The sequence below is a fragment of the Carcharhinus amblyrhynchos genome, unplaced genomic scaffold (genome assembly GCF_965287045.1).
Source record: "Carcharhinus amblyrhynchos unplaced genomic scaffold, sCarAmb.v2.hapA scaffold_567, whole genome shotgun sequence".
Lineage (NCBI taxonomy): Eukaryota > Metazoa > Chordata > Chondrichthyes > Carcharhiniformes > Carcharhinidae > Carcharhinus > Carcharhinus amblyrhynchos.
In genome coordinates this window covers 53,872-113,812 of record NW_027650307.1, presented here as the reverse complement: position 1 = coordinate 113,812, position 59,941 = coordinate 53,872, and the positions used below count along the sequence as shown (strand labels likewise).

Here is a 59,941-nt window from a genome sequence, read left to right as displayed (position 1 = left end):
CAGAGGCAGAGACCGGGCATCCCGGAGGCTCCCTGAAACTGACCTGTAAAACCAGCGGGTTCGATCTTAGCGGCTACTACTGGATGGGTTGGATCCGGCAGGTTCCCGGACAGGGACTGGAGTGGCTGGTTAGCTACTATAGCTCCGGCAGCTACGCGCCATCAATTCAGGGCCGATTTACTGTGTCCAAAGACACTTCAAACAACATCTTCTCTTTGGACATGAGGAGCCTAAAGATTGAAGACACGGCCATCTATTACTATGCAAAAGGACACAGCGAGAGGATCCAGGGCTGCACCCGGACAAGAACAGCCCGGGTGGGGATTCCGCAACTTCCATCATAACCTGAAGGTCAGTATCTGTTTTAAATGCAATATGATCGAGGGTGGTCAGAACCAAACTATAATCGTGTTTAAAATAAAAGTAACACAGAAAGCATTTAACAGTAAAACTTCCCAAACTCACCGATATAACTGGTGAGCTTTTCACTGACTTTATATTCATTGTAGTTTCAGCAAGTACGACACACGATATATTGCTCTTTTTAATATTTCTGATAGATTGTGTTATATAAACAGTTGCCTACATTTTACATTAGGGAAAAACTAATGGTCCATTTAAAGTGAATATTGAACAGCAGTACTGAACAGAGTGAGTGAAGTTTTTGTAAGGGTGTGTGTCACTGTGATATACAACAGGGGGGTCACAGTGCTGAGAAAAGCGCCATCCTCATACAAAAACCTCAGAAAAGGACGTTGCTTAAATTTGTGACCAATGCCATTGCCGAATGCCAAAGTAAATGAGGGTTCAACAAAATACTACTTAGAAACAGCATTGTTTTTGTTTAAGATGTAAAATGCTTCAATTTTATTGTTATTGATTTACACGCTGAATGTGCACAGAGAGTGTAAAAGTTTCTAACCCCCTTTATCAATATCATGACCAGTAAAAATTGAAATATCTCACTGACTCACCCTTAACGAGCTGGAAACAGACTTTTGAAATAGCAGTGAAATTAACTGTCTGTATTTTACTGCTAACAGTCCGCCTCAGTATTTGTCATGCTGTGTCTCACTGTGATAGCTGGATGGCACAGCAGTTGCTGTCAATACAAAAACCCCTCAGCACCGATTGACTGGAACTGGATCAGTGTCACTTTTAAATCCCAACTGTAATCACAGCACAGTATTATTTATGTCCAGCACTGACCATATGACAAGAATAAACATGGAAAATCTTGATAATTACTCAATTATCGATGTGTGTTTTCAACAACATGTTCACGTGTAACTCTGTGAAATATAAAACATTAGGGTCATTTATGAATGTCAAATGGTATCCAGAAATACAATTATAATTTAATGAACATTAATTGATTTTGCTTTTCCTTGGGTTTGTGAATATTTAAAATAATGGTGATTTTGTTTCTATTTTGTGCAGGGACGGTTATTGTCTGACACAGCCTCCGGAATGTGACACTGTGACTACTTCGCTTACTGGGGACAAGGGACCATGGTGACGGTGACGACAGGTAAGAACCATCCACTTATTGAGTAACTGGTTTACATGTGTCTTTGTTTTATATTTTTATCTGTACTAATAATCCATTTGGTAACATAAATGTGAGTTTGGTGGATTCTCGGTTGAGAATTGTTACAATGTTTCCTGTGATTCTGCTGCAAAGGGGTTTTAGAATTCCGCTCTTTCTGGACAATAGGTGCTGCTGAGGGATTCAATCCCAAATTGTTGGGAATTTGTGTTTATCTGTTGAGGTTACTGTGTGGTTGGGTTACTTTAAAATCCGAATGTCTGTTACACAATTCAGCGTTTCTGCAGCGTTTAATCTCGGTGACATCTAGTGGCTGTGGGTCGAACCATCTACTGCACAAGTGTTTGAAATTTAAACCAAAAATTATAAAAAATCTAAAATTTCTATATTTATCCTGTGAAAATGTTCCACTCATTCACAATGCTGGTGCTGCTGTGCAATATTTTCTGCTTATTCTACACATTAATTAGTTTGGTGATGGGCGAATTGGCTGGAATTTATATTAAACATTTCTGTAAATGTTATATTTGATTCTGTTGAAAGAGTTTGTAGAATTGTGCTGCTTCTGCATGAAGCGGGGTTCAGTCTCTCAGTGATGCTTTTTTTTCTGGTGAGGAGATTATGTATCTGGGTGATTCTAAATACGTAAAATTTGTGAATTAATTTAGTGTTTCTGCATTGTTTGAACTCAGTGACACTGAGCTGTTACACGTTTTGTGATTGAATATGAACATTCTGCCGGTTCGCAACTGCTTGACGCATAACTGCAGGCAGAAATAAAGCAGGCTTTATTGTGTTTGTATGTTTAAAATCTTTAGTGATAACGGCTTAGGCCACTCGTTCAGAACATAGTTTGTCCCTGTATTCACAATTTGGAATACCTGCAATGTTTAATCTCGGTGGCATTTGATGGCTGGAACTTTTACCATCCAAATTATTAAATATGTTTGAAATATGACCCAATATGAATAAGATGGGATGAAGTTTCAATATTAATTTTTTGCACAAATTCCACCTCCTCGCAATGCTATTGCTAGTATTCTAGATATCTGTTTAGTTTAATAATTGGTTAAGAGCTGGTTTGCTGGATTCGATATTGAGATTTATTTTGCAATGTTACATTTGATTCAGTTGAATGGATAATTGAGCTATTTTTCTGTGAAGCGGACTCATTCCCTCATTGATGTGTTTTGTTGTGTTTCTGCTGAGGAGATCCTGTGGTGCAGTCGCTGTGAATGTTTAAAATTTGCGCTGTGATTTGGCTTTGTGGCATTATTTCTGTGTAGTTTAAATAGTGTTTTAACGGTGCCGTTGAGAGTTTAGATGTTTTCTGGTTGAACGCAAACAATCTTTGAGTTTGAAAATCCTTGTAGGGAGAAAACAAGCAGGTTTGGGGCAAAAGAACTAAAAGGTATCACAGCATTTTTATAAATTTAACTAACGCTTACAAATTCAACTAAGTCATGACTTACAACGCTCATTCGGACACTTAGTCTTTGCTGCAATCACAAACTTCTCATGAACAAGTTTAATAGTAAAATTAATATAAATCAAAGAATTATTAATCAGTAATATAACTCCATATTCACCACAGATTATTTTATATTAATAATTTAGCAATAATTCCCTTTAATAGTTCTGTTGTGTTTTTCACACAATTAACATGACCAGAACATTTTCCAGACTGGAAATATTTCGTGACAATTCCAGAAGCTATTTCAATGATAACCTGCTGTTTTCACAGCAGCTCAGTTGAATAAGATACTTTGCATTAATCGGTATATCCCAGATTATGTTCTCATTTACTGGAATACGAGTTTTGCAGAATAATTTCCTTTTTGGAAATTTTTGTATCCGATTATTAATTTTTTTCTATGCATAGGGGGCACAGCCTCAAGATAAAGGGGGGCGGTTTAGAACGGAGTTGAGGAGGAACTTCTTCACTCAAAGGGTGGTGAATCTCTGGAATTCTCTGCCCGTTGAAGTGGTGGAGGCTGCCTCGCTAAATATTTTTAAGACGCGGGTTGATGGGTTTTTGATAAGAGAGGGGATTAAGGGTTATGGGGAGAGGGCGGGAAGGTGGAACTGAGCCACGACAGATCAGCCATGATCTTATTGAATGGCGGGGCAGGCTCGAAGGGCTAGATGGCCTACTCCTGCTCCTATTTCTTATTCGTTCTAAGTTTTTTTTAAAAATTAGATACCGAGATAATTAATTACTTAACTCAAAATTTGTGAAATTGTTTGGTGTTCCTCAATTGTTTTTACATTGTTTCAGCTCAGTGACACTGAGCAGTTCTGCCAAAATGAAAATAAAATTGCGTTTGAATATTCTTGTAGGGATAAAGCAGAAAAGTTTCGGAAAATAAAATAAATATATGTTAGGGCATTTTATTCATGTTAACTAATGGTTACATATTAAAATAAGACATGAATTACAATTCACTGTATCTCTGTTAGGGACATTACACTGCCCTGAATCTGTTATATTCGAAGTTCTCATTTTCAGAAAAAATAATTGCCTAGTTTTTGGGATTTGAGACAGTCAGGGAGAGATAGTAAAAAGGCAAAGGGAGTTTTAAAATGAACATCAGGTTAATTTAAAATGTTTATTGATTTTTTTTCACTGTTGTAATTTGACCTTTGATCAATTAGAATCAAATAGTTTATAAAAATTTGACAGAGTGAAAACAGCTTTCTGACAGATGGAATTCGCTGACACTCAAACAAAATTGTTCAACTGATTGTGTTTGAATTGTAGTAAAGTGTCAACAGAGACTAGCTACAGATTGACAATTAAATGCTTGAAATTCAAAAAGATTACTTTATATAAAAATAATACGATATTATAAATATTATAAAAATAATATTAGCTCAGCACTTAATAACATCATGTCTCCCATTAATGTTAAACACAGAATAGAATTCTCGGAAGAATAAATGACAGAATGGAAGAATTCATACTAACTGAAGCTTATGTTTAATTCTTATTAAATATTATAATGAAGAAAAGGTTGAGACTTATATTCTGCATCGTGTTTTTAGCGTCACAGAGGATTTGAATCAATTGTCGTCTCTGTGTTTGCACTGTTCAATTCAGATCTTCTTTAATTAAACAATGTGTTCAGTAATGAAGTTATATGGGTGGTCGAAATTATTAAATCTGGGAAGCAGTATTATTGATTTCCAATGGCCAGGCCGTTACAGTCTGTACAAACTCAGAAATCCGCATTTTTAACACCATTGTTGGTTATAATAAGACATTTGTAGTAAAAGTGAAAAAGTAAAATATTACAATGTGATTAGATTTAAGTAAATGAATGACAGATGTTTGAATGTTTCCGTTGAGTAATTTGTAACGATAGTTTAACATTGAGATTTAATTGTAACCTAATTATTTAGCAATGTTGGGGGCAGAAGCACGTTTTGAATGATTGAAAAGTCATTTTATTACAGAGAACAAATCAGCTGGCAGGAGAACTAACTGACAATTAACAATAACTTAAAATGTAATATTGACGCTGATTAATTCGAAACAAAAGACCTTGAATATTGCTCGATAAAGTGTTTTGCCTTGATTATTTTTTATCATTACAGTTAATTAAGAAATTAGATCCAATGTAAATGTTTCCCGGTTCGTTTAATTCTTACAGTGAAACTGCATCTCTGTTAGGGACATTGAACTATTACTGTGTCACTGTATCTCTGTTAGGGACATTGAACTGTTACTGTGTCACTGTATCTCTGTTAGGGACATTGAACTGTCCCGAATCTGTTATTTTTGCTCATTTTCAGCGAAATTACATTTTTACACAGTTTTCGCGAAGTGATACAGGCAGAGAGAAATAATTAAAAGTCGAGAGGAGTTCTGAAATGAATATCCGTTTAATTTAAAATAGGTTATTGATGTTTCTGTTGTCTGTTGACTATTGATCAATGAGAATCCAACAGTTTGAAATTGACAGATTGAACAGACCTTTCTGCTGGGAACTCGGCTGTTGAACTGTTTATGTCTGTTCTGTTTCTGGGCTGGTGGTCACTGTGTTGGGACCAGGAATCTCCCTGACTGGTTATAAATCTTCTGGTTCCTTCTCCTGTACTGCAGGGAGTGAAATTCGATTTATTTCTTCAATGCACTTGTATCTGTGAGACATGTGACTGTTTGACTCGGCGTCTCAGAAATTAAATCCCTGAAGCATATTGTGTCCATCAGAGAAGCAGAAACACCAGGCTGTAGAGGGAGAATTGGGTGATTTTTAAGCAGTGATGTGCCGGCCTTGGGAATGTTCGATGAACAAGTACAAAGTGAGATTTACTATATTGTGCTCCGTACTACAGCAGCCCCTGAACTGTTTAGTTTGACAGTTGAAGGGTCAAATTCACTTGCATATTATTTTTAATCTTCTAAAGGCATTTTAGAGACATTTGCTCGGCCAGAATTTTTAATCTAATTGTTCCTTCACAAAGTGTTGATATGAAGCATCCTTGAACAACTGCAGTCCATATGCTGCAGGCATCCGCCCTGCTGTTAGGCAGGGAGTTCCAGAATTTTGACCCAGCGATTATGAATGAATTGAGATATTGTTTCAGGTCAGGATGGTGTGTGTTTTGGAGGGAAGCTTACAGGTTATAGTGTTTCAGATGTGGATGCTGCCCTTGTCCTGTTAGGATGTAAAGACAGCGGGTTTGGACAGTGTAATCCATGGAGCCTTGGTGAGTTGCTGCAGTGCATTTTGTATATAATACACACAGTGCTGTCACTGCTTGTTAGTGATGGAGAGAGTGAATAGGGTGAATGAGGGGCCGGGTAATCTTGTGGGTGGCTTTGCCCTGGATTGTGTCAGATTGCGTGAGGTTTTACAAGTTTCTCTCATTGAGGAAAGAGGAATTTATTCAATTGTGACTGACTTGTGAAAGATTTAAATGTTTTTCCACACTTGCCCCACAGTCCGTGTTGTGCTCTCTTGTCACTCCCACTTACTGTGTGAGTGGGTGAGTATGTGTGGAGTGAGGATCCTTTTCCAGACTGAATCAGCCAGATAGAGACTTACACACATCACACACTCTCACACACATAAATACACACATACAGACGCTCATATTCTCTCACACATACAGACACACACTTACTTTCTCTCTCATACGATCTCTCACACATTCTCTTTCTCTCTCGGCCTACATACTCTGTCTCAAGTATAAATACAGACATACTCTAGCTCTCTCAATCAGTCTCTTTTCTCTCATATACAAAAACACACACACGCACACACGTCCACACACATTCTCTCCTACACGCAGACACACACTCACACACACACACACACACAAATATTTCTATACCTTTTGCACACACTATCTCACACCTGTACATTCTTGCTCTCTCACGCTAGCTCTCTCACAAACACTCTCTCACAAACATAGACCGATGCACACACTCTAACTTATGCACAGACACAGTCTCTCACATAGGCACAGTCTCGCGCAAACATTCTCTGACACACACACACACACACACACACTTGCTTCTGTCACCCACACACATTGAACACATCTTTCTCACTCACACACAATCCCATGCACATTTCCACACACTCATGAACAGTTTATTTTGCTTTCCAGTAGGCACACTGTCCCCTCTTGCAAACGCAGCCCACTGTCTCACACATGTGCAAACACAGTCTATCACACACAGGCACCTTCACACACACATTCACCCTCTCTCTCTCGCACACACATCCAAACACCCACTCACACACTTTCCATCTCACATATGTCAGAGAGACTGTCATTTACATCATAGAATAGAATCACAAGATCCTACAGTACAGAAGGAGGCCATTCAGCCCATCGAGTCTGCATCAACAGGAATCCCACCAAAGCCCTATCCCCATAACCACATGTGTTTACTCTAACTAGTCCTCCTGACACTACGGGGCAATTTAGCACGGCCAGTCCCCTGAACCCAAACTTCTTTGGACTGTGGGAGGAAACAAGAGCACCCGAAGGAAACCCAAGCAGACACGGGGTGAACTTACTAACTCCATACACAATGACCCATATCGGGAATTGAACTGTGAGGCAGCAGCGCTAATCACTGTGCCACCTCGGCCACCCCCTCCCCCTCCCCCACTAACATTTGAATGAGGGTGGGATCGAGGAGCCCGAGTAAAACTCATGTGAATAAGTTTCAGCGGGAAATTCTTCTCTGTTTGGAGTCATATTTAGCACAAAGCAAGATGGTGATGATTGTTGGAGGTCAAACATCCAAGTTGAGAAATCACTGCAGGAGTTCGGCAGGGGACTGTTCTGGGACCAACAATCTTCTTTTGCTTCATCAATGACACATTCCATCCAACATGAGGTCAGAAGTAGGGATTTCCATGTGTTACACCGGACACAAAGACACAATCAATAAGAAGGGATCTGGCTGAGACTAAGTCCGCCTGGCTCCCCAATACTGGTGTAAACTTGGTGTTTGATTCCTGTGTGACCCTAGTTTTGCTGGAAGCTTCCCTTCCAGCTCCCTCAGTCTGTCTATTTGTTCACTGATCCGTGTTTCTGAAAGAAAGGCCCCGACATTAAAGCAGCTGCCCGGTGATCTACACTGATTCCTGACTTTACACAGCCCTGTTACTGAAAGCTGATCAATGGAGAGAATCGGGAAAAGATCGATGGAGAGGGAGAGGAGGAGGTGGCTCACTGACTCTCTCACCCTCACCCACACTGACTCACTCACCCTCAATCTCTCATCCTCACTCAAATAACTTCACTCACTCACCCTCACTTGCCCACCTTCCCTCACTGACACACTCTCACTCACTCACCCTCACTCACTCACCCTCAATCTCTCATCCTCACTCAAACAACTTCACTCGCTCACCCTCACTCACCCACCTTCCCTCACTGACACACTCTCACTCACTCACCCTCACTCACTCAACCACAATCACTCATTCCCACTCACTCACCATCAGTCACACCCTCACTCACTCAACCACAGTCGCTCACCCCAACATACTCACTCCCACACACTCACTCCCACACACTCACCCCCACACACTCACCCCCACACACTCACCCTCAGTCACTCACCCTCACTCACTCACCCTCACTCACTCACCCTCACTCACTCAACCACAATCATCCATCCCCATTCACTCACCCACAAGCACTCACACACCCTCATTCAACCTCACTCGTTCAGTCAAACACACTCCCTGATTCATTCATCCTCACACCCTCACACACTCACTCACTCACAATCACTCACTCACTCACATCCATCCTCACTCACCCACAAACACTCATTCAACCTCACTCATTCAACCTCAATCACACACCCTGCCTCTCTCATTCTCACACCCTGACTGACTCACTCACATTCACTCACTCTCACACCCTCAGTCACGCACCCACATTCACTCACTCACCCTCACGCACTCACCCTCACGCGCCCTCTTTAACTCACTGTCACTCAGCCACCCACACTCATACACCATCACTCACTCAACCTCACTCACTGACTTAGACCCTCAGTCAGTCACCAACATTCATACTCACCTTCATTCACTCATCCCACTAATCCACCCTCACTCACCCAGTCTCACTCACTCTCACTCACTCACCCCATTCTCTCACACTCACTCACTCACCCCACTTACCCACCGTCACTCATCCAGTCTCACTCACTCTCACTCACACTCACTCACTCACCTACCGACCCTCAATCACCCAGACTCACCCCCACAGACTCAAGCTCAATGACCCTCTCTCTGTCTCTCTCACTTACGCCACCTCACCCATTCAAACTCACTCAGACTCACGCACTTACATTCACTCACACACCCTCACATACTCATCATCACTCAACATCACGCACCCTAACCCACAGATCCTCAATCACTCATCCTCTCTCAAACACCTTCACTCACTCACCCTCACTCTTCCACCCATCCACATTCATTCTCCCTCACACACCACCCTCAGTAACACACCCTGACTCATTCACTCTCACCCCTCACTTACACAGTTACATTCACTCCCTCACCCTCATTCACTCAATCTCACTCACTTCCACTCACCCATCTCAATTAACCTTCACACATCCTCACTCACTCTCCCACACTTTTTCAATCTTGCTTACCTACACTCATCCAGCCACCTTCACTCACATTCAGCCTCCTTCACTCACCTACCCTCTCTCACACACCCTCATTTACTCACACTCTCTCACCCTCACCCACACTTACTCACCCTCAATCACTCATCCTCACTCAAAGAACTTCACTCACTCACCCTCAATTCCCCACCTTCCGTCACACATGCACCATCACTCATCCACTCTGACTCATTTAATCACTCACCCTCACACACTCACATTCCCTCACTCACACTCACTGAATCTGTGTGGTGAGCGTCTGCAACGAGAGAGAAGAAAGATCTCAAGCGGCAGTTTGGTGTTCAAAGGTGGGAGCTGCCCTGGGAGTGCAGAGAGCTGGAGGAAATCGCTGGGGGCTCGGGGCCAGGGACAATGGCAAAGAGTCAGGGGAGAACAGGAGGGGTGGGAATGGGCAGAGAGCCGGGGTGGGGGTGGGCAGAGAGCCAGGGGAAACAGCAGAGAGCTGGGGGAAGGGCAGAGAGGCGGGGAAAGGGCACACAGCCGGGGAACAGGGCGGAAAGCCAGGGGAAAGGGCGGGGAGAGAGGGGAAAGGACAGGGAGCAGGGGGAAAGGGCAGAGAGACCAGTGAAAGGGCAGAGAGCCGAAAGAAAGGGCAGAGAGATGGGGGAAAGGGCAGAAAGACCAGGGAAAGGGGAGAGAACCAGGAAAAAGGGCGGAGAGGCACGATAAAGGGTAGGAGGGCAGGAGAGTCAGGGGGAAAGGTCAGAGAGCCGGGGGAAAGGAGACAGAGGGGAGGGAGCAGGGACAGAGGGCAGAGAGCTGAGGGAAAGCGCAGGGAGCTGAGGGAAAGAACAGAGAGCCGGGAGAGAGGGCACAGAGCTGGAGGGAAGTGTAGAGAACCAGGTGGTAATACAGAGAGCCGGATAAAAGGGGAAAAGAGCCACCGTGAAAGCCAGAGAGCCAGAGGAAAGGGCAAAGAGCTGGGGAAAATGGGCAGAGAGCGGGTGATGGATGGGCGGAGTGAGGAGGTACAGAGTAGAGCGAGCACCACAGTCAGCTCATCTGTAATCTCAGTGAATGATGGAGGAGACTTCAGGGCCTGAATGAGAAAGTCCTGCTATTAATGTATGATCCTTCAATGAGTCAATGTTGGATTTATTCGAATTTATAATCACATTTAGAGTTTCCTGATCATTCAGTAAATATTCATTCCGGAGGGATTTTTGAAGCAAACTCACTAATCTCCGTTTTGTGGAGTGAGAGGCAGTGAGTTGGAGAGAGGAAGGGGCACCAATCAGTTTGAACCCAGGCAATTTCCAAAACTAGTGTGGAGATGCCGGAGTGAGGTTGGTGTGGGCACAGGAAGGATTCTCACAACACCAGGTTAAAGTCCAACAGGTTTATTTGCAATCACAAGCTGTTGGAGCTCCCTCATCAGGTGAGTGGATAGTCTGAATGAAGGGAGAACTTCTTCATCACAAAGTGTTGTTGTTTGAGAAATAAACAGCGGTTTGTCACACATTGCTGTTGTTTGAGAAATAAATAGTTGCTGCAATAATGGAGAATTTTTTTGCTGTTCTCTGTTAATCCAATGAATGACATGTCATTGTGAGACTAACAGAATGTGTTTTCTTTCTTCCTAATTTGATAGAAGTGGAGACAGGGATATGAGTTTCTACAGAGATGACAATTCCCAAATGATAGAAGTAACATCATCTCAAAGGCGGATGAAAGATTTAATCGGGAAATATTAGGGATAAGTTCATAATTCTAATCAATGTTTGAGATAGAAACATCGAAAATAGAAGCTGGAGTTGGCCATTCGGCCCTTTGGGCCTACTCCGCCATTCACTTTGGTCAAAGCTCATCACTATCCTGATCACACCTACTACCCATATCCCTTCATCCATTTAACACCAAGAGCTATATCTAATATAGAAACCTATTTGTAACAATATGTTTGTTGACTTAATAAACGCAAGAGTCTAACTTGTTCAATTGGCTATTCTTTCCCAGCGACACCATCTGCGCCCAATCTCTACGGCCTGGTCTCCCCCTGTCAGCAACAGAACTCCGACGGCTCCATCACCTTCGGATGTTTGGCGATGGATTACTCTCCAGATGTTTCCAAACTGACCTGGAAGAAAAATCGGCAAACGGTCCCCAGTGGGTTTAAGACTTACCCATCAGTGAGAAACACGAAGGGAACCTACACCCTGAGCAGCCAGTTAACCATCAGCGACTCAGCGGGAGAATGTCCCAGAATTGACTGTGAGGTTCGACACATCAGCACAGTCAAGAGCATTAAAATAAAATGTAAGTGTTGTGGAGCTTGTGTAAAACAGAAAAACTGTGGTTAACATGTCGGGCCTTGGTTATAACTCATTTAAATAGATGTGCATAATTCGGCCCTTTGGATTGGTCCAGTTAGTGTCTATTGACTGCAAAATGAGTTAGAACATAGAACATAGAACATTCCAGCGCAGTACAGGCCCTTCGGCCCTCGATGTTGCGCCGACCAGTGGAACCAATCTAATGACCCTCTAACGTAAACTATTCCAATGTTATCCATATGCCTATCCACTGACCATTTGAACGCCCTGAAAGTTGGCGCGTCCACAACTCTTGCAGGCAGGGCATTCCACACCCTTACTACCCTCTGTTGACAAAAGTTTAATTGATCCACATCTTCTGCAGGAAATGACCGATCTGTTTGTTGTTCCTCAAGGCCCTGAGCATGAGATCCCTCCAACTCTTATCCTCACCGTGAGTTCCAGTGAAGAAATCTCACACAGGAAATTCGCAATCATCGTCTGTTCAATCATCGATTTCCAGCCAGGGTCAATGGAAGTGAGTTGGCTGAAGAATGGGGGAACCCACACATTCAGGAATTGTCACCTCTCCCCCCTGTGAAGTGAACGGGAACTTCTCGGCCAGCAGTCGGCTGACAGTCTCCGCTGGGGAATGGTTCAGCAAAGCGGTCTATACCTGCCAGGTCACTCACCAAGGACACACTCAGAGTCTGAACATCAGCGCATCTCAGGGTAAGAGACTCAAACAGAGGACAACATATATCATTCCGATGTTAATCAGAATTAGGGATCTATTCAAGTTGGTACAAAGCAGAGAACAACTTGTAAGTTATTGTCATGTAGTTTGCTGCATTAGGACAATATCTCATTCAGAATTTCATCAGAAAAACAATTTTTTGTTATCCTTTCCTGAGATGTGCATTTATTTCCCAAACCTGAGGGCACTGAAGTGTCACTCACGTTGCTGTCAATCTGGAGTCACATGCATGCCAGGCCAGATAAAGATAGCGGGTTGATTTTGCTAAGTAGCATTTTTGAACTAGGAGGGGTTTTACAGCAATAGCTTCATGAGAATCATTTCAACTTTGAATTATACGTTTTTATAAAATACAAATTTCACATTTGCAATGATGGGATTCGAATCTGTATCCCCAGAGTCTTGCCCGAGGTTATAAGCCCATTGACAACACTATGTGCCACTGCCTCCCCTTAAAAGAGTGCCCCCTATCTGTTTGAAGTAATATAGTGAGTGAGGTGGCCTTGATGTCAGCTTGTTCCTGAGACAGCTGGTAAAATTTGGAGAGACCGTAGGTGTGAGCCTGTTTCACAGGTCACAGCACAGGGGTAAAATGTTGGAAAGTGCATCCACCCTATTTATAAACCAACTGTCAGTACTTTTTCCCTGAGTTCAGGATGGTGTGTTTCTTTGGGAATTCTCCAATCCTGATTCATGGAAATGTTACCGCTGCTCCAATATTTAATACAGGGAATAATTCCATAGAGCAAGCTGGTTTCCCATTCGCCATGGAAGGTGAAAGGCGATAGTTAGAAATTGATATATTGAAGGCGACTTTGTCTCCTTCAGGCTGAAGACTGCTGTCCTGCTTCTGAAGGGGAACTAGGGTTCATTTCCATTTCTCATTCACAGATCGTCCCCAGTGCCTTGATACCACAGTGAAGATACAGCCACCACCAATAGAACAGGTCTTACTGGAGGCGACTGCGACCTTAACCTGCATCATTTCTAATCCTCCTGATGGCGTTAACGTGTCTTGGATCCGAGACAGGAAGTATTTGAAATCAGAGATTGCCAAAAAGCCCGGAGCGGATCGTGACAGCGTGATCAGCAAATTAAGCATCTCCACACAAGCCTGGCTGAGTGCGGCTGTGTTTGAGTGCGTGGTGAGCCATCAGGATCTGCCGACTCCTCTAAGAACATCTATCCACAAGGAAACAGGTGAGCTGAGAGATTGAAACAATAAATGTAGGGCCAACGTCAGGGTTCTGAGCAATGTGGAGGAACAGGGAGATCTTGGGGTTCATATCCACAGATCTCTGAAGGTTGCCACTCAAGTGGATAGAGCTGTGAAGAAGGCTTAAAGTGTGATAGTGTATATTAACAGGGGGTTTGAGTTTAAGAGCCGTGGGGTTATGCTGCAACTGTACAGGGCCTTGGTGAGACCACATTTGGAATATTGTGTTCAGTTCTGGTCACCTCACTCTAAGAAGGATGTGGAAGCATTGGAGAGAGTGACACACTGCCTGCTGTGATAGTGGAGTGCAGAGGAGATTTACCAGGATGCTGCCTGGTTTGGAGGGTAGGTCTTATGAGGAAAGGTTGAGGGAGCTGGGGCTTTTCTCTTTGGAGCAGAGGAGGATGAGAGGCAACTTAATAGAGGTTTATAAGATGATGAGGGGGATTGATAGAGTGGATGTGCAGAGACTATTTCCTTGGGTGGATGTTGCTGTTACTAAGGGTTATAACTATAAGGTTCATGGTGGGAGATATAGGAGGGATGTCCGAGGTAGATTCTTCACTCAGAGAGTGTTTGGGGTGTGGAATACACTGCCTGCTGTGATAGTGGAGTCGGACACTTTAGGAACTTTCAAGCGGTTATTGGATAGGCACATGGAGCACTCCAGAATGATAGGGAGTGGGATAGCTTGATCTTGGGTTCGGACATAGCTCGGCACAACATTTTGGGCCGAAGGGCCTGAACTGTCCTGTGCTGTTCTATGTTTCTATGTAAATGCATCACTGCGTCTATCTCCAGTGAAAGTGTACTACTCAATATTTAGTATTCAGTGCATGAATGTTCTCCCCTGAACTAAACAACTCTGGGCCGAGTGATATTTTTCTGGGGAGTTTGATGTGTTGATGAGTGAAAAGTGAACTGAAGGCGATGTTATTGGGTTTAGATCGAAGAAGAAGGGAGGAGCCAGATGTGGAGCATAAAAAGAAAAAAACAAAAAGAAACAGTAGATCAGTTGGGCCGAATGGCCTGATTCTGTGCTGTAAACTTTCTGAATCTTTCCACTCCGCCCCCCCGAGTTATTTGAGAAAACAATTGTGTTCACCTCTCCTCCAAGCTGCAAATCAAAAATGGGAAGAGTTAAAATCAGAAGCGAAGCACATTTCCCTGAGATCTAACCAGTGGTTTCATTGTCTCCAGAATTCTCCAGTTTATTGAAATTTATTGTACATTTTCTGCAGATCCAAATCCGCGGGAACCGGTCGTCTCTGTCCTCCTGCCCTCGGCAGAAGACGTCTCCGCTCAGAGTTTCGTCTCCCTCAGCTGCTTAGTGAGAGGTTTCTCCCCCCGAGAGATCTTCGTCAAGTGGACCATCAACGACAAGCCGGTGAATCCCGGCAACTACAGGAACACCGAGGTGGTGGCGGAGAACGGCGATAGCTCCTTCTTCATGTACAGCCTGTTATCCATTGCAGCAGAGGAATGGTCCAGCGGCGCTTCTTACTCCTGTGTGGTGGGACATGAAGCCATCCCCTTGAAGATCATCAACAGAACAGTTGACAAATCCAGCGGTAAACCCAGTTTTGTGAACATTTCCCTTGCACTGATGGACACGGTTAATTCATGTCAATGAGAGTCACTCACTTCCATTAAAAACTACAATAAAAAGAATAAAAACATTTTCCTCTAACGATCAATGAAATACCCAATTGTTTAATTGGTTGTTTTTCAGTTTTACTTCCATATCTTTGATTTTGAGTCAGATATTTTCATGTCTCGGACCCAACATTGTTGACCCAGTGCTCCCAGCGGAGATAGACACTGGGTCAGGGATAGAATAGAGCACATTCATTACAGGATTCTGCAAAATATCTTCACTGACTCTCCTCCCGCTGAGGGGGAAACAATCCCACATTTTTAACATGTCTGACACACAAACACAACATTTAGATCTCTGTGTCCCTGCTTCTCTCATTGACCTCCTCTTTAAGCTGCTGCACCGCACCCACTGGGAACTGAAGTGAGGGTCACACACAAAAAACATGGAGAAATATTCCCCCCATCGGATTGAGGGAGAGTGAAATTGTTAACATCCTGGATTCCCACTAACCCAGCAGAGAGAGGGGAGGAGCAGGAGCTAATCCATGTCCCAAAACTTCCTCAATGAAAAGAGGAGGAATGTCATTATTTAATCCACTCACCTCCACCTCCTCAGTGGTTAGAACCATCAGGGACATTGTATCACCGGGTAGAGAGAGGGAAACTCTGAGCTCACTCTCCTCCCTCTCCCGTGTTTGGAAGGGAACAGTTCTCTACTATAAGGACCCAGTTGCCAACAGTACAAGTTAGTTTCCGGTTTACTTGCTACAGATTTCGAAGTCTCATTATCTTAATCATTGAAATATATATATACTAATGCAACATAATTTTAAAATGTCTCAACACTCTTGTTCCTGTTAACCATGTGCTGGCATTGATTTCCCAGAATACAAATTTAAACAAGTCATAGATTCCTCCCCGGGTTTTAACTGTTCTGTCCCTGAGGTCTCTGAGATACATCAATGAATTATTTCATTCTCTCTCCTGATATCACCGTGCCCCTCACATAAAATACATTTCTACAGCAAAACATTGAAAATATGTTCCATTATTCGGGTTGTCTGGATCATATTCAGTTCACTATTGTCGGTGAAACTTGGAGCAACAGTTAAAAAAATACACACACTGATAATACTGCACACAACTGTCACAATTATACATACATACATAGGCGTACACACCCACACTCACACACACACACACACACAAACTACACACACTCACACATTCACACACTACACACACTACACACACACACTCACACACTCACACACACACACTCACACACACATACTTACACACACTACACACTCACACATACAGACACACTACACACTCACACACACACACACAGACACGTGGACACAATTGCACAAATACACATACTCATACATATGCACACGAATACAGAATGTTAATATACACACACAAACGCATACACGTACTCCCACACACAGAAATATAGGCAGGCACATTCAAATACAGACACAGAATCTCAAAAATACACAATACACACAAATACATACACAACAAAAACACAGATACATTCATAAATAAAAATGTACATTCACGGATCAGAAGAACACACAATATACGCACAAACGAACTCAAACAAGTACGCTCCCACAAATACACTAATGGACCACACGTATACAAACAAAAATACATGCATTCACAAACACTCTCTCTCCTTTTCTCTTTCGCTCTCTCTGTCCCACACGCACCATGCACACACACACAAACACACACACACACGCACACACGCACATGCATGCACAAGGGGGCATACACCCACACCCGCACACACAGACACGTACTTGTACAAGAAGGCATAAAACAAAACATGCACACAAATTATCAAATATGTACAAACGCACGCAGAACCACATACAAACACACAAGTACACACTTACCTAAACATACGTGACTGGGTACACAGGCCCAAACACAAACACATACATGTGTACACACAATGCGGACAGATAACATGCATGCAGGTCCAAAACATACACAAACAGATACATACAGTCAAACAAATGCATATTCTCACATGTTCACGCTGAAATGATTGCAGATATAGAGACCCACAATGTTATACACATTATCACTTATACAGGAAAATACATGTAACAATTTTAACACACTGCATATAGATAAACAGAGAGCAAAATATTTTCACACAAACATATGGATGCAAACATTCACATGCTCACACAGAACAGAACACCACGGGACACAGTACTACACATGGAAACACAGGTATATGCTGACACATGGTTATAAATAACTATCAACGCGGATTTACATGCACTAACATGTTAACAGATACACACACAAACAGACAAACACAGAAAGGGAAGGAAACATTACTCGAGTGACAGAAATTCACACATTGAAATAGGCAGAAACAAGGGCACACGTTAAGAGTGGCATTAATAAATATACAGAGACTACACACAATAATAGTCATATATCCACAATGTCTGAAGAATACATTATACAAATTATCCACAATGTCTGAAGAATAAATTGTACACACAGACACACAACTACACAAATCAACAAACACAGGCAAATGAATCCTTCATACACACAGATTAACTCAGGACCAAAGATTAATGCAGCTCAGGAAGTGTTCACACACACACACACACACACACACACACACACACACACACACACACACACACACACACACACACTCACACACACAATCTTAAATATAAACGGCAGGTAAATGGTGAAAGTAAAATTGAAGTGTGAATTTGAATGGACATACACACCGATAACTATCCCAATTCTCAAAACACCGCCAAACACGTTGAGAAACTGAATTAAGCTCATGATTTACTAAACATCTCCACCGTAAAGAAGCAAAGATTAGAAATTGCATCCCAGACCTTAAACAGCAGCATTCACAGTTTACAGATCAGTCACCATCTGTGGAAACAATCATTGACAGGGGAATGTTCCTCTATATCAGTCAGAACATTCTTCAATAAGAGTTAGTGGCAAATAGTTCAAAATGAACTGATTCTCAAGAAAACACCTTCAGTGCTTTCTGACATGGACTCTCCAAGGAATACCAATAAGGATCAGGTGTGAAAATAGTTATGGAGATCTGTTACTGAGTGTCCTGAATTTAACAGGAGATATACATTGAAAATTAGAGATGAGAATGAATGAACAGTTTATGAAGGAGAACAGGGAAAAGAAAACAATGAGATTCCCTGGATAAATAAAGTAATCTAATTCCATTTCCTGGTCTCTGTCCCTCAGACCCCACCGACCGCATCTGGATTGAAGACAGTGAGGATGATAACAGCAACATCTGGACAACCGCTTCCACATTCATCGTCCTGTTCTTCCTGAGCATTTTCTACAGCACTGCCGTCACTCTGATGAAGGTGAGATGATTCAATTCACTCACATTTCAAACTGGCAGAATGGATTTGAAACATCTCTCAATGTTTCACTGGTTAAAAACATTAATGTCCCGCATCAGAAACATCTGCTTCAATATTGTCTCTTTATTTTACAGATCAAATGATGGGTTGAATTTTGGACGCTGCAGATTTCCCTCAGCTGATTATAAAGATCTGCGTATGGCTTCAATACAATATCTGCTCTCGGTGAATCTATCAGTAAATATCTCTCAGTTTATCATTCTGGATCTGTAACTGAGGCAACATTAGACATTATTTCAGTTTTCAGTGTGAAAAGTACGAGTTTTTTTTGTTATAATGTTATTGTGGTTAATAGTTTCTCCCCTAGTTTAAATTTCATGTATAAATAATTTCTCATTCCTTATTCACGTTTGTTAATTCCTCTTTCTATTAAGGATCTGTTTTCTCTTTCTGGTGTATGTAACAGATGTACAAATATTGACGGATTCTCTGTACATGTCTCCTGTTCTCAATGTGAAACTCGATCGCTATGTTCACTTTCGTAACTTAAAAAAAAACAATTTTGCTGTAAAATATTCTCTGAATTTTTAAATAAATTTTGAATAAAAATTTAACCATCCCTGTCTTGGCTTAATTCCGTTCTCCTAAACCCATCAACTCCACTCCATTTCCTTATGATACGGTTCCCCCCCACCACTTTCCCAGACAGGCATGTCCCCCCCAGTCATGGGTGGGATGTGGTTGAAATCAGGACCCTTTAGAGACAGAGTCACTGTGCCACCCAGTGACCCACCCGTGTAAAGACACCTTCATCTCTGCCTTTTTCTGATCAAATCCAGAGACAGAATGAGAGAAGAATGAGGAGAACCTCGGTGAATTCACTCATAAACTGGTCTGTCATGGAGTTGAGAAGGATGAGGGGGGATATTATAGAGACGTATAAGATAATGAAGGGGATGGATAGGGTAGAGGTAGAGAGATTCTTCCCGCTTTGAAAGGATAGCAGGACTAGAGGGCACAGCCTCCAGATAAGGGTGGGGGGGTGCAGTTTAGATCAGAGTTGAGGAGGAACTTCTTCACTGAAAGGGTGGTGAATCTCTGGAATTCTCTGCCCATTGAAGTGGCGGAGGCTACCTCGCTAAATGTATTTAAATCACGGGTAGATAGGTTTCTGATAGACAGGGGAATGAAGGGTTATGGGGAGAAAGCGGGAAAGTGGAACTGATCCACTTCAGGTCAGCCATGATTTTATTGAATGGGGGGGAAGGCTCGAAGGGCTAGATGGCCTACTCCTGCTCCTATTTCTCACGTTCCTTCCTTATGATCTTATGGAGGACCAGCAGCATTTAAACTGCCCTTAACCTTGTCTGATTCCCCTTAGTCCGCCAGAAATGAGAAATGAATTTGCTCCGAATCTTCACTCCAGGGCATGAAGAAAGATTGTGTTTCATGTGTTCAAGCAGGCACTAACTGACCGAACGTAAGGCAGAATGTAAAATCAGTGGACTGGATGCAGGAGAAAAACACGAGAATAGTTCCAGAGATCAGAAACTTCAGTGGCGAATATATTTTGGAGAGTTTGGGACTAATTTTCTTGACAGAAAGTTGCTGATGTGACTTTAATGAGGCATTCAAAATCCTGAGGGGTCTTGACAGAGTAGATAGAGAGAAACTTTCAATGGCAGAACGATTTTGACACAGAGGGCACGGGTTGAAGTAAATTGGTGAAGGAAACATGGAGACATCAGGAAAAAACATTTTCAGACAGTGAGTGACCCAGACCTGGAATGTGCTGTTTGAGAGTGTGCTGCACGCAGAGCCAATTAATGGGTTCAAAATGGAATTGGATAATTGTCTGAAAATGAACTAAATGCTAGACTGTGGGGTACAGAGTGTTATTGGATGAATTGGTCCTTTAGAGGGCCAACGCACACATGACGCTTCAAAGCGGCCTCCTTCTCTGATGTAAGTACTCTATCAATGTTGAAAGGGTGACAGTGGCATCGTGGTAATATCTCTGCGAGAGTAATTCCGTGGTAGGCAAATTTCTCAAGATCTATATTGATCCTGATAAATGTGAGGAGATGCATTTTGGAAGGAATAATGTAGAGAGGAATTACATGATAAATGGTAGACCAGTTAAGAGTATAGAAATGCAGAGGGACCGGGGACTGCAAGTGCTCAAGTCTCTGAAAGTGGCAACACAGGTGGAGAAGGTTGCCAAGAAAGCTTACAGAATGTTAGCCTTTATAGGAAGGGGTATATAGTATAAGAGCTGGCGTCTAATGCTGCAGTTGTACAGAACGTTGATTAGACCGCATTTGGAGAACTGCGTCCAGTTCTGGTCACCTTACTACCGGAAGGACGTGGAGACCCTGCTGCTGTAACAATGCACCCTCTTGTTTAAACACTCTGCAACGCTGAGACTGGGGAGAGGAGTGAACAACAGGGAGCAGCATTGCAGCTTCTCTCCCCCCATTGAAACTGGGATTGTTGCTCCATCTGCTGCACCATCCCCACCACATCCACTGGGGGGCAATCTGGACAATGGGCTGCAGGCAGACCTCACTGCGCCTGCGCCACAATCACACCCGCCGCCGGCAGCGCCCATCTTGCGTTGCCAGGGAAGACGGCCGGCGTCCATCTTGCGTTGCCAGGGGAGACGGAGTCCCGCGCGCTGCACTCTGGGGGAATTCCCCTCCTGCACATGCGCCCAGGCAGTTCCATTTTAATCTTTTAATCTGTTGAATCTTGATGATTATTATTCACATCCTCACCCGTCAGACTTTCGGTTCCTTCTCCATTCGGGAAAATCGTTTCTGTTTTTTATTCCGTCTGTTTTTCAATCACACCCGCGCGGTGCGCTCTGGGAAAATACTACAGCACATGCGCGGTTCCGCCACCTGCCTCTTTATAAAAATGTGTATTTTATTTAATTTTAATTCCGCTCCGGGCGGGATTTCCGGGTGGGAATTTCTCTCACTTTCTACATTTCTGACCCGCCGCTTTTTCCTCGACGTGGAGGGGGGGGGGGGCTGATGGTGACGTCACGGCAATATGGCGGCTGGCCCCGCCTCTCTACAGGCCCCGGATGTTCCGCCAACGAGCAGCGGCCGGGCCGGACCGGGCAAGAGGTGACACTGGGCGGAGCAGCGCCCGGGCGTGTTACAGCGACCCCCCGGTGGTCAGGAAGGGAAATAGCAGCAGCGCAGTCTCTGCCCAAAGGCTTCCCCAGTTCAGCTGCTCAGAGACACTGGGAACCTCTTCAACTGGAAACTTCAGCTTCTCACATTCACCCCCCTGTGTTCAGTCATTGTTTAATAGACAAGCTCTGTAGGGAAATCAGAAACAACTTGTTCACATTGAAGGGGATGGGAATCTGAACCATTCTGCTCAAAAAGCTCTGCTCACCTTGAAATTGCAATTGAAATGTTCAAGATGGAGAATTTATAGATACAAGTCATGTTGTATGTGGAACGCTCATGATGCTACAATAAGATCAGTACAGACATCTCACAGGGCCGTCTGAGTGGAGGAGATGTCAGAGATGCCCGTTCATAAGAGAAAGGGAATAACCAACAGAAACAATTGAAGCAACATTTAACCTCTTTGTTTATTGTGTTTTAGGGACCGCCTGTTGCGCAAGAACCAACACCTAAACCTTTCCTGCTAAATAAATGTGAAAGCTGTTGATGTTTATAACTGGCAGGGAAAATCGGGACAGGAATGAGGGTTCAACATTTTCATTCCAACGCCGGTGATCTTTTCCTGCATCAGGGTAACTTGTATAATGTAGATCAAAAGCTTCAAAATGGGAATATTTTATCTATCCAGGACCGACACAATGTTAATAAACGCCGTTAAAATGAATATTACTGACAGGGAGATTAATGCAGTTACTTTACTAATTGTTCCCTTTCTGGAGAAACAGGGAAATAAATTTTCTCCAAATATCTCCTCAAACCTGCTGCATTTTCTTGTGATTAGAGTGATACAGCACCACCATCTGCTGGCGGCCCACTGTAACTGCAGGCGCTGGTGTTTGTGAGTCTGGGAACCGCTGAAATGTTCGTCCGGAGATTGAAGTTGGGATTATTTCAGACTGCAAATTGTACATTCGATGCAGATATCAGATGTTAATCATATTCAGAGTCTTAGTGGGTAAACTTTTCTGACCTCTGTACTCCGTTTGTCAGAAATTTTCAAGGTTTTGTCTTACAAGGGCAGAAGGGCAGAGACATTTCCAAGGGACACACACACACACACACACATACACACACACATACACACACACACACATACACACACACACACACATACACAGACTTACAGGGCACACACACACACACACACACACGCACACACATTCACAGACTTACAGGGGCACACACACACACACACTGACAAACACACACACACACAGACAAACACACACACACACACACACACATAGACTTACAAGGGTGCGAACATACACACAGATCCTGCGAAAGGATTGTCACAGTAACTTCATTGCAATGTTAATGTAATCCTACTTGTGACACTAATAAATAAACTTTAATATTTCCATTATAATTATCTAAATTTCACACAATGATACTTTCACGATTGAAAACACTATCATTTGAAGGCATCTGATAACTGCATCGAATGTACAATTTGCACTCTGAAATAATCCCAACTTCAATCTCCGGACAATATCCCCCTGTGGGGAATGAAGAACATGGTCTATGTGCGGTGTCAGGTTATAAAAAGGGCGAACTCCTTCTGGAAACTCCAATCACGGATAATATCGTTCAACATTCACATTTCAGCGGTTCCCAGACTCACAAACACCAGCGCCTGCAGTTACAGTAGGCCGCCAGCAGATGGTGGTGCTGTATCACTCTAATCACAAGAACGGGCAGCAGGTTTGAGGAGAGATTTGGGGAAAATTTATTTCCCTGTTTCTCCAGAAAGGGAACAATTAGTAAAGTAACTGCATTAATCTCTCTGCCAGTAATATTCACAGGGAAATCTGACCGGAGGATAGTGAATTTAATACCTCCCGCGAGTAAATATGTCGATTACCAGCTAATTGTTTTATAACCTTATCTTTTATTGATGGAAAGATTTGTCTACTTTCTCATCCAGATATTATTAAATAATTGTTCATTATAATTAGACACATATCTCGATTTCGCAGAATTTTCCATTTTGTTTACTCGCATCTTTTTCCTTAGCCCCTTCAGAATTCCAGCCGAACCCAGTCTCTATGTTCTGTTCTGTGTAGATTTAAATGTAGTTCCTTGTTATAATTTTTGACTCCAGCACATTTCCATCCCTAACTCACTCTGATCTATAAAACACACACACTGCAAATTGCATGAACGCCTCAAAGTGACTTTCTGTGCACTGATTTGAGTGATGAGACCAATCTCACTGTCCAGTGCTGAAACTGGATTTTATTAAGTGTAGTCACAGACTCTCCAATTTTCTGTTCCCAGCTGCAATCTGACTCTGAAAGTAACTCAATGGGAGTTTAGGGCGGGTATTTCATGGACATTTTCATCCCAGTATCCATCACAATTTCCCATGCCCTCCCCTCTCCCTCCCTCCACGCCCCCCAAGGCCTCCCTCCCCCGTCCCATCTCTCTCCCCGACCTCTCCCCCCACCGTCCCCAAACTAACACCAGTCACTAATCTCGATTCCACTTCTTCGATTCACCATCAATAGATTGAATAGAGGACATTCATCAATGTGATGGAGGGTGGGGAGGAGGGGGGTTGAGTGGGCGGGGGTGTAGTGAGGTTGCAGAACCGCTGGGGTCACCAATCTCCCACTTTGACCTGGAGACCCTCTATTCTGGAACTCTGTCTGTGTCCAGCCCAGGCTGAATCCCAGCTTTCTCTATCGATGCTCTTCGTGTTCATGGGTTTATCCGGATGAATAGGGCTCTCCTCCCTGGAGAGACGAAGGTTGAGAGGCGACCTGATAGAGGTTTATAAAATGTTGAGAGGAATAGATAGGGTGGATTCTCGGAGGCTATTTCCCAGGGTTGAAATGGTCGCTACGAGAGGACACGGGTTTAAGGTGCTGGGGAGTAGGTACAGAGGAGATGTCAGGGGTAAGTTTTTCACTCAGAGGGTGGTGAGTGAGTGGAATCGGCTGCCGTCAGTGGTGGTAGAGGCGAACTCACTGGGGTCTTTTAAGAGACTTCTGGATGAGTACATGGGATTTAATGGGATTGGGAGTTATAGATAGGCCTGGTAGGTATGGATATGATCGACACAACTTGTGGGCCGAAGGGCCTGTTTGTGCTGTAGTGTTCTATGTTCTGTGTAATAATACAAAGCCATTCTCACTGAGAGTGATCGACTGGCTTGGAGTTTTGTCCAGAAAACAAGATAAACACACCGTGATGGTGGAAACTCTGTTTAATCCATTTCACAATTCCAGTAAATATAAATCTCAAAACGTTCCTCAGATTCGCTCTGAATTGAGATGCCAGAAATGTCTGTGTGTGTCCAGCAACTCAGGAATCCAAACCCAATTCCAGGTGTATATTTTTCAGGAAATAGGTTTTTAGGGATTTGGAGTGAAATTAAAAATGAGAGAAGGAGCATGGGTAAAATAAAATATAAAAGCTGGTGTACTCTGCTGCCTGGTGGAGAGAGGGTGAAACTTCCACTGCTGGTTTCATTATAGATCTGGAAATACAGCTTCATCTCTCATGTCCAAACTGTGAAAGAAATATCAGCCATTTCCCTCCAGAACACAGAAATCTTAGTCTCGCCTCATGTCCTGCCCTTTACTGAAGTGAAGATACTGAGCAAATTCCACAGGAAGTTTCCTTGTCATTCCTGTCAGGAAGAAGACGAGGTTAAGGGCGGTTTAAATGATGCCGCTCCGTCACTGCCCCTCATTCTCTTTCTGACCGGGGAAGATTTCTGTTTGTTCCACAGTTCAGGCAAATCTGAGTCGCAAAAACCCAGCCTGCAGGTGCAGCAGGTGGTCAGGAAGGCGAATGGGATGTTGGCCTTCATAGCGAGGGGGATTGAATATAAAAGTAGGGAGGTCTTGCTGCAACTGTACAGGGCACTGGTGAGGCCGCAGCTGGAGTACTGTGTGCAGTTTTGGTCGCCGCACTTGCGGAAGGATATATTGGCCTTGGAGGGAGTGCGGAGGAGGTTCACTAGGCTGATACCGGAGATGAGGGGGTTGGACTATGAAGAGAGACTAAATAGACTGGGTCTGTACTCGTTAGAGTTTAGAAGGATGAGGGGGGATCTTATAGAGATGTATAAGATAATGAAGGGGATGGATAGGGGAGAGGTAGAGAGATTCTTCCCGCTTAGAAAGGACAGCAGGACTAGAGGGCACAGCGTCAAGATAAAGGGGGGGCGGTTTAGAACAGAGTTGAGGAGGAACTTCTTCACTCAAAGGGTGGTGAATCTCTGGAATTCTCTGCCCGTTGAAGTGGTGGAGGCTGCCTCGCTAAATATATTTAAGTCGCGGATGGATAGGTTTCTGATAGACGGGGAATTAAGGGTTATGGGGAGAAAGCGGGAAAGTGGAACTGATCCAGAACTCTCCATTCACCTGACGAAGAGGGAAACCTCGAAAGCTTGTGAGTCTATTATCAAATAAATCGGTTGGACTAAAACCTGGTGTTGTCAGACTTTTTACTGTGTTTACGCCAGTCCAACACCGGCATACCCACATCATCACTTCAGATCAGCCATGATCTTATTGAATGGCGGGGCAGGCTCGAAGGGCTAGATGGCCTACTCCTGCTCCTATTTCTTATGTTCTTATTAACAGACAGAGCGCACTGGAGGTACCCAGTGGCTCATCCCAAGTTCTTTGATTCTGAATTATTTCAGTAACCATATTGGGGAAAGAATTGACAAGCATTTCCATTTCTGGTGATAGCGGCGCCGAGCAGTGTGAAATATTAGGTTTAGGTTTGACTATCTGGAGAGGCGTGAGTCCCAATCCCTGCGCTGGTACAAGTGGTTTCAATTCTGCACAGGGAGAATTTCACCTCTGAAGAGGGATTAGAAAGATTGGGGCTGATTTCCCCAGAGCAGAGAATGCTGAGGGCAGATTTGATTGAGTGTATAAAATTTTGAGTGACAGAGATGCGGCAGACAGGGAGAGACATTCCCCCATGGTAGTGGGGTGAATAACCAGGAGGAATAGATTTAAAGTAGGGAGACAGAGATTAAGGGAATCAGAGAGAGATGGAGATTTGGAATGCACTGCCTGAAAGGTTATTAGAGGCGGAAAATGTAGTTTTAAAAACACTTCAGAACCATTTAGTGGCCTTGTTATGACGGGTAGTCACATTCTCCCACCTCTGCAGGACTGCTGTTTTGTCCATGTGTGAATAAAGGATGTAACTCTGCCTGCCAAGTCAATGCTTCCTGACCAATGGTTATTGTCCCCTTCACTCACATTCCTGATGATGGAGATCAGGCTGCTGGGAATGATCTCGGTTTGATTTGCCGCTTGCCAGGTAGATGCCAGTGAGGTGGTTACACAGAAACAGCTCGGCTCGAAACGCATCAAGTTCCAGAGCACAATTCTTCAGCAGAACGGCAGGAATATTGCCAGTGCAAAGAGCTTTGGGAGATTCCAAATCTTCCCGAAATATCTTTGTCTTCTTAATCATCTCTGCCACAGTAAGTGACTGGAAGGGTAAACGCCAGGGTGCCTGCGCAGCACCAGGAATTCCGTTCCAGCCTCCGGTCATTGTGGGGTGTTTGCACATCCTCCCCGTGTGTGCGTGGGTTTCCTGCTGGGGTTCCAGTTTCCTCTCACAGTCTGAAGATGTGCAGGCGAGGTGGGCTGGTCACGGATTTGCTGTAATTGTTTATGAGATGATAGACTGGCAAAGTTTAGACAATGACCTTAAATGAAGCCATGGGGCAAAGGGGTGATGAGAGACTAATTGTAAATGTCTCTTTCCACCTTTTCCGGAGGTCTGGTGCTAGGGATTCAGCGCTGCGCCTGGGATTGATTCCCAGTCCCGGGGTGAATAACTTCTTGTTTAATTCTTCACTAAATTAAATCTCAACTCACATCTTCTGTAAAGGGAGAAACAAGGTCACCCTTCGGACTGGATAAATTATCTCAGAGATGGGAAAGTCAGAGATCTAACTACATTAATCATTTCAGAAGAAGAATCTCACTGCAGACAAACAGCAAGCACTGGGCTCTTCAAATAACAGGAACATGTCAAATTCTATCCATTTCTATCCAGACATTTTAACTCCCTGCTCTCTCACTCACACATCCCCAACTCCCTCAGCTCAAAAATGCTGTGCTGATTTTTATGCATTTATTGCAACCAAACAGCAATGTCTGGCTCCATAGCTCAGTGGTTAGAGCACTGGTCTAGTAAACCAGGGGTCGTGAGTTCAATCCTCGCTGGAGCCTGTGTTTTAATCCAGTTAAACAGCCGCAGGTTCCACATGCTAATTCTCAGTCCAATGTGACATTGATACCCAGGGCTGGGACTCTCAACTCAGCTCCTTTGTCTCTGTTTGAACCAAGGTTTGGAGCGAGGGAGAATTTAAACACGGCCCAATGCACCCGAACCCAGCACGTCTTTCAGACTGTGGGACAGAGCAAACCCACGCAGACACGGGGAGAATGTACAGCCTCCATACAGACAGTGACCCAAGCCAGGAATCGAACCGTTGTCCCCGGTGCTGTGATGTGGGTGACCTGTCCATATCTGTCTCTCCTGCACTGTGAGGCAGCAATGCGAAGCATTGTGTGTGGCAATATTCTCTCCCATATTTCAAACTACCCCCATTAAAATCCTAGAATCCCTACAGCGCATCCAATCCGCATCAACAGAGCGTCTTACACTATCCCCAAAACCCCACATTCCCCTCTAATCCCCCTAATCTGCACATCTTTGGACACTAAGGGACAATTTAGCACGGACAATCCACCCTAACCTACACATCTTTGGACACTAAGGGACAATTTAGCACGGCCAATCCACCCTAACCTGCACATCTTTGGACACTAAGGGACAAATTAGCACGGCCAATCCACCCTAACCTACACATCTTTGGACACTAAGGGACAATTTAGCACGGCCAATCCACCCTAACCTGCACATCTTTGGACACTAAGGGACAATTTAGCACGGCCAATCCACCCTAACCTACACACCTTTGGACACTAAGGGACAATTTAGCACGGCCAATCCACCCTAACCTACACATCTTTGGACACTAAGGGACAATTTAGCACGGCCAATCCACCCTAACCTACACATCTTTGCTTTCTAGTTTAAAGTTGCGAGCAGCGGTGGTTTTTTTTTAAGTTAGCTAGAAACCAGAAGCCGTCATTAGGAGGCTTACCGGTATTTGTAGTTTTTTCTCCTTAACTTCATAAGCACTTACCTCTGAGTATCGGCCTCATTGTTCCTGTGGAGCAGCACGGAGAGGCAGAGATTTTGGGCGTGTGTGGAGGTTGCGATTAACGTAATTTTTTTAAAAATTTTTTAACTTTTTCTTTCTAGTTTAAAGTTGTGAGCAGAGGTGGGTTTTTTTGTTAACTAGAAACCGGAAGCCGTCATTAGGAGGCTTACCGATAGTTGTAGTTTTTTTTTTGTCTCTCTGACCCTATAAATTGGTACAGGGAGGATACCCGATCCTCTACACAGGTAGAGTATCCCACCCTCCCCCCTCCTCTAACCTAATTATAAGTGTGTGGGAAGTTTTTTCTCTCCCCTCCTGGAAATTGTATCAGAGATGGCGGTTCAGGCAGTAAGCTGCACCTCCTGCGGTATGTACGAGGTGAGGGACACCAGTAGTGTTCCTGCTGATTATACCTGTAGGAAGTGTGCACACTTGCAGCTCCTACAGGATCGTGTTAAGGAGCTGGAGCTGGAATTGGAGGAACTCCGGATAATTCGGGAGGTTGAGGCGGACATTGATAGGAGTTACAAAGAGATAGTCACTCCTAAAAATGAGTCTTGGGTAACTGCTAGGAAGAGGGGTAAGAAGCAATCGGGGGGACAATCCCCCAGGGCTGTTCCCCTCCAAAATAAGTTTTCTGTCCTGGAGGCTACAGTTGAGGAGGAATCAACTGGAGATAGCCAAAGGGAGCAGGTCTCTGGGGGTGAGCCTGTTGTGAAGGCTCAGGTGGGTAGGGGAAGTAAAAGATTGGGCCTGGTGATTGGGGACTCCACAGTTAGGGGGACGGATAGGAGAGTCAGAGGTAATGGTAGGGACTCAGGGCTGGTGTGTTGCCTCCCAGGGGCTGGGGTCCGGGATGTCTCAGAGCGGGTGTTAGAACATAGAACATAGAACATTACAGCGCAGAACAGGCTCTTCGGCCCACGATGTTGTGCCGACCAGTTAAAAAACAATGACCCTCTAATCTAAACCAACCCCTTTTCGTCCATAAACCTATCCACGGATCTCTTAAACGCCCCCAAACTAGGTGCATTTACAACTGCCAGACTTAAGAGTGTTCAAGGCTCTTAAGGGAGAGGGGAGTCAGCCCCAAATCATAGTTCATGTGGGGACACATGACATAGGGAGGTTAAGGGAAGGGGATATTAAGCAGAGATTTATGGAGTTGGGGTGGAAACTTAAGGCCAAGTCGGACAGGGTGGTTATCTCCGGACTCTTGCCTGTGCCACGGGATAGTTTAGAGAAGAACAGAGAGAGGGAAAGTTTGAACTCGTGGCTGAGGGGATGGTGCAGGAGGGAGGGGTTCAGGTACTTGAGCAATTGGGGCTCATTCTGGGGAAGGTGGGACCTCTATAAGAGGGATGGTCTACACCTGAATCAGAGGGGAATCAATATCCTGGGGGGTAAATTTGCTAAGGCTGTGCAGGGAGGTTTAAACTGATTCGGAGGGGGGGTGGGATCCTGAGTAGAGGGGGTGAAAGTGAGGGGGGCATAGATGGGGACTGCAATGCACGGCATTGTGGGGGTGAAGCGGAGCAGGGTTTGAAATGCGTATACTTTAATGCGAGGAGTATTCGCAATAAAGTGGATGAACTTGCAGTGTGGATCAGTACCTGGGACTTTGATGTTGTGGCCATTTCAGAGACATGGATAGAGCAGGGTCAGGAATGGATGTTGCAGGTTCCGGGGTTCAAATGCTTCAGTCGGAGTAGAGAAGGAGGTAGAAGGGGGGGAGGGGTAGCATTATTGGTCAAGGACTGTATCACAGTGTCAGAGAGGAAGTTTGATGAGGACTTGTCTGTTGAGGTAGTATGGGCTGAGGTTAGAAATAGGAGAGGAGAGGTCACCCTGTTGGGAGTCTTTTATAGACCTCCTAAAAGTTCTAGAGAGGTTGAGGAAAGGATTGCGGAGACGATCCTGGTTAGGAGTGAAAGTAATAGGGTAATTGTTATGGGGGACTTTAACTTCACTAATATTGATTGGAATTGCTATAGCTCTAGCTCGTTAGAGGGATCAGTTTTTGTACAAAGCGTGCAGGAAGGTTTTTTGACTCAGTATGTAGATAGGCCAACTAGAGGTGAGGCTATATTGGATTTGGTGCTGGGAAATGAGCCAGACCAGGTGCTAGACTTGGAAGTTGGTGTGCATTTTGGTGATAGTGACCACAATTCGGTTACGTTCACCTTAGTGATGGAAAGGGATAGGCATGAACCTCGGGTCAGTAGTTTTAGCTGGGGGAAGGGTAATTATGAGGCTATTAGGAGAGAATTAGGAAGCATAGGTTGGACTAAAAACTACAGGGGATGGGAACGTCCGAAATGTGGAGTTTATTCAAGGAGCAGCTACTGCGAGTCCTTGATAAGTATGTCCCTGTCAGGCAAGGAGGAATTGGTCGAGCTAGGGAACCATGGTGCACTAAAAAAGTTGATTCGTTGGTTAAAAGGAAAAAGGAGGCTTATGCCCGGATGAGACTTGAGGGCTCGGGTAATGCACTGGAAAGCTTTAGATTGGCTAGGAGGGAGTTAAAGAGTGAGTTAAGAAGGGCTAAAAGAGGACATGAGAAGACTTTGGCTGATAGGGTTAAGGAGAATCCTAAGGCGTTCTATAGGTATGTTAAGAACAGAAGATTGGTTAGGGCAAGATTAGGGCCAGTTAGAGACAGCAGTGGGAAGTTATGTGTGGAACCGGAAGAGATTGGAGAGGCATTGAACCAATATTTCTCTTCGGTATTCACACAGGGGGACATAAATGTAGCTGTGGAGAACACTGGGTTACAGGGTTGTAAACTGGACAGTATTGCAGTTGATAAGGAGGATGTGCTAGTTATTCTTGAGGGTTTGAAAATAGATAAGTCCCCTGGGCCGGATGGGATTTACCCTAGGATTCTCTGGGAGGCAAGAGAGGCGATTGCAGAGCCTCTGGCTCTGATCTTCAGGTCGTCGTTGGTCACAGGTATAGTGCCAGAAGATTGGAGGATAGCGAATGTTGTCCCATTGTTTAAGAAGGGGAACAGAGACTTCCCCGGGAATTATAGACCGGTGAGTCTTACTTCTGTTGTGGGCAAGGTTTAGAAAAAATTATTAGGGATAGGATTTATAGTTATTTGGAGAGTAATGAAATGATTAGAGATAGTCAGCATGGTTTTGTGGAGGGTAGGTCGTGCCTTACTAACCTTATTGAGTTTTTTGAGAAAGTGACCAAAGAGGTGGATGGGGGTAAGGCAGTTGACATGGTATATATGGACTTTAGTAAGGCGTTTGATAAGGTTCACCATGGAAGGCTTCTGCAGAAATTGCAGATGTATGGGATTGAGGGTAATCTAGGAAATTGGATCAGGAATTGGCTAGCGGATAGGAGACAGAGGGTGGTGGTTGATGGTAAATATTCATCATGGAGTTCGGTTACGAGTGGTGTGCCTCAGGGATCTGTTTTGGGGCCACTGCTGTTTGTAATTTTTATTAATGATCTGGATGAGGGTATAGTTGGGTGGATTAGTAAATTTGCTGATGACACCAAAGTCGGAGATGTGGTAGATTGTGAGGAAGGGTGTCATAGTTTACAGGGAGACTTGGACAAGTTGCAGAGCTGGGCCGAGAGGTGGCGGATGGAGTTTATTGCGGAGAAGTGTGAGGTAATTCACTTTGGCAGGAATAACAGATGTGTTGAGTATAGGGCTAACGGTTGGACTCTGAATAGTGTGGATGAACAGAGGGATCTAGGTGTATGTGTACATAGATCCCTGAAAGTTGGGAATCAAGTAGATAGGGCTGTTAGGAAGGCATACGGTGTCTTGGCGTTTATTGGTAGGGGGATTGAATTTAGGAGCCGCAGCGTCATGTTGCAACTGTACAAAACTCTGGTGCGGCCGCACTTGGAGTACTGTGTGCAGTTCTGGTCCCCACATTATAGGAAGGATGTGGAGGCATTGGAGAGGGTGCAGAGGAGGTTTACCAGGATGTTGCCTGGTATGGAGGGGAGGTCCTATGAGGAGAGACTGAGGGATTTGGGGTTGTTTTCGTTAGAAAGAAGGCGGCTAAGAGGGGACCTTGTTGAAACATATAAGATGATTAGAGGTTTAGATAGGGTGGACAGTGATAGCCTTTTTCCTCTGATGGAGAAAGCTAGCACGAGGGGACATAGCTTTAAATTAAGGGGTGGTAGTTATAGGACGGATGTCAGGGGTATGTTCTTTACCCAGAGGGTGGTGAGGGATTGGAATGCCCTGCCTGCTGCAGTTGTAGATGCGCCTAGTTTGGGGGCGTTTAAGAGATCCGTGGATAGGTTTATGGATGAAAAGGGATTGGTTTAGGTTAGAGGGTCATTGTTTTTTAACTGGTCGGCGCAACATTGTGGGCCGAAGGGCCTGTTCTGCGCTGTAATGTTCTATGTTCTATGTTTCTCCTAACCGGCACATGCCTTTCCTGTACCCTTTGCAGTTTTCCCTTGAAAGACTCCCATATGCCTCACGTGGTCCTATCCCAGTCTGTATCCCTAAGCTCCTGCCTAATCTGGCTGTATCTAGCCTTCCCCCAATTTCGCACCCTCCCCTTAGGACAGCTCTCATCTTTTTCCATTCGTATCCTAAAGTAGACGGAGTTGTGGTCACTATTAGCCACATGTTCACCTACCGCAACCTCAACCACCTGACCCGGCTCATTGCCCAGAACTAAATCCAGTATCGCCCCCTCTCTGGTCGGGCTATCTACATACTGCTCCAAGGATCCTTCCAATACACATCTTACGAATTCCTCCCTGTCTGAACCCCCAGCTCTAGGCACCTTCCAATCCACCCCAGGGAGATTAAAATCTCCCACTACAACAACCCTGTTCTTCCTACACTTATCCAAAATGTCCCTACATATACCCTCTTCCACTGCCCACGGGCTATCGGGCGGCCTATAGTACACTCCTAGCATAGTAATGGCTCCCTTCCTATTCCTCAACTCCACCCACAGAGACTCAATTCCCAACCCCTCCATGTTATCCTCCCTCTGCACCGCTGTGATCTGCTCCCTAACTCAGAGTGCCACTCCCCCTCCTCTTTTCAACCCTCCCCTATCACACCTAAAACACTTATACCCTGGAATATTTAGCTGCCAGTCCTGCCCCTCCTTTAACCAGGTCTCTGTCACAGCCACCACATCTAAATTCCTCGCAAACATCAAGGCCCTAAGTTCATCTGACTTTCCCGTCACACTCCTCGCATTAAAACAGATGCACCGAAGACCCTCAGGCCCTCTCGGATCCTCCTCCTCCTGGTGGATTTTCCTATCATCTAGACTTCCCCTGACCTCCAACTCACTCCCAGTGAGTGAGCTGTCTCTCTCCTCCCCACCCCCCCCTCCATACTAGTTTAAACCCTGCCTAAACACTCCAGCTAACCTCCCAGCTAAAATATGTGTCCCCTTCCCATTTAAGTGTTCCCTATCCCTCTTATACAAGTGCCCTTCCTTTGCAAACACTTCCCAATGGTCAACAAAACTAAACCCCTCTGTCCTGCACCAATCCCTTAGCCATGCATTCAGCTGCAGGATCTCATTATTCTTATCCCTGCTATTGCTGGGCACTGGCAGCAGCCCAGAGATCGCCACCCTGGAGGCCCCGCACTTCAGCCTGGCTCCCAACTCCCTGAACTGCCTACGTATTTCCCCCCTACTCTTCCTTCCTATGTCCCTCTCTCCTACATGTATAATTACATCCGCCTCTTGGCCCTTCAAGATTCCCTCTACCCTCTCCGACACATCCTGTACCCCAGCTCCAGGGAGGCAGACCACCATCCTGGAGTCCCGCTTTTGCCCACAGAACCGCCTATCAATTCCTCTAACCCTCCCATCCCCCACCACTATCTCACATCCAGCCCCCTTCCTTCCCTCTGAGACATTCTGGTCTCCCTCTCTTACCTTTTCTACCCCAGTTAGAACATAGAACATAGAACATTACAGCGCAGAACAGGCCCTTCGGCCCACGATGTTGCGCCGACCAATTAAAAAGCAATGACCCTCTAACCTAAACCAATCCCTTTCCATCCATAAACCTATCCACAGATCTCTTAAACGCCCCCAAACTAGGTGCATTTACAACTGCAGCAGGCAGGGCATTCCAATCCCTCACCACCCTCTGGGTAAAGAACCTACCCCTGACATCCGTCCTGTAGCTACCACCCCTTAATTTAAAGCCATTCCCCCTCGTGCTAGCTTTCTCCATCCGAGGAAAAAGGCTATCACTGTCCACCCTATCTAAACCTCTAATCATCTTATATGTTTCAATAAGATCCCCTCTTAGCCGCCTTCTTTCTAACGAAAACAACCTCAAATCCCTCAGTCTCTCCTCATAGGACCTCCCCTCCATACCAGGCAACATCCTGGTAAACCTCCTCTGCACCCTCTCCAAAGCCTCCACATCCTTCCTATAATGTGGGGACCAGAACTGCACACAGTACTCCAAGTGCGGCCGCACCAGAGTTTTGTACAGTTGCAACATGACGCTGCGGCTCCTAAATTCAATCCCCTTACCAATAAACGCCAAGACACCGTACGCCTTCCTAACAGCCCTATCTACTTGATTCCCAACTTTCAGGGATCTATGTACACATACACCTAGATCCCTCTGTTCATCCACACTATTCAGAGTCCTACCGTTAGCTCTATACTCAACACATCTGTTATTCCTGCCAAAGTGAATTACCTCACACTTTTCTGCATTAAACTCCATCCACCACCTCTCGGCCCAGCTCTGCAACTTGTCCAAGTCTCCCTGTAAACTATGACACCCCTCTTCACTATCTACCACTCCTCCGACTTTGGTGTCATCAGCAAATTTACTAATCCACCCAACTATACCCTCATCCAGATCATTAATAAAAATTACAAACAGCAGTGGCCCCAACACAGATCCCTGAGGCACACCACTCGTAACCGAACTCCATGATGAATATTTACCATCAACCACCACCCTCTGTCTCCTATCTGCTAGCCAATTCCTGATCCAATTAACTAAATCACCCTCAATCCCATACATCTGCATTTTCTGCAGAAGCATACCATGGTGAACCTTACCCTTGATATTTTGGGGGACTACTCCTGGGGTAGCCTTTGGACTAGGACTCCTTTTTTCCCCTTCCTAACAGTAACCCACCCGCCCCCTCCCCTCCCCGAGGCTCTGGGACCTCCACTTGTCCATGGTTCCTATCCATCATGTCCTCATTCTCCCTGACCAGAAATACATCCTCTAAACACAGCTTTTACTGCCTGACCCAGGCCCTCAGACGCTGCAGCTCGAAACACGATGCAGATGTAGACTTTCGGGAGACGTGTTGTCTCCAGGAACTCCCACATGTGGCACCTAACACAGCTGAAGCTTCTCCCCATAGACCCTTCCGTGGACCTGATCACCCCTGGAATTACACATACCGAAATGGAAAACAGGAGAGATGGAACCAGTAACTCACCTTGCCTAAGCCCAGCGAGCCAAAGCCAAGCGAGCCAAAGTCCAGCGAGCCTAAGCCCAGAGAGCCTAAGCCCAGCGAGCCTAAGCCCAGCGAGCCAAAGCCAAGCGAGCCAAAGTCCAGCGAGCCAAAGTCCAGCGAGCCTAAGCCCAGTGAGCCAAAGCCCAGCGAGCCTAAGCCCAGCGAGCCAAAGCCCAGCGAGCCAAAGCCCAGCGAGCCTAAGCCCAGCGAGCCTAAGCCCAGCGAGCCAAAGCCCAGCGAGCCAAAGCCCAGTGAGCCAAAGCCCTTATATCTCTCACTCTGCCCCCAGCTCCCAATGCTGCCCGCTGTCTACTATTGCCTTATTTTTGTACCCCGGCTCTCCCTTCCCAACTACCCCCGCGCCTAACTTCCGGGGGCACGGTGACACAGTGGGTTAGCACTGCTGTCCCACGGTGCCAGGGACCCGGGTTCGATTCCCGGGGGGCACGGTGACACAGTGAGTTAGCACTGCTGCCTCACAGTGCCAGGGACCCGGGTTCAATTCCCAGGGGCACGGTGACACAGTGGGTTAGCACTGCTGTCTCACAGTGCCAGGGACCCGGGTTCGATTCCCGGGGGCACGGTGACACAGTGGGTTAACACTGCTGTCTCACAGCGCCAGGGACCCGGGTTCGATTCCCGGGGGCACGGTGACACAGTGGGTTAGCACTGCTGTCTCACAGCGCCAGGGACCCAGGTTCGATTCCCGGGGGCACGGTGACACAGTGGGTTAGCGCTGCTGTCTCACAGTGCCAGGGACCCGGGTTCGATTCCCGGGGACACGGTGACACAGTGGGTTAGCGCTGCTATCTCACAGCGCCAGGGACCCGGGTTCGATTCCCGGGGGGCACGGTGACACAGTGGGTTAGCACTGCTGTCTCACAGTGCCAGGGACCCGGGTTCGATTCCCGGGGGCACGGTGACACAGTGGGTTAGCGCTGCTGTCTCACGGCGCCAGGGACCCGGGTTCGATTCCTCGGGGGGCACGGTGACACAGTGGTTTAGCACTGCTGTCTCACAGCGCCAGGGACCCGGGTTCGATTCCCGGGGGCACGGTGACACAGTGGGTTAGCACTGCTGTCTCACAGAGCCAGGGACCCGGGTTCGATTCCCGGGGGCACGGTGACACAGTGGGTTAGCGCTGCTGTCTCACAGCGCCAGGGACCTGGGTTCGATTCCCGGCTCGGGTCACTGTCTGTGCGGAGTCTGCACATTCTCCCCGTGTCTGTGTGGGTTTCCTCCGGGTGCTCCGGTTTCCTCCCACAGTCTGAAACACTGGTTAAATACAATGACCCGAACAGGCGCCAGACTGTGGCAATTTCACAGTAACTTCATTGCAGTGTTAATGTAGCCCTACTTGTGACAGTAATAAATAAACTTTGAAACCTGATCGTTGATTCCCCCGTGTTGGGCCTTGCTCTGTGATAATTAATGTGGACGTTTAAAGATTATTTAATAGTTCTTTCTCGATTGGAATGATTGATAACATTCTGCTCACCGTAACCATCTGCCAGATGCAGTGATTTGCTGGATTGAATGGAAGATTATATTTATTCATATAATCGGAGCTCAGGAGGTATTCAGCGGGTGGTCACACACCATACTGCCGAGAGGGACCTGTACAGGGGCTAGAATCCATCCCCGTGTGAATCCGCTCAGTGTCATTGTGCCCCTCATTGGCCAAGGGATGCCTGTTTTAAATTTGGACACATTCCGGGTAGTTCCGGAGCCTCCGGAATCCCAGAGGAATTAGAACATGGAAAAAACTACAGCACAAACAGGCCCTTCGGCCCACAAGTTGTGCCGATTCTATCCCTACCTACCAGGCCTATCTGTAACCCTCAATCCCATTAAATCCCTACCTCTACGAGGTGCCTCTTACCCTCGTCATTAACTAGGGGTCTCCCTACGCTACCCCTCCTGGTGCTACAGATCCAGGTTGGGGGAGGCCGGGCACCGCCAACCTCGGGTTCCGTTGGCAAGGATGGTTGGGTACAGCGGTGTGCAGGGGGTGACCAGGACCTCCTATCGGTGGTGGGCTGTGTTCCCTCGCGTATCTAGGAGCTGCCCTAACTGGTGGTCCTGGTGGTCTCGGGGACCGTGTATACGGTAACGGGAAATCTCCTCCAATCCCGAGTGAACTGTCCTGGCTGGGTGAAAATGTCCCTCTGTCTGTCCCTGGGGCTGCTGTGTAAGGTGGAGCTGTATCTCTCTGATATTGGCAATCCCCTCTCCCCTCATTTCTCCATGACCGGACCCTGGCTAACCCTCATCGGAAACATTCTCGCTTCCCTTTCCCATCGGAAACATTCTCGCTTCCCTTTTCTGACTGTGACATTGAACTTCCTGTTCCCAGATTTGAGCTAAGCGTCGGAGAACCCCTGCTTCGTTGTGTGTGGTTTCTGCAGGGTTAAAATTCTTTCTTGCCTTTCTCTGTGGTCTCTGAGACTAATGTCCCAGCCCATTTGGGTGAACCAGCTTCATTCAATCTGTCCCGATCTAATTCCCTGTACACTCCCGTGAAGTGGATCCACAAACAACAGGCAAAGGCAGTCGGATGTTCCCCTTTCCTCTGTCGACACTCATTTAATAAGCAGTCTCACAACACCAGGTTAGAGTCCAACCGGTTTATTTGATAATAATCCCACAAGCTTTCGAAAACACTGTTCTTTTGTCAGGAGTGTGGAACGTCTGTACTTCTCGGAGTTTAGAAGGATGAGAGGGGATCTTATTGAGACGTATAAGATAATGAAGGGGATGGATAGGGTAGAGGTGGAGAGATTCTTCCCGCTTAGAAAGGACAGCAGGACTAGAGGGCACAGCCTCAAGATAAAGGGGGGGCGGTTTAGAACGGAGTTGAGGAGGAACTTCTTCACTCAAAGGGTGGTGAATCTCTGGAATTCTCCGCCTGTTGAAGTGGTGGAGGCTGCCTCACTAAATATATTTAAGACACGGGTAGATAGGTTTCTGATAGACAGGGAATTAAGGGGAGAAAGCGGGAAAGTGGAACTGATCCACTTCAGATCAGCCATGATCTTATTGAATGGCGGGGCAGGCTCGAGGGGCTGGATGGCCGACTCCTGCTCCTATTTCTTATGTTCTTATGTTCTGATCAGAGAACCCTGGGTGACTATCTGTAACCCCCCATGAGTGGAGCTTGTCAAATCTCACTAACTGGAGAGAACTCACATCTCTAACCTGTGCTAACACTCTCTCCACTCACACTGTCTGCATCTTTAAGACTTGAATAGCCGGTTAGCGGTAAAGACTCACAGTAATCTGTAAACTGTGTGTGTTTATATCCCCTTCTCTGATCAGAACTTTCCACACACCTAGTGAAGGAACAGTGTTTTCGAAAGCTTGTGGGTTTACTATCGAATAAACCTGTTGGACTCTAACCTGGTGTTGTGAGACTTCTTACTGTGTTTACCCCAGTCCAACACCGGCATCTCCACATTTATTTAACCCACCTGCAGAATTCCCTTTATTAAAGCCTCCCACCGTCAATATCAGTTCCTTCACTGTGTTTCCTGTTCCGTCCCCTTGACATGGGCTGGCAGGGCAGACTGTACAGACTTGTTTAACCACAGTGACTCTCAGCTTCGCCTCGTTCCTTTCCTCCAGCCCACACATTACCTACGGCTGCCTAACACCCTCAAAGAAACTCTGGGTCAGCCAATGGCTCAAAGCTGGTGATTTTATTTGCGATTTCGGCCAACGCTGCCCCTGGAAACGGGGTTGTGAGACTCTCCTACCCGATGTTCAGTTGTCACTGGGTGTATCGGTACTGGGGGTAAATCTGGGGGTGCAGTGGGAATGATTTCCCTTGGGAAAGATGGTGGTGGACCCCGATCCCCGGTTCGCCTATTGTAAAGGCTAGCATTCTCCTTTAACTCTCCCCAATCCACACTCGGTATCTCCTCTTCCTCTGCTATCCCGAAGATACAGATAAATCCATCCTGAACCGATAATAGGGATTCCAGCCGTGAAACTTCTCTGGTATTTGGAGTGGTCAGTGGATTCCTGTCTCTATTCTTTGCCGGTTTGATGGAGCAGTTTTAGTGCCACCAGCAGATCAGGGCACTCAGCTTCCAATCGCGTTACTGCCCACTCAGTTTCACCATTGGCCAACACAGCGTGCTGGGAGTCTGGGTCAGCTCTAGAACATAGAACATTCCAGCGCAGTCCAGGACCTTCAGCCCTCGATGTTGCGCTGACCAGTGGATCCAATCTAATGACCCTCTCACACTGGGTTTGAAAATTACCCAGATGGAATAAATTTGCCGGGTTGGTTCTCTTTGATTCATCCACCTCTCTGTCCTCTCCAGCTCTGATCTGTTCTATCCACTCTCCTGCAGTTCAAAGAACAAGAACAGCCTGGGAAACAGACCCATTGAGCCCACGCCGCCATTTTAACATTCTGAGTCCCTCCCTCCACCCATGACCCTTATCTATGCTTATGGCATTCCACATTGAGGGAAGACTAACTCAGGGACAATTTACACAAGAACATAAGAAATAGGAGCAGGAGTAGGCCATCCAGCCCTTCGAGCCTGCCCCGCCATTCAATAAGATCATGGCTGATCTGTCACTGCTCAGTTCCACTTTCCCGCCCTCTCCCCATAACCCTTAATCCCCTCTCTTATCAAAAACCCATCAACCCGCGTCTTAAAAATACTTAGCGAGGTAGCCTCCACCACTTCAACGGGCAGAGAATTCCAGAGATTCACCACCCTTTGAGTGAAGAAGTTCCTCCTCAACTCCGATCTAAACCGCCCCCCCTTTATCTTGAGGCTGTGCCCTCTAGTCCTACTGTCCTTTCTGAGCGGGAAGAGTCTCTCCACCTCTATCCTATCCATCCCATTCATCATCTTATACGCCTCAATGAGATCTCCCCTCATTCTTCTAAACTCTAACAAGTACAAGCCTAGTTTATTCAGCCTCTCCTCATAGCTCAACCCCCTCAACTCCGGTATCAGCCTAGTAAACCTCCTCTGCACTCCCTCCAAGGCCAAAATATCCTTGCGTAAGTACGGCGCCCAAAACTGCACACAGTACTCCAGCTGCGGCCTCACCAATGCCCTATACAGCTGCAGCAAGACCTCCCTACTTTTATATTCAATCCCCCTCGCTATGAAGGCCAGCATCCCATTCGCCTTCCTGACCACCTGCTGCACCTGCAGGCTGGGATTTTGCGACTCATGCACAAGGACCCCGAGGTCCCTCTGCACCGTCGCCTGCTGCAGTTTTTCGCCACGTAAGTAATAGTCCTTCCTACCATTATTCCTACCAAAGTGGACAACCTCACACTTGCCAACATTAAATTCCATTTATTACCTCCAATCAGCCTAAGAGCACATCTTTGGGGTGTGGGAGGAAACCGGAGCACCCGGAGAAAACCCACGCAGACACGGGGAGAATGTGCAAACTCCCACCGACACCGGCCCAAATCCATGTGTCTGTACAGCAATCAGTGATAGTCACTGAGCTGTCGTCTTGCCCAGTATCTGGTCCAGTTTAAGCGTACACTAACGATGTAAAGCACTAGGCAACTCTCGAAACATCCAAGAGCAGCCCCAGTACGACCCATCGCGTGTTTGCCCCTCATTGGACAACAAGGCGGACCGAATCCCCTGTGGATTAAACGTTGTTCCTTCAGTTTCTTAATCTCCTCCTCCTTTTCCTCCTGTCCTCACTCCGATTCCTCCAGCTCCTCACACACTGTTTAACTCCTTTCCTGTTCCTAGCAGCTCACAACGGAAATTTCTTTCTCGTTTTTGCCTGTCCGTTTTCCCTGAACTTTCCTTTGATCATCCCAACACTTCTACCCGAGGGATCCCGGTCTCAGTATTGGAACGAGATTCCGCCCATTGTGGGCTTCCCTTTCTTCTTAATACATTCCCTGGTTTTTGTTTCCTGTATGGGACACTTCTCTGTCTCTGTGCTGTTTCCTGCCATTCTATATTCAACGACAGGGGATAGGGAGTTGATTAGACTGTGGGTAAGGCTTTGAGCTACATTCCTGTCCTAATCCCTCCAGATTCTAATACAAACCTACGGAGTTTACCCTATCCTCCTTGTTAGTAACAATGCACGCACAACAAAGTAATACGGTGACACAGTGGGTTAGCACTGCTACTTCACAGCTCCAGGGTTCGATTCCCGGCTCGGGTCACTGTCTGTGCGGAGGTTGCACATTCTCCTCGTGTCTGCGTGGGTTTCCTCCGGCTGCTCCAGTTTCCTCCCACAGTCCAAAGATGTGCGGGTTAGGGTGGACTGGCCAGGCTTAAAAATTGCCTCTTAGTGTCCAGGGATGCGTAGGTTAGAGGGATTCATGGGTGGGGGTAGGACCTGGGTGGGATTGTGGCAGACTCGATGGGCCAAAGGGCATCTCTGTACGGTTTCTATAATTCTATAAACAATTCCCTGAAAGCAGTTATTTGTCCCAATAAAGAGTTTACCTGTTGGCTCTGAGTTTTAGATAATTGTTCAATAGAAAATCTGTGGGATTCGATATCGGAATAATAAATTTACTCCTTGTCGATGTCCCAGCAGAGTTGCCAATTCTCATGCCTGTCGCACAGTCCATTTTAACCCTTAAACGATGGACAAATAACTACGAGTCGGTGTCTTGTTGGTACAACCAATATTTATTTCAGACACAATCAATAACTGTCCGACCAACAGGCTGGACCACTCCGATCAATAACAGTCCAGTCAGGTGCTGCCCCATCAATCTCTCAACACCAGGTTAGAGTCCAACAGGTTTATTGGGAATCACGAGCTTCCGGAGCGTCGCCCCTTCATCAGGTGAGTGGGAGTTCTGTTCACAAATAGGGTGTATAAAGTCACAAACTCAGTTCACAGAATAGTGGTTGGAATGTGAGTCTTTACAGGTAATCAAGTCTTAAAGGTACAGACAATGTGAGTGGAGAGAGGGTTAAGCACAGGTTAAAGAGATGTGTACTGTCTCCAGACGGGACAGTTAGTGAGATTTTACAAACCCAGGCGAGTTGTGGGGGTTACAGATAGTGTGACATGAACCCAAGGTCTCGGGTGAGGCCGTCCTCATGTGTGTGCAACTTGGCTCTCAGTCTCCGCTCAGTGACACTGCGCTGTCGTGTGTTGTGAAGGTCGCCTTGGAGAACGTTTCCCCGAAGATCAGAGGCCGAATGCCCGTGACCACTGAAGTGTTTCCCAACAGGAAGGGAACAGTCTTGCCTGGTGATTCTCGAGCGATGTTCATTCATCTGCTGTCACAGCGTCTGCACGGGCAATTAGGAGTGTTCCCTGTCAATTAGGAATGTCCCCCTGTCCATTAGGAGTGTCCCCCTGTCCATTAGGAGTGTCCCCCTGTCCATTAGGAGTGTCCCCCCCCCTGTCCATTAGGAGTGTCCCCCCCTGTCCATTAGGAGTGTCCCCCCCTGTCCATTAGGAGTGTCCCCCTGTCCATTAGGAGTGTCCCCCCCTGTCCATTAGGAGTGTCCCCCTGTCCATTAGGAGTGTCCCCCCCTGTCCATTAGGAGTGTCCCCCCCCTGTCCATTAGGAGTGTCCCCCCCTGTCCATTAGGAGTGTCCCCCCCTGTCCATTAGGAGTGTCCCCCCTGTCCATTAGGAGTGTCCCCCCCCTGTCCATTAGGAGTGTCCCCCCCCTGTCCATTAGGAGTGTCCCCCCCTGTCCATTAGGAGTGTCCCCTGTCCATTAGGAGTGCCCCCCCCTGTCCATTAGGAGTGTCCCCCCCTGTCCATTAGGAGTGTCCCTGTCCATTAGGAGTATCCCCCTGTCCGTTAGGAGTGTCCCCCCCCTGTCCATTAGGAGTGTCCCCCCCCTGTCCATTAGGAGTATCCCCCTGTCCGTTAGGAGTGTCCCCCCCCTGTCCATTAGGAGTGTCCCCTGTCCGTTAGGAGTGTCCCCCCCTGTCCGTTAGGAGTGTCCCCCCCTGTCCGTTAGGAGTGTCCCCCCCCTGTCCATTAGGAGTGTCCCCCTGTCCATTAGGAGTGTCCCCCCCCTGTCCATTAGGAGTGTCCCCCCCTGTCCATTAGGAGTGTCCCCCCCTGTCCATTAGGAGTGTCCCCTGTCCATTAGGAGTGTCCCCTGTCCATTAGGAGTGTCCCCTGTCCGTTAGGAGTGCCCCCTGTCCGTTAGGAGTGTCCCCCTGTCCGTTCGAGTGTCCCCTGTCCGTTAGGAGTTCCCCTGTGAACGGGGAGTGCTCCGTTCTGTCAGGTTCGTTTCTCACAGACCCTTACATACTTGATGCAAGAACAAGACATTGGTCTCTATTGGAAAACTCAGTCCTTTATTTTCAAGCAAGTAGAAGCTCTTTGGAGGATCGCTTTCCTACCTCGGGACAGTGTTCTGAGCTTAGCCCAGCGATCCTACCTCAAACGGGAGGGAATCTCTCCCTTCCTACAGCAATTAGTCACGTCCACACAGTATAACTTCTCCCAGATCAGCAACAGCAAATGTGAGTGAAACATCAAAACTCCACGTCCACCATTGTTCCAGTGTGAGATAGCAACCGTTCCCATTTATATCTCAGCACGTTAAGCAAAGGTTTTCTCCTTCAAAGACAGCAGTTAGCCAGGTCCAGTCTAGACTGATTTAATACAGAGTTTTGTTACTGGCAAAGCGAAGGTGACAGTGCAGAATGAGGGAGTACAAACTGATATCAGCACAAGCTGTTTCAAGCAAGGTACAGTTAATCACAGCTTTTCAGCTGACGGAGACTTTTCTCTTCATCTTCAAACAACCAGCTGCGTTTGCAATACTGCAGGATCTCAGCTTGTAAAACCTTTTTTAACAAATAGCCAAGATCATGGGGTGTTAACCCCTTAATGTCTCAACTCCATTGTAATGATTGTATATTCTATATATCGAATTGTCTTTGTTTCAGGCCTCCCTCAGAGCGTTTGGCCATTTTTATATTAAACATTAGCTCACTGACTACAGCGCTGAAAGTAACCGTCTCTGTAATCAGCCTAGACTCATCTTCAAAAAAATGTCTCACTGTGAGTTTACCACAAGTAACTTTTAACAAGTTGTTGTTATGGAGAATGCACCGAGGAACAGTTCATTTCTAAGGTCTTGTCCAAGTTTAAACCCAGTGGGTCAATCTGGATTGGTCAAGGTATTTCCAGGAGGTACAAACGCCCCGGTTTTTGTTCATTTGGAAAAGGGCCCCATCTCTGTAGAGTTAGTTGTGAAGTCGCTGGTGTCTCTGCAGGTTACACAGCAGAGTGAATCCCTTCCCACACACAGAGCAGGAGAATGGCCTCTCCCCAGTGTGAACTCGCTGGTGGGTCCTCAGGTTAGACGTAGCATTGAATCTCTTCCCACAGGTGGGACAGGGGAAGGGTCTCTCCCCCGTGTGAATTCGCTGGTGGATCTGAAGGTGGGACGATGTTTTGAACGTCTTTGCACAGTGAGAGCAGACGAAGGGTCTCTCCTTGGTGTGAGTGCGCTGGTGCACAATGAGATCTGAAGAGGTTATGAAGACGCTACCCAATCCGAGCATTTAAAAGGCCTCTCGTTGGTGTGAACACGCTGGTGTTTCAGTAAACTGCACGACTGAGTGAATCGCTTGCCGCACTCAGAGCAGGCAAAGGGCTTCTCCCCACTGTGAACTCGCTGGTGTGTACGCAGGTTGGATAGCTGACTGAATCCCTGCCCACACTGAGTGCAGGTAAACGGCCTCTCCCCCGTGTGAACTCGCTGGTGTGTCTGCAGGTACGAGAACCGACTGAATCCCTGCCCACACTCAGAGCAGGTGAATGGCCTCTCCCCAGTGTGAACCCGCTGGTGTGTTCGAAGGATGGATAACTGAGTGAATCTGGAGCTGCACACAGAGCAGGTGAACAGCCTGTCCCCGGTGTGAACTCGCTGGTGTGTCCGCAGAGTTGCTGAATGTGCGTATCCTTTCCCCACACACAGAGCAGGTGAACGGCCTCTCCCCGGTGTGACTGCATTGATGGATTTCCAGATCAGATGGGGAACAGAATACCTTCCCACATTTGCACGGTTTCTCCATGGTGCGGGTGTGCCTCTCCAGGTTAGACAATCAGTTAAATCTCACACACAACACGGGTACAGTCTTTCCCCGCTGTGAACGTTGCGATGTATTTTCAGACTGCGTAACTGGTTAAAGCTTTTTCCACACTCAGTGCACTGGAACCCTCTCGCTCAGCAGCGTGTGTGTGTCTCACTGCTGTCTAAAGCTTTTTGTAGGAGACAGAACTGAAAGACATTCCTCCTTCTAGATTCAAAGACCAAAGATATTCAGGTCCCGGTGAATTGAGTGACTCTGTCAGATGTTGATGTGATGTTGATGGTTTGAGATTTCTGTCCGTAAAATCCTCAACTTCTGATATCCTGTAAAAGAAGTTTACAAAAAATACATCACAGTCACTATAAGATAGAGATGCAGAACAGCCAATTCTAGTTTCTATGGAACATTCTTTTCTCTCTCATTTCCCCCAGAAGCTGTGAATCTCCATCCCACACATTCTCCCTCCATTCTCACTCTGCTGTATCTAATATTCACCCTCCCAATTCTCCTGAAGGTGCTGATTGAGGCTGATTGACAGATCCATGCTCACTGCTTCCTGTCCTGGACACACACACAGCTGAAAATCTCCATGCAGGCTGCCAGACAGATATCTGTCTCTATAACTGGACTGACAATGTGCGGAATGTACAGACTGGATTCACTTCCTTTCCCTTCAGGTGCTGCAAGTCAAAGATATTTTATATATTATATATTATATATATTATATACCTGCGCAAAGATATTTTGGCCTTGGAGGGAGTGCAGAGGAGGTTTACTAGGCTCATACCGGAGTTGAGGGGGTTGAGCTATGAGGAGAGGCTGAATAAACTAGGCTTGTACTCGTTAGAGTTTAGAAGAATGAGGGGAGATCTCATTGAGACGTATAAGATGATGAATGGGATGGATAGGATAGAGGTGGAGAGACTCTTCCCGCTCAGAAAGGACAGTAGGACTAGGGGGCACAGCCTCAAGATAAAGGGGGGGCGGTTTAGAATGGAGTTGAGGAGGAACTTCTTCACTCAAAGGGTGGTGAATCTCTGGAATTCTCTGCCCGTTGAGGTGGTGGAGGCTGCCTCGCTAAATATTTTTAAGACGCAGGTTGATGGGTTTTTGATAAGAGAGGGGATTAAGGGTTATGGGGAGAGGGCGGGAAAGTGGAACTGAGCCACAACAGATCAGCCATGATCTTATTGAATGGCGGGGCAGGCTCGAGGGGCTGGATGGCCTACTCCTGCTCCTATTTCTTATGTTCTTAAGTCCCCAGTAATAATAAATGTACTCTATTACAGAATCATAAATAATATATCTATCTGTACTATATAACAACGCTGGACACATCTCGGTCCAATCTTAATTTAGTGTCCCCCTTAAATGTCAGTCACCTACTGGGGAAACCAGCCCTTTAATTGTGAACATTGGGAAAGAGACCATGCTTTATCCAGACAAATCAATGTGTCAGGCTGAGGGAGTAAAGGATGTCTATGTCTTTAAGAGAGAGAGAGAGACCTGGGCTAACTTCCCCAGAGTCTGCTCCCTCCCTGGATTCACTTCCTTCCCCTTCAGTTGCTGCAGGTCTCCAGGTTCCCCCAGAATGAGGAATGGAAAGGGTGTTGAACAGAAAGTGTTTTACTCACAGATGTTGGAGACTCAGATGAAGCTCAGTCTCCATTCACAGGGATCAGCATCACCAGCCTTCCCGGGGCAGGAATGAGCTCTTTGTCCCAACTTCCGCATTCAGGCAATGGGGAGCTCTGATTGGCTGGAGGACCAGATTCCTTCCGGTCCTCCAACTCTTCCCATTGGTCAGCACGTTTTGCATGGGGGAACAAAGGGAGCTCGCCCCCGCACATGCGCAGCTTCCCCTCTACCCCGCACATGCGCATCTTCCCCTCTCCTCGTACATGCGCAACTTCCCCTCTCCCCCGCACATGCGCAACTTCCCCCTCCCCCGCACATGCGCAATTTCCCCTCTCCCCCGCACATGCGCAACTTCCCCCTCAACCCCGCACATGCGCAGCTGCTCCCCTCCTCTCACACATGCGCACTTTCCCGTCTCCCCCGCACATGCGCAGTCCCGGGCGGAGGGGAGAGATCACCGAGCGGCTTCTCGCTCTGGACGGCGACGTCAGCCGGTTGCCCGGAAACCTTGGCTCGAGGGAGGGGGCGGGGGTGAGAAAAAACGGATGGGGGCGGGGCGCCCGGGTCCGCGCGCCAGGGGCCGGCGCACTGGAACCCCGGAGACGTCACCGCGGTCCAAGCCCCGCCCACTCCCCGCCCCCACGTGGGCCCGGGAACCGCCCCCCTTTATTGTCTACATGCGGCGGGTGGACCAATGGCGGCGCTTGGAGGACCGGATGCGCGTTGGTCCTCCAACCAATCAGAGTGTGTGCTTTGTGGCAATGGCGGCAGTGGTCTTCCTCTGTTGTGTGAATGAAGATTGAGCTTCAGGCAGAGTCCAACTTGGTCCTGACCACAACATGTGTGAGTTTAACACCCTTCCCCATTCCTCTTCTCATCCTGAGAGTGAGGGGAAAGGAAGTGAATCCAGTCTGTACCCTCCTCATTGCAGTCAGATAGACATGGATCAGTCTGGGATCCCGCAGGGAGATTCCCTACTCCCTGTGTCTCCAGGACATGGATCAGTCTGGGATCCTGCAGGGAGATTCCCAACTCCCTGTGTGTCCAGGACATGGATCAGTCTGGGATCCTGCAAGGAGATTCCCAACTCCCTGTGTGTCCAGGACATGGATCAGTCTGGGATCCCGCAGGGAGATTCCCTACTCCCTGTGTCTCCAGGACATGGATCAGTCTGGGATCCTGCAGGGAGATTCCCAACTCCCTGTGTGTCCAGGACATGGATCAGTCTGGGATCCTGCAGGGAGATTCCCTACTCCCTGTGTGTCCAGGACATGGATCAGTCTGGGATCCTGCAAGGAGATTCCCAACTCCCTGTGTGTCCAGGACATGGATCAGTCTGGGATCCTGCAGGGAGATTCCCAACTCCCTGTCTGTCCAGGACATGGATCAGTCTGGGATCCTGCAGGGAGATTCCCTACTCCCTGTCTGTCCAGGACATGGATCAGTCTGGGATCCTGCAGGGAGATTCCCAACTCTCTGTGTGTCCAGGACATGGAGCTGTCAATCTGCATCTTCAGGAGAATGGGGAGGGTGAATATTAGACACAACAGAGTCAGAATGGAGGGAGAGTGAGTGAGATGGAGATTTACAACTTTTGAGGGGGGAATGAGAGAGGTCTTGAAGTTGTACAAGACATTGGTAAGGCCACACTTGGAATACTGTGTACAGTTCTGGTCACCCTATTATAGAAAGGATATTACTAAACTAGAAAGAGAGCAGAAAAGATTTACTAGGATGCTACCGGGAGCTGATGGATTGAGTTATAAGGAGAGGCTGGATAGACTGGGACTTTTTTCTCTGGAGCGTAGGAGGCTGAGGGGTGATCTTATAGAGGTCTATAAAATAATGAGGGGCAAAGGTAGGGGAGTCTAAAACTAGAGGGCACAGGTTTAAGGTGAGAGGGGAGAGATACAAAAGTGTCCAGAGGGGCAATTTTTTCACACAGAGGGTGGTGAGTGTCTGGAACAAGCTGCCAGAGGCAGTAGTAGAGGCGGGTACAATGTTATCCTTTAAAAAGCATTTAGACAGTTACATGGGTACAATGGAGTGAGAAGTCTCACGCCACCAGGTTAAAGTCCAGCAGGTCTGTTTGGTAACACGAGCTTTCAGAGTGCTGCTCCTTCATCACTCCGAAAGCTTGTGTTGTCAAATAAACCTGTTGGTCTTTAACCTGGTGCCGTGAGACTTCTTGCTGTGCCCACCCCAATCCAACACCATGGGTAAGATGGGTATAGAGGGATATGGGCCAAATGCGAGCAATTGGGACTAGCTTACGGGTTTCAATAAAAAAGGCTGCATGGAGAAGTTGGGCCGAAGGGCCTGTTTCCGTGCTCTGTGACTCTGTGAGAGGACAGAATGTTCCATAGAAACTGGAATTATCTGTTCTGAATGTTTAGCATGAACTGACACTGATGACTTTTGTCCACTTATTTTTGTTAAATCTTCTTACAGGATTTCAGATGGAGAGAGCTTGCTAAAATCTCACACCAGGAACTGACAGGGATTTCAAATTAATCAGAACCTGCGCAACTTTGAACTTAGAGGAAAAACTATTTGTTTGTAGCAAATGATTTTAAGCATCGGTGTAACTGGAGAAGCACCGAGAGAGACGCACACACCCCTGGGTAGGAGGGTTCCAGTGCACTGACTGTGGAAAGAACTTTACCAAAAAAAATTCATAGCATTCTTCGAGAGACTGTACCTGCGTTCTCTGTGTGTGGAGGAGACATCAACTAACTGTCCAAGCTGGAGAATCACAAGGACATCCCCCCCACCACCATGGAGAAACCATGCAAATGTGGGGACTGCGGGAAGGGATTCAGGAACCAGTCGGCACTGGAAACGCATCGGCGCATTCACACCGGGGAGAGACCCTTCACCTGCTCCGAGTGCGGCAAGGGATTCACTCACTCGTCCCACCTGGGGGCCCACCAGGTCGTACACAGCAGGGAGAGACCCTTCACCTGCTCCGAGTGCGGCAAGGGATTCACACACTCGTCCCACCTGGGGGCCCACCAGGTCGTACACAGCAAGGAGCGACCCTTCACCTGCTCTGAGTGCGGCAAGGGATTCAGCCATTCGTCCCACCTGGGGGCCCACCAACGGGTCCACGTCCGAGAGCGCCCCTTCACCTGCTCCGAGTGTGGCCGAGGTTTTGTCCAGGCGTCCGACTTGGTGACCCACCAGCAGGTCCACAGCAGGGACAGGCCCCACGCCTGCCCCGAGTGCGGGAAGGGGTTTTTCCAGCCGGCCGATCTGATGGCCCACCGCTTGGTCCACAGGAAGGAGCGACCCTTCACCTGCCCCGTGTGTGGGAAAGGATTCATGCAGTCAGCCGATCTGGTGGCTCACCAGGCGGGACACAGCAGAGAGAGGCCGTTCACCTGTCCCGAGTGTGGGAAGGGGTTCTCCCAGTCTGCAGACCTGGTGGCTCACCAAGCGGGACACAGCAGAGAGAGGCCGTTCACTTGTCCCGAGTGCGGGAAGGGGTTCTCCCAGTCTGCTGATCTGGTGGCTCACCAGGCGGGACACAGCAGAGAGAGGCCGTTCACCTGTCCCGAGTGTGGCAGGGGATTCTCCCAGTCTGCTGATTTGGTGGCTCACCAGGCGGGACACAGCAGAGAGAGGCCGTTCACTTGTCCCGAGTGTGGGAAGGGGTTCTCCCAGTCTGCGGACCTGGTGGCTCACCAGGCGGGACACAGCAGAGAGAGGCCGTTCACCTGTCCCGAGTGTGGGAAGGGGTTCTCCCAGTCTGCTGATTTGGTGGCTCACCAAGCGGGACACAGCAGAGAGAGGCCGTTCACTTGTCCCGAGTGCGGGAAGGGGTTCTCCCAGTCTGCAGACCTGGTGGCTCACCAAGCGGGACACAGCAGAGAGAGGCCATTCACCTGTCCCGAGTGTGGGAAGGGGTTCTCCCAGTCCTCCCACCTGGCCACACACCGGCAAGTCCACAGCAAGGAGAGACCGTTTTCCTGCTCCGAGTGTGGGAAGGGGTTCTCCCAGTCCTCCCACTTGGCCACGCACCAGCTGGTCCACAGCGGGGAGCGGCAGTATTCCTGCCCTGAGTGCGGGAAGGGATTTAAACAGTCCTCCCACCTCCTGGCCCACCAGCTGGTCCACAGCGGGGAGCGGCAGTATTCCTGCCCCGAGTGTGGGAAGGGATTTAAACAGTCCTCCCATCTCCTGGCCCACCAGCTGGTCCACAGCGGAGAGAGGCAGTATTCCTGCCCCGAGTGCGGGAAGGGATTTAAACAGTCCTCCCATCTCCTGGCCCACCAGCTGGTCCACAGCGGAGAGAGGCAGTATTCCTGCCCCGAGTGCGGGAAACGGTTTGCCCAGTCCTCCCACCTCCTGGCCCACCAGCTGGTCCACAGCGGGGAGCGGCCATTCACCTGCCCCGAGTGCGGGAAGCGGTTTGCCCAGTCGTCCCACCTGGTGACGCACCGCCAGGTCCACACCAGGGACAAGCCCTTCGCCTGCCCCGAGTGCGGACGGGGGTTCATCCAGTCGTCCCACCTCGCCGCTCACCGGCTGGTCCACGCCAGAGAGAAACCATTCACCTGCCCCGAGTGCGGACGGGGGTTCATCCAGTCGTCCCACCTCGCCGCTCACCGGGTGGTCCACACCAGGGAGCGCCCCTTCACCTGCCCCGAGTGCGGCAAGGGATTTGCCCAGTCTTTCTACCTGCTGATGCACCAACGGGCGCACGCCGGCAAGCTCTCCCCGCCGCCCACCCTGGGGGCACCGAGGGACCCCCCACTGGCTGCTCCCCCTCTCTGCCGGGGCGCCAGTGAGTTCACCCTCCTGCGGGCTCCCCCCTTCGCCCCCTGCGTGGGCATGGACTCCCTCCTCCACCTCCTCTTCCACCCCACCTGCCGGAACCCCGGCGAGTTTGGGCTGGGGGGAGGGGGCTACCCCCCTCCACCGCCGCCGGTGGCCCTGGGGGTGGGGAGGGAGGCGCTGGGGAACCCCGCTGATTCGTGACGTGGGCCTGCTCGCAAGATCAGCGTCCCCCACCTCTGCCCCCACCCCACCGACACATCCAGGAGTGCCTCCGGGCAGCCTGCTCCGCGCGGGGCGGGAGGATTCGCCCTGTTTATCTGACCTGTGGCACAGCAGGGAGAGGCCCCTTCACAGGGCGGGGCAGCCTGTCGAAACCCCCCCCTCCCCGCAGCGAGTTCACACAGATTCACAGACCCTGCCTCATGTTAATCGTCTCAATCTGAATACACGGTTTGAGAATTTTCCAGCATTTTCTCTTAACCCAAGTCCAACAGGGTTTATTTGGCAGCACGAGCTTGTGGAACGCTGCCCCTTCGTCAGGTGTTCCCAGACCTGCTGAGATTTTCCAGCATTTTCTCTTTTGGTTTCAGATTCTGGAACCCAGACAGTCATTCTGGTTTTACCCTGATGGACTTTAACCCGGTGTTGAGAGACTTCTTACTGGGAGTGTGTACAGGCTGGAGGGAAACTGCTTGATGTGTGAAGGGACACATTAGATGGAGCAGGGGCTGGGGTTGCGGGGGGGGAACATCACTCCCAGGATTGACATTATGGTTTAGTTAGTGAAATCTTTGTTGATATTTTGTTGTAGTTATATTATCCCACCGGAGTCTGTCACCCTCCTTATACTTTCTCTTATCCATTCTTAATCCAAAATAGTTGAAAGAGAGGCTTATAATCGATGCGGGGTGGGGTCGGGAGGTATATACTTGTAATGTTTCACTCTGTGAATAAATCTATACCAAGTAAAGACGGTTTCCAGCTTCCCTTCCTTATACGACGGCCACAGAGAATGTTTGTCTGCTGTTTGATTTGATTTGATTTATTATTGTCACCTGTATTAACACACGGTGAAAAGTATTGTTTCTCATGCTACACTGACAAAGAATACCATTCATAGAGAAGGAAAGGAGAGGGTGCAGAATGTAGTGTTACAGTCACAGCGAGGGTGTAGAGAAAGATCAGCTTAATGTGAGGCAGGTCCATTCAAAAGTCTGACAGCAGCAGGGAAGAAGCTGTTCTTGAGTCGGTCGGTACGGGACCTCAGACTTTTGTATCTTTTTCCCGATGGATGAAGGTGGAAGAGAGAATGTCCGGGGTGTGTGGGATCCTTAATTATACCGGCTGCTTTTCCCCGAGGCAGCGGGAAGTGTAGACAGAGTCAATGGATGGGAGGCTGGTTTGTGTGATGGATTGGGGCTACATTCACCACCCTTTTGTAGTTCCTTGTGGTCTTGGGCAGAGCAGGAGCCCAGACCGAGCTGTGATACAACCAGAAAGAATGCTTTCTATGGGACATCTGTAAAAGTTGGTGAGAGTCGTAGCTGACGTGGCAAATTTCCTCGGTCTTCTGAGAAAGTAGAGGCGTTGATGGGGCTTTCTTAACTATAGTGTCGGCATGGGGGGGACCCGGACAGGTTGTTGGTGATCTGGACACCTAGAAACTTGAAGCTGTCGACCCTTTTTACTTGGTTCCCGTTGATGTAGACAGGGACATGTTCTCCTTTACACTTCCCGAAGTCGATGAAAATCTCCTTTGTTTTGTTCCTACTGCGAGGGCCCTGGATAGAGTGGACGGGGAGAGGATGTTTCCACTAGTAGGAAAAACTAGAACCAGAGAGGGCACAACCTCAGGGTGAAGGGACGCTCCTTTAAAACAGAGACGGGGAGGGATTTCTTCAGCCAGAGAGTGGGGAATGTGTGGAACTCTTTGCCGCAGAAGGCTGTGGAGGGCCAGGTCATTGAGTGTCTTTAAGACAGAGATGGATAGGGTCTTGATGAATAAGGGGATCAGGGGTTATGGGGAAAAGGCAGGAGAATGGGGATGAGAAAAATATCAGCCATGATTGAATGGCAGAGCAGACTCGATGGGCCGAGTGGCCTCATTCTGTAAAAGTTTATTAGTCACAAGTAAGGCTTACATTAACACTGCAATGAAGTTACTGTGAAAATCCCCCTAGTCGCCCACACTCCGGGGCCTGTTCGGGTTACGCTGAGGGAGAATTTAGCACGGCCCAATGCACCCTAACCAGCACGTCTTTCAGACTGTGGGAGGAAACCGGGGCACCCGGAGGAAACCCACGCAGACACGGGGAGAATGTGCAGTCTCCACACAGACAGTGACCCGAGCCGAGAATCGACTTCTGGTAGTGTGGAGACCAGAATTGAACACTATATTCCAGTGCGGCCTCACTAAGGTTCTGTAAAGCTGCAACATAACCTGCCAATTCTCAAACTCAGTGCCCCGGCCGATGAAGACAAGCATGCCGTACGCCTTCTTGACTACCTTCTCCACCTGCATTGCCACTTTCAGTGACCTGTGTACCTTGATTCCCCAACCCTGGGAAAAAAAGATGAAGTCCATCCAGTTTATCCAATCATCTCATGATCTTATACACCGCTCGGATACAGAAAAGATTTACCAGGATGTTGCCTGGTATGGAGGGCATTAGCTATGAGGAGAGGCTGGAGAAACTTGGTTTGTTCTCACTGGAGCGACAGAGGGTGAGGGGAGACCTGATAGAAGTCTACAAGATTATGAGGGACATGGACAGAGTGGACAGTCAGAAGCTTTTCCCCAGGGTGGAAGAGTCAATTACTAGGGGGGCACAGGTTTAAGGTGCGAGGGGCAAGGTTTAAAGGAGATGTACGAGGCAGATTTTTTACACAGAAGGGGGGTGGGTGCCTGGAACTCGCTGCCGGGGGAGGCAGTGGAAGCGGATACGGTAGTGAGTTTTAAGGGGCATCTTGACAAATCCATGAATGAGACGGGAATAGAGGGATATGGTCCCCGGAAGGGTAGGGGGTTTTAGTTCAGACGGGGCAGCATGGTCAGTGCAAGATTGGAGGGGCTGAAGGGCCTGTTCCTGTGCTGTAACAGTGATCCAGGTTCAAATGGGTGAACGTTAGTGTGGAGTCTACATGTTCTCACTCTATCTGTGTGGGTTTACTGCGGGTGCTCCAGGTTCCTCCCACACTCCAAAGATGTTCAGGTTAGGTGCATTGACTGTGCTAATAGCCCCTTTGTGTCAGGAGGGGTAAATATGTGGAGTTATGGGTGTTCGAACTAGCACTGACAACAAGCCCGAACCCTGTAGCCCCACATATTTACCCTGCTAATCCCCCTGACACTAAGGGACAATTTAGCACGGCCAATCCACCCTAACCTGCACATCTTTGGACACTAAGGGACAATTTAGCACGGCCAATCCACCCTAACCTACACATCTTTGGACACTAAGGGACAATTTAGCACGGCCAATCCACCCTAACCTACACATCTTTGGACACTAAGGGACAATTTAGCACAGCCAATCCACCCTAACCTACACATCTTTGGACACTAAGGGACAATTAAGCACAGCCAATCCACCCTAACCTACACATCTTTGGACACTAAGGGACAATTTAGCACGGCCAATCCACCCTAACCTACACATCTTTGGACACTAAGGGACAATTTAGCACAGCCAATCCACCCTAACCTACACATCTTTGGACACTAAGGGACAATTTAGCACGGACAATCCACCCTAACCTACACACCTTTGGACACTAAGGGACAATTAAGCATGGCCAATCCACCCTAACCTACACATCTTTGGACACTAAGGGACAATTTAGCACGGCCAATCCACCCTAACCTACACATCTTTGGACACTAAGGGACAATTTAGCACGGACAATCCACCCTAACCTACACATCTTTGGACACTAAGGGACAATTTAGCACGGCCAATCCACCCTAACCTACACATCTTTGGACACTAAGGGGCAATTTAGCACGGCCAATCCACCCTAACCTGCACATCTTTGGAGACTAAGGGACAATTAAGCACGGCCAATCCACCCTAACCTGCACATCTTTGGACACTAAGGGACAATTTAGCACGGCCAATCCACCCTAACCTACACATCTTTGGACACTAAGGGACAATTTAGCACGGCCAAACCACCCTAACCTACACATCTTTGGACACTAAGGGACAATTTAGCACGGCCAATCCACCCTAACCTACACATCTTTGGACACTAAGGGGCAATTTAGCACGGACAATCCACCCTAACCTACACATCTTTGGACACTAAGGGACAATTTACATGGCCAATCCACCCTAACCTGCACATCTTTGGACAGTAAGGGACAATTTAGCATGGCCAATCCACCCTAACCTACACATCTTTGGACACTAAGGGACAATTTAGCACGGCCAATCCACCCTAACCTACACATCTTTGGACACTAAGGGACAATTTAACATGGCCAATCCACCCTAACCTACACATCTTTGGACACTAAGGGGCAATTTAGCACGGCCAATCCACCCTAACCCGCACATCTTTGGACACTAAGGGACAATTTAGCACGGCCAATCCACCCTAACCTACACATCTTTGGACACTAAGGGACAATTTAACATGGCCACTCCACCCTAACCTACACATCTTTGGACACTAAGGGACAATTTAGCACGGCCAATCCACCCTAACCTACACATCTTTGGACACTAAGGGGCAATTTAGAACAAAGAACAAAACAGCACAGGAAACAGGCCCTTCGGCCCAATGAGCCCACGCGCCATCTTAACATTCTGAGTGCTCTCCTCTACCCATGACCCATGTCTACACCTATTGGGGAAGATTGAGGGGAGACTAATTTAGGGACAATTTGTTACACCAATCAGCCTAAGAGCACATCTTTGGGATGTGGGAGGAAACCGGAGCACCCGAAGAAAACCCACGCAATCACGGGGAGAATGTGCAAACTCCCACAGACACTGGCCCAAATCCATGTATCTGCACAGCAAACAGTGATAGTCACTGAGCTGTCGTGTTGCCTAGCATCTGGTCCAGTTTAAGCGTACACTAACGAGGTAAAGCACTAGGCAACTCTCGAAGCAACATCCAAGAGCAGCCCTCGCACGACCCCATCCCGTGTATGCCCCTTGTTGGACAACAAGGCGGACCAAATCACCTGTGGATTAAAAGAAAAGGCATCATTAAATGTACAAAACTTAGACAGACATTTACGGAATCCCCAGAAGCTCAGAAATAAAACAAGTGAGCCAGGAAATATGTTGGAAGGTCCACTGGAATCGATTGATTCCCAGGGACGTCCCAAAGCTCTTGGTCTTTATTTAGATCAGTCTCCTATATCCCTCCATCTCTAGTCTGCTCATGTGCCTATCTAAGTAAGCCTTAAACAACCCTAGCGTGCCTGCCTCCACCACCTTACTTGGCAGTGCATTCCAGGCCCCCACCACCCTCTGTGCGAAAAACCTCCCTCTAACATCTGAGTTATACCTCGCCCCCCTCACCCAAAGCCCATGGCCCCTCGTAATGTGTGTTTCCAATCTAGGAAAAACCTTACCACTGTTCACTCCATCTATACCCTTCATAATCTTATACATCTCTATTAGATCTCCCCTCATTCTCCGTCTTTCTAAGGAAAACAGCCCCAATTTACCCAATCTCTCCTCAGAGCTAAGTCCTTCCATACCAGGCAACATCCTGGTAAACTCCTCCGCACTCTCTCCAGAGTCTCCACGTCCTTCCGGTAGTGCGGCGACCAGAACTGGACGCAGTACTCCAAATGCGGTCTAACCAACCTTCGATACAACTGCAACATTAGACGCCAGCTTTTATACTCTATACCCCTTCCTATAAAGGCAAGCATACCATAGGCCTTCTTCACCACCTTCTCCACCTGTACTGCCACCTTCAATGACTTGTGTACTTGCACCCCCAGCTCCCTCTGCGTTTCTATACTCTTAATACGACTACCATTTATCGTGTAACTCCCCCCTACTTATTTCTTCCAAAATGCATCACCTCGCATTTAGCATAGCAAATCCACCCTAACCTGCACATCTTTGGACACTAAGGGACAATTTAGTACATGGCCAATCCACGCTAACCTACACATCTTTGGACACTAAGGGACAATTAAGCACGGCCAATCCACCCTAACCTACACATCTTTGGACACTAAGGGACAATTAAGCACGGCCAATACACCCTAACCTACACATCTTTGGACACTAAGGGACAATTTAGCACGGCCAATCCACCCTAACCTACACATCTTTGGACACTAAGGGACAATTTAGCACAGCCAATCCACCCTAACCTACACATCTTTGGACACTAAGGGGCAATTTAGCATGGCCAATCCACCCTAACCTACACATCTTTGGACACTAAGGGGCAATTTAGCACGGCCAATCCACCCTAACCTGCACATCTTTGGACACTAAGGGACAATTTAGCACGGCCAATCCACCCTAACCTACACATCTTTGACAACTAAGGGACAATTTAGCACGGCCAATCCATCCTAACCTGCACATCTTTGGACACTAAGGGACAATTAAGCACGGCCAATCCACCCTAACCTACACATCTTT

The 59,941-nt window shown here is 47.4% G+C and overlaps 1 protein-coding gene, 1 non-coding gene and 2 pseudogenes across 3 annotated transcripts; 3 read left to right on the top strand and 1 right to left on the bottom strand.

The window, feature by feature from the left end:
• Positions 1 to 5: 5 nt before the first annotated feature.
• On the top strand, positions 6 to 15,643 carry LOC145339608 (Ig heavy chain C region-like; annotated as a pseudogene).
• A 12,667-nt stretch (positions 15,644 to 28,310) lies between these two features.
• On the top strand, positions 28,311 to 28,383 carry trnat-agu (transfer RNA threonine (anticodon AGU)). Its single transcript has one exon. It is a non-coding gene; the product is annotated as a tRNA-Thr (tRNA).
• A 16,748-nt stretch (positions 28,384 to 45,131) lies between these two features.
• LOC145339603 (uncharacterized) lies at positions 45,132 to 48,755 on the bottom strand (annotated as a pseudogene). The gene is made up of 2 exons (XR_013886041.1): positions 48,530 to 48,755; positions 45,132 to 47,218 (listed from the first exon to the last, which is right to left on the bottom strand). The product of XR_013886041.1 is annotated as an uncharacterized LOC145339603 (transcript).
• A 476-nt stretch (positions 48,756 to 49,231) lies between these two features.
• LOC145339607 (uncharacterized) lies at positions 49,232 to 53,516 on the top strand. Its single transcript, XM_080184106.1, has 2 exons — positions 49,232 to 49,376; positions 50,985 to 53,516. Exon 2 carries the CDS (start codon positions 51,312 to 51,314, stop codon positions 53,514 to 53,516), a length of 2,205 nt encoding a protein of 734 aa, XP_080040232.1. The 5' UTR covers positions 49,232 to 49,376; positions 50,985 to 51,311.
• The last annotated feature ends 6,425 nt before the right edge of the window (positions 53,517 to 59,941 follow it).

Bases quoted from the DNA above. Each gene is read 5' to 3' on its own strand.
- LOC145339607 (XM_080184106.1), top strand. From the start codon at position 51,312: ATGGAGAAACCATGCAAATGTGGGGACTGCGGGAAGGGATTCAGGAAC.